Source organism: Lynx rufus, unplaced genomic scaffold, assembly GCF_022079265.1.
Source record: "Lynx rufus isolate CCGP_SWC_20201006 ecotype Redwood Valley unplaced genomic scaffold, mLynRuf1.p SCAF_1, whole genome shotgun sequence".
In the NCBI taxonomy this organism is placed as follows: domain Eukaryota; kingdom Metazoa; phylum Chordata; class Mammalia; order Carnivora; family Felidae; genus Lynx; species Lynx rufus.
In genome coordinates this window covers 79,811,316-79,882,642 of record NW_025814823.1, presented here as the reverse complement: position 1 = coordinate 79,882,642, position 71,327 = coordinate 79,811,316, and the positions used below count along the sequence as shown (strand labels likewise).

General features: G+C 50.8%; 1 protein-coding gene across 1 annotated transcript; it reads left to right on the top strand.

Annotated features, from left to right (window-relative positions):
- Nucleotides 1-22,594: 22,594 nt before the first annotated feature.
- IRS2 (insulin receptor substrate 2) lies at nt 22,595-54,353 on the top strand. Its single transcript, XM_047081756.1, is given in 3 exon segments — nt 22,595-25,805; nt 25,807-26,657; nt 51,809-54,353. Coding segments are annotated over 3 exon segments (4,011 nt in total). The 5' UTR covers nt 22,595-22,650; the 3' UTR covers nt 51,814-54,353.
- Nucleotides 54,354-71,327: the final 16,974 nt, after the last annotated feature.

The following is a 71,327-nucleotide window of genomic DNA, read 5'->3' as shown; positions in this document are numbered from 1 at the left end:
CTCACAGAGCCCACATCCACCGGGCGTGGCCGGTGGCCTCCTGTCCCCTGTGACTCAGGCACCCAGCGGGCCGGTGGGGACCCAGGGTCGAGTGCGTGCAGTAAGCAGCCGGGCAGCCGCCCAGCTTTCTCCCACCCCACCCCTCCCGCCAACCCCGCATTACGTTTAATCCTTCTGCAAATGATTCAGTTTGCCTTCTTCACACCACAACATGCACTTTGGGCTGGAGGAAGGGATCCCTAAGGAGAAAGAAGGTCTGAGCCAGAAAAGAGCCCCTGTGCTTGGACTCCCTGGCTGTTCAGGGAAGGGGCAGCCGCAGGCGGCACCAGAGCTCTCCTTCTGGGGGAACCGCGGGTCAGGGACGTCTCAGGAGCCTGAGCGCCTAACGGGGATCCTGTGGCCGCGACCCAGGCCAGCCAGGGTGGGACGTGCTGGGCCCCTGGGAATCCCACCGAGGGCCGTGCGCGCTGCCCTCAGCAGCACACTGTCCCCGGGGGATGCCAGGCATGTCTACCGTGGGGGCTTCTGAACAACCCTCTGAGGTCAGAAACAGGATTCCAAAGATTCAAATTTCACCTGTTTCTATTCAACACATATCTGTTTAATACCAAGCAGCCAAAGGCAACCAACCTTCCCCAGATCTGACCCTTCCACTGCCTCCCTGCCAAGCATGAGCTCCTGGCCTGTGCATTGACCTTGGAGGCGGAGGGCCCGGTGGCCACACACTTGAGGCAGGAGGGGAAGGGACTCTTGATGCCCGTGTGTGAATACCTTCCAGCACCCAGTTAGGATCCACAGAGGTGCTAACCTGCCTGGATTGCAGGAAAGGTCCGGATGGTACACACTCTGGGCTTTGTGGGCCCTGTGGTTTCTGCCGTGACTACAGGCAGGAGGGTTGGAGCCAGGATTGGAACTGAAGGTTATCTGAAGCTAAAGCCCCTGGGCTTTTCCCTCGCCTCCCCCGAAAAAAAGTAACTGCTTACACTGACATGTGCACGAATGCCAGACCTTGCTTCAGCACGTTTTGAAATGATCATATGTGGGGGCATCGGGGTGGCTCAGTTGGGTTGAGCATCAGACTCTTGATTTCCACTCAGGTCATGGTCCCAGGGTTGTGGGATCGAGCCCCCCAGTGGTGCTCTGTGCTGAGATTCCCTCTCTCCAGGGTGCTTGCTTGGCTCAGTCGGTTAAGCATCTGACTTCGGCTCAGGTCACGATCTCGTGGTCTGTGAGTTCGAGCCCCGCATCGGGCTCTGTGCTGACAGCTCGGAGCCTGGAGCCCGCTTCCGATTCCGTGTCTCCCTCTCTCTCTGCCCCTCCCCAACTTGTGCTCTCTCAAAAAAAGAAAGATTCTCTGTCTCCTTCTGCCCTCCTCCCCCACTCATATGCCCTCTCTCTGAAATAAAATAATAAACAATTTTAAAAAAACAATTAACTATGTGATCCCCACATGTCAAGAGTGTAACTTATTTGACCCTCCCTATGCTGTAAGAATTACCTTTACCTCCAGTTTAGAAATGAGGAAACCAAAGCACAGAGAGTACTAGTTACTTGCCTGGGTAACACAGTTGACCGGGGGAGCTGGGATTTGAACCCAGGCAGGCCGCTCAGAGAGTCTGGGCTCCTAACTGCGATGTTAAAATACAGGTGAACCAAACAGCCGTCATCAAGATGTTGTGTAAGTCAGCATTAGCTTGGGTGATAAGGACCCAGCGACCTCAGAGTTTAGCGGAAACCCCATGAGGGACAGAGCTGTCAATGCAGTCCTCTTGAATGAGGGGGCAGGTGTGGGGGTGGAGGGCAGCAGGGGACAGGAACAAGCTCTGTGGAACTGAGTCATTCGCTCCTGATCCAGAAACCTTCTGTCTACCCATAACCGAAATTTATTGAGCACTTACAAAGTGACTTACCTCATTAAGCACTTTCACTGTCCTAAAAGACAAATTAATCTGCTTTACTACTTAGATGATCCGAGAATATGAAAACTAAGCATGGCTTGAAAAACCACCTAGAGAGTTCCAGCTGCCGTCCTGAAGGAAAGGCTGGCTCAGGATGCCGCAGGAAGCCTGACATCTGGTCTCCCACGCTGTACTGCCATTTTCTGGGACGCTTAACAGGCAAGACTTTTCCTTGTTCAGGTGGCGGAGCATCCCATTCAAAGTGGCCCAGGCCACGAAAGGAGAGCTTACTGGCCTCGCACCGGAAGGTCGAGAGTCATTCCCTCAAAGCGAAGCCAGCCCTCTCCATGAGGTGGGAACGGGCACTGACGTCCTGAGGGCAAGTGTGTCCGCCCTTCTCAAAGGTCCTGGGTAGGTGCCTCATCCTTAATTGCCACCATTTCCTCATTACCTCTGCCCCCAAATGGCTTAGCGCCCCGATGCAGTGAGTGTAAATCCTCTAAAGTGAGTAGTACTTTTATCCCCCACCTGAGAACTCACATTCCCGCCACCAGCTCCTGTAGGGGAGTCCTTCTGGACCCGGCCCAGAACCTCAGAGGGCCTCCCTGTCAGCTCGGGCTGAGTGGTGTACCCCTGAGATCTGCACGCCCCCTTTTCAAATGTGTTCCAAAGACTCTGGTCTTGGCGGCCAGGGTGGGGTGAGGGGCAGGGGGCGAGGGGCAGGTGCACAGGGCTGCCTAGTGCTGGGCGGGGGTGTCCGCCTCACGTGCACACGCAAGGCCCTCCGGGTGCAAGACAGAGCCCAGGTGGGAGAAGGCGGGGGGCCCGCTGCAGGCCAGGCGCAGGGACCCAGTCTCCCCTAGGGCTGACACGCACACTGAGAAGTCTGGGAATCCTGAATCTGAACCTGGACGTGTACCCCCTAATAAAGGTACATTTGTTCCCAGGGGCAGGGGGACAGAATTGACTGTATTTGACCACTTTTTGGTTTGGTTTCTCCCTGTGGTGTTCGAGGCTCTGTGCTCTTCGATGAATGCAGTAACCACTTTTTCTTTGTGAAACGTGGAGACAGTGCACAGAGCAAAGACTGAGCAGGTGTATATGGGAAAGAAACAGACCTGAATCTTGAGAGAATGAGACATGTTGGTAGAGAAGGAACCGGAATGGAAGAGAGGAAGGAGGGAGGAGGCGAGCGGTCATGGATGAAAGGTTGGGGGTGGCGGACAGAACCAGGGACCAGAGTGGGGGAGGGGGCTTCCACATCACCACGGGGTGGGGGTGCAGGTGGTACACCGCTTCTGATGTTCCCTGGGAAGTGCAAGAAAATTTAACACTCACTGTGAATGTCATGTGGTTAATATTCTATTTTCTTTGAGGGCTAGTCCAGTGGTTTCCAAGCTGTGGATCCCTGCCCATTGGTATTTACGTTAATAAATAACTACTGTTTCCAATAGACAGGATAGATTGGTAAAGAACAGACAATAGCCCATGGTAAGTATTGCTTCAAGAAATTTGTTTCCGTCAGGTGCATGTATATGTATATATATGGGGTCATGATGTAAAATGCTTTTCTTCCTTGGGGCTATTGTCAAAAAGCTTGGAAGTTGCTGGGCTCTCCTAGGTGACACAGTCACGTTTATTTGTGTTGCATGAGCATTAAGTGGAATAATATGCCCAGAATGGTAGTCATGCCCGGCATACAGCTGGCACTCATGTCATTTGCACCCCCACCTACACGATGTGGAAATGGCGTCTTAGAGGTCAATTCTCAAGGACAGATAGCAGCAGAGATACGCCTGGAATCCAGATCCCTGTTCTCGGTCTGAAGCAATGTACCCCTCTGAGGGAGGTATGACCAGCTAAGAAGAAGCTGACACTACATCCTGTGTGATTTTAAAGGTTTACCTCAGTACGTGGTACACAGCAGAAAAATAGTTCTAAGCTCTAAATGATTCCATATAGGAACACTTTTCACTTTTTTATTGAGGCATAAAGTGCAAACCTTTTAAGTAGACAGCTGGATGAATGTTTGCTTTCACAGACTGCTGCATAGCCACCACCCGGATCTGTCAAATCTAGAAGCACCTCTGATGCCCCTTTCAGTCAATGCGCTTTACTAGCAAAGTTCAGTCTTGCCTGCTTGTAGCTTTACATGTGCGGATTCACACCATATGAGCTTTTTCACTCAACATTTTGTTTCTGAAATTCATTTGTGCCATGGTCTTGCACAGTGCTTCCTTCTTTTTCATTGCTGTCTACTGTTCCATTTCATGAATACAACCTAATTTATTATCCATTATCACCTTGATGGATATCTCGTTGGTTTCTCCTCTTTGCTACTATTTATCTAGTCTTTCCTACTAAAAGAGCTTCCAAGAATGTTCTTGTACCCATGTTTTGGTGGAAACGAGTACCCACTTCTATTGGGTATTTACCCATGTCTGTAGAAGAATTGATATAATTACAGCTTTATATATAACAGAGTTCATCAATGTATTATTTGCAATACAGAAAAAGAAACAACAGAAATCAACAGGGAATAAACAGATCATTAAATATGTAGTCTTGGGCTTCTAGGTGGCTCGTCGGTTAAGCATCTGACTTCGGCTCAGGTCATGATTTCACGGTTCGGTTTGTGGGTTGGAGCCTCGTGTCAGGCTCTGTGCTGACAGCTGGGAGCCTGGAGCGTAATTCAGATTCTGTGTCTCCCTCCCTCTCTGTCCCTCCCTGCCTCATGTTCTTTCTCTCTCTCTCAAAAATAAACTATTAAAATAAATACATACATACATACATACATACATAGTCTTGGGAACCAATACTTATATATGGATAAGTGTCAATTTTTATTTTTATTCACACCATTTACAAAATGAAAGCATCAAATCAATAAATAAAACCATAGTAGAGTACAAGAAAACATAAGCAAATACTTATGTCTGGGCAAGAAAAGAATTCTTAAATATGAATATTGTTTCTTAAATAAGCCACAATGGAAAATAAAGAAAATGTCTGGGCGCATGGCAATTTTAAACTTCTTAAGATCTATTTGATTCCCGGTCAGTGAGCCAAACCAAACAAAAACAAAACAAACAGACAAACAAAACTTCTTAAGATCCAGAGACATAATGAACTAAATTAAACTCACATAATAATTCAGAAAAACATGTATACATGTATACATGTGGTATACATCACAAATGGGATAACCTTACTATAAATAGTTCACATAAAGTTTGGTGAGAAAACATTAGCAACCCAAGAAAAAAGTTAGCAAAACCGGAGGAATGGATTTATAAGATAAAATACATGTTTTTTTTTAAGTTTATTTATTTGCTTTGGGGGGGGGGAGAGAGAGCCCAGGGGAGGAGCAGAGAGAGAAGATGTAAGGCTTGATCTCACTACCCTGGGATCATGACCTGAGCCAAAATCAAGAGTCTGTTGCTCAAGCAACTGAGCCACCCAGGCGCCCCAAAACACATGTGTTTAATGAACATGAAGACATTCCAACCTTACTAGGAATCAAAAGAGCAAATTAAACCATGGGGACATCATTTTTCACATATCACAAGGTACAAATACTTAGCAATCTTAACACTGAGAGCTGGAGAGAAAGCTGAGAGAGGGGCATTCTTGGAAGCTATCAGGACGGCTTCTCCGGGAAGCAACTCAGTACCAAACTTTAAAACATTTAGTCCCTTTGGACTTGCATTTCCACATTCAGGAATCCATCCCTTGGGAATAATGCAAAATGGAAACAAAAATATATGCATAACACGTTCATCAGAAGATTGTTTATCGTGGCAAAATACAAGGGGAGAAGTGATACCTGTCAATCGGAAACAGAGAAAAAGGACTGTATGACCTTATGGTGACTTCATGGAGGATGAGGCAGCCATTAAGTGACACTGTCATGCAGAGCTAGGGCAACTGGCCCAGTGGCACTTCCGTCACACCCTGAGGACCAGTGTGAGCAGCCTCACTGGGCAGGACAGACTCGGGACAGCAGGTGCAGTGCAGGGCCCCACCATCCATCCATCACCCTCCAGAGCAGAAGCAGCCGTCTAACCCACGCGGATGGTGGCCGCAGGACCTGTAGACCACAGAACTGGAGAATCGCCACTGTGGAGTCTTCAGGACCCTGGATAGTCCCAGGGTGGTGCTGAGGGTGGAGCGAGGAAACAGCTGGGTGTGGTCCTGCCCCCTGCACTTGACACAGGGAAGTTTCTCATGGCCCCCAGGCAGTGAAGTTTGCTGTGGGTTCATCAAGCTGAGTTCCGGATGGAGGTCTGGGGGTCACACTTGCTGGGGGACAGGAAGAGCTGGAGAAAGACACAGTACATATCAACAGATAAATGAAAGTCCTTAAGGGCCCCCCCCCAAAAAAAAGTTTCGGACCAAACACAGCAAAGGGCTAGACATTGTTCTTTGGCAGGTGGGAGACCAAAGTGAAGTGAAGTGAAGGGTGGTCACTGTTCCTGCACTCCTCTCTTGAACTTGGTGTTGTGCTGAGCTAAGAAAATGCTCTTGGTACCCAGGAGAAAGAGGATGGCAAGAATGACGCTCCCTAGCTCACGGTCAGACGAAAGGGAACAGTAGGAAACCAGCTCGCTCTTGTCCGCGGGTGCCCTCGGCTCGAACCCGGCTGTTTGCGCGACGTGATACCGTCACTTGAAGTTCTTCACAGAGTTGAGTCGACGGCAGAAATCTGGCAGACTTCCCTTGCAGCAGCTTTGTACGTTCTCCCAGAGATGTGCCCAGAGGTAGCAATAACGTGTGTGGAGCCACTTCGTGCGTGTTACCATCTTTATCCACGGCATGAGCCCTATCATCACGGCTCGCATTTCACCGGTGAGTCGCTACATGCTCAGGGATGTCATCTGTCACAAGACCAGAGCCACCATTCTGCCCGAATCCAGGGACAGTGGTCCTGATGTTGTGTGTGGGCCACTGCGGTAGTTTCCACCAACCAGAAGTGGATGGTAAAAGGTGGATGCACCTTCTAGGTTTTCCACACATCAAACCTACGTTCTTTGTCAGCTTCTTCCAGAGCGTCACCTGTACTTAAAGGTGACTGTAAGGGAAGGAAGATTTCTGTTCCATCCTCTGTCTTCCCACATCACAAAATATAATTTATGTGGCAAGTAAGTTTCCTTTCATGTACATGCTCAAGCAATAAGTCATTCTTTGAAAGTTTTGTTTATCATTATTTACTTTTGAGGGAGAGAAAGAGAGAGCATGAGCAGGGGAGGGGCAGAGAGAGAGGGAGACACAGAATAGGAAGCAGGCTCCAGGCTCCGAGCTGTCAGCACAGAGCCTGACGCAAGTCTCAAACCCACAAACCGCAAGATCCTGCGTGACCTGAGACGAAGTTGGGCACTTAACCGACTGAGCCACCCAGGGCACCCCTTAAGGCTTTGTTTTTTTTAGAGCACTTTTATGCTTATAACAGCACTGCACACACAGCCTCATCATTATTACCATCACTCACCAGAATGGTACACTTCTTACCCAGGATGCATCTTGCAAAGTAGATTTCAAAATACAAGAAGTATGTTTGCATCGAAATAAGAGCTATCTGCTACAAAGACACCAAGATGACTCTACCGTAGGAGAGTGACAGGGCGGGGGGGGGCAGTTAACCTCTCTCTACCTGTTGACCCCCAGATGGCAGATTTGTCCCTAGCTCTAAAAAATATACAGGCTCTAGCTACCTGGAATTTAAATAAAAACTTAACAAACACATACACGCTTCGTCCTGAGAGGTTTCTGGAACTAAGAATTAGAATAAACAAATCCTACATTACCGTAATAGCACATGAGAAATAGACTAAGATTTTATCTATTAATCCCCTTTTTTGCAAAATTACATTTTGTCCCCTAGAGATCCTCAGCTTTTTCTTTCTGATTGGCTCCATTCATTTTTGCCCCTCTCGCGATGGTTAGAAAATAAACCATCACTTTTCTGGAACTATACATAGAAATATTTATTAAAAACCTACTGATTTGTACTATATATCCACTTCATGCATGTTTTTCCAGAATGCACAATATAGCACAAGAAGTAGCGAGGGTTTAGTTGTAAACTTTGACTCCTCCTCCAGAAGACTCAGATTTGCCAGCCTCACCCAATCCCTTCATCAGGAGGTGCTGGGATGGATTCTTCTAGAAACCTTGAGGTCAGCGAGTTCCTCTACAGCTCATAGCCCTGTAACTTGGGGTCGCACTCAGAATGTAGGTTTCCCGGATCACCTCTTTCCCCTCCTCACTCCACCCCCTCCCGGCACCCAAATCCACTGCTCCCCTTCCTGGGTCATTTGATGCACCTTCTAGATTTTCCACACGTCGACCTAGAGAAACAAGCCTGTGTATATCCTCAGGTGTCAGCCCTCCACTCCCTAGACAGAAGGTCCACAAGGTCTCTGAGTCTGTGGCCCACAGATGGTATGACACAGAATACAAAGTCATAACAAACCTTAATGACTATGTATAATGTCCCGGCCCTTTCCCAGGTCATGATCTCACGGTTCATGGGTTCGAGCCCCGTGTCGGGCTCTGTGCTGACAGCTTGGAGCCTGGAGCCTGCTTTGAATTCTGTGTCTCCCTCTCTCTCCGCCCCTCCCCTACTCACACTCTGTCTCTTTCTGTCTCCCAAAAATAAATAAACATGGAAAAAAAATGTGCCGCCCTTTATGATTCAAAGGGCTTAATGTATCCGTTCATTTGCACCTTTCTATAATCGCAAAAATGTTCCAGTAGAGGAAAAAGTATGCAAGTATAGCCCAAAAAGGTAGAATAGGCGGGACAAGAATGTGTCGAGCATCAACCGTGTGGTTCCTTGACAAAGCGGATCCAGGGTAAAGCGGGAATCAACAGCGGCCCAAGGCAGGACGGAGGGGCCACGAACGGAGGTGCTCTGAGGCCGTGGGGTGAAGAAAGCCAGCCAGCCTGCAGTGGCGAGGACGGGAGGAAAGGTCGGGCACCAGTTTCCATGCCTGTTCCAGAATAACATCGACATTCATCACGCGTGATTGGGGCCACCTGACAGTTGTCTAACGGCACGACCTCTGGAAATTCTTGACCTGAGCACTCAAAGGGAGCTGCTGGTATAAACAAGTTGCATCCGCCACAGGTACTATGTGAACAAGTTCTAACAAGCTGTCAGCTTGAGTCGAGGAAAGGGATTCTGACCCATGTTCCTCTCTGCCCCTCCCCCACTCGCACTCTGTCTGTATGTCTGTCTCTCTCTCAAAAATAAATAAACATTAAAAAAAAGAAAGAAAGAGCAAGCCGACGTTGACTTTGGGGGAGAGTCGGTAATGGGGGCTCTAAGGTTCACAACAAGACAGCCATGAGACGGAGGGGACAACGGAGACCCATGTCCAGACATGACAGAGGCCCACACACAACAATCAGGGGCACACACGGATCTCTCTCCGTCCCTGTGCCCCACGAGGTACTTCCTGGCTGGTGCCTCTCTGTGCACCCATGACAGCTTGTGCCGCACCCATCGTGGATGCCAGCACAAGCAAAACCAAGAGAAGGGGACTCAGGTGCCCTCCCAGAGGCCAAGCCTCACTCCCGGCCACACAGTTCAATAAGCATCTTCACAGACACTACGAAAACTCAACCTGTCATGCATCTCGCCCCTCCCACCATCCACCTGCTCCCACGGGGTCATGCTAAGTGGTCCTTGCTTTTCGACCAGCCCCATTTTCCTCCTTTGTTTCCCGAACACTTCTAGTCCATCCTTCTAAGAGTCACCCCACTGTAAACCTGAGTGTGTGTCCTATGGGAACCCAAGCTCTTGCCCTTGGTCCCCAGCTCAGCTCTCCCGCACCTGCACCTGCCGTCCTTGTTGACGCCCATGGCTTTGGCCGCACAGACCTTCCAATGCAGAAGGGAAGTGTTCTGTCCCTTGCATTTCCTCCTCAGGGACCCTGGCCCGTTTTACGTGCGTCTCTGGATTCCAACCCCTCCCTCTCCACAGATGCCCAGGAGGAGATCCAGGCCTACCTCACCGGATGACTCCTCGTGGTTGTCACGACTGTGCCTGCTGCCACCCCCCGCTCCTGCTCTGCTCACACCCATGACCCCCATCCTGCTGGTCCCCCCCCCCCCCGTTCAAAGACTGCTTCTTCCCTGGGCCCCCAGTGGGCTCCTCCTTCTGCCCTTCCCAATGCCAGTGTGATCTGGGCAGCCAGGCCTTCCTCTCACTCACCCTCTTGGCATGGCTCTAGCAGCCTGCCCGGGCCCCCAAACTCATCTCCTATCCAAAGCCCTCCGACAGTCTGCCAACATCTTCCCTTGGGTGGCTGGGTCACCTCTCCATTCTCCCTCTGCCACCTTCTCTCAGGAGAGGGCTCTGTGGGTCCCAGTCGCCCCACAAGACTTTCCAGTAGCCATTTCTGACTCTGCCCCTCCTCCCACATGCCCAAACTCTCACCAAGGTCTACTGAGCCCTTAGTTAAAACTAAAATTGATTATTTTCACCCCTTTGACCATTGAACAGATTCTTGTGTTACAAAATTCAGAAAACCCGTCTTCCACCCTGCCCCAGCCAGATCCGCACTGTGACTTACATGCCCACCTTATAGCATATCCTCAAATGTGATTATGGGTCACTGTAAACAGAGCTGACCCGTTCCTGTTCCCGTCACATATATCCTGCTATTCATTTACACCACCCTTACACCTACTGGGTTTTAGATGGGTGTGCCTTGTTTATAAAAAGGGCACTTGGCTGTTAGCACTATAATGTTTTAATGATTTAATTTAATGTTTGAAATTGTAATCCAGGGGCGCCTGGGTGGCTCAGTCGGTTGAGCGCCTGACTCTTGATTTCAGTCATGATCCCAGGGTCATGGGATCGAATCCTGCATCTGTCTCTCTCTCTCTGTCTTTTTCTCTCTCTCCCTTTGCCCCTACCCCCTCCCTCTCCTTCCCTCTCTAAAAAAGCAAAACAAAATAATTGCTTTGAAATTGTAATCCAGTCATGATTCGGAACACCATCTGTATATTTCCTTACAGGCTAAGATGGATAGATAGGTAGGCAGGTAGCTGGAGGCATAGATAAAATTTGATCAGTTCCAAATTGCTGGCATTCAACTTGCTCCCACATTTTTCTTATTCCAGGCAAGACTGAAATGAAGATACTTCAATACATATCGTTTCACATATGTGTATTTGTCTCTATTGCAATCATCAATGCGATAAATACCCTCATAAAGAAATCACTTCGCACATGCACAAGTAATTCCTAGAAGCTAAATCATGGGTCCAGGCATGTGGGCATTTGCCACTCTGATAGATACAGTCAAGCTGCTCAGCACACGTGTTTCTGTTGGTACCACCACAGCCCTGTGTGGGAACCTTGCCCAACATTCTGGCAAACACACTGTGTTATCAAATTCTCAATCTGAGCCAATCTGATAGGTGAATGATTGTACCACTTTGTGGTTTTAATTTGCATTTATCTTATTATGTGAAAGGTTAAGCAAACTTTCATATATTTAAGACTTTCTTGCATGTACTTATGTTATCATGACATCCGTGCTCAGTTCCTTCACCCATTTTTACACTACGATTTTGGATTCTTTATTAAATTGTCTTACAGGAGCCCTTAAGGTATTCTACAAAGACATAAGAATTAGCACTTTATCTGTGATGCTGGCTATGCTTTCTTCCCAGTTCACTTTCTGCACTTTGACTTTGCTTTTACTGTATTTTCTCCCTGCAGGATTGTTTCAGAAAGTCAAAGTCATCAATATTTCTTTCATTTTCTCCTACATTTTATGGTTTTGTGTTTTAATGCTTAAATCCTCAATTCAACTGACGATTTAGTGAAAGGAGACAGGCATTCAAATTTAATGTGTCTGCAGGGGCGCCTGGGTGGCTCAGTTGTTTGAGCGTCTGACTCTTGATTTCAGCTCAGGTCATGATCTCACGGTTCGTGAGTTGGAACCCCGCGTTGGGCTCTGTGCTGATGGCTCAGAGCCCGGAGCCTGCTTCGGATTCTGTGTCTCCCTCTCTCTCTACCCCTCCCCCATTCATGCTCTGTCTCTCTCTGTCTGAAAAATAAATAAACCTTAACGTGTCTTCAGATATATTTTCCAGGTATGCAAACCCTGTTTGTTGGATAATCTGTCTTCTCCCCCAGTGAGGTAAAATGCCAGCCTTGTAACGCACTCACTCATTTCCCCTGTGTCCTTGGATCTTTCTGCACTTAGTTGGCCCTTTGATTTAGCAATTTGCATGTAGTTTCTCTTCTTCGGTGAGCTTCCAGAGGGCACTGTCGGGTCTGAAAGTGCATTTCCTCTTCCTGACGAGCTCATTGGTTAGCCTCCCCCGTGCCATGCATGCCGGCAGAGGATGGGAGCTGCTAGGGTCAGAGACTCTTGACACGAACAACAGTGTGACTGGCTTCTTGTTCCCTCCCCAAGTACCACGGGGGTGCCATGGAGAAGCCCGGTGCATGCTACCTGTGCAGAAGGTTGTCGCAGCTCACTCAACGGGCTGGGGGAACCCACCTCTTTTGTAGCAGGAAAGAAGCAAGCCTGCCGATTGTCCTGGAAGGCGCCATCGCTTCGTATCTCAGGGCGGCTGTCTGCAAACACACTCCTAGAAATGGCTTGAGGGAAGGGAGGTCGCCATGTTTATTTCTCTAACCCAACCAGCGGTGTGGGAGCCCAAGAGACCCAGGGAACGAGCAGGCACCACCGGGTGGCTGGTGTCGGCTTGCACTTTTGTGCCCACGGGACTACACACGGTATCTGGCACAAAGGAAATGCTTGAAATATATTGATAACTTTGCTCGAATCAAATATTTCACTGGGTTAGTATGAATTGGGCACCAGATAGCATAACCAGAAAGCACGTACCCGTGTTATTTCATACTATGCAAACAGTTCCTTAGCCCACAGACCGAGGTGGGATCAGAACATGGGCTTTTTTAAAAATCAACCTAACACTGGACTTAACAGAATTAGTAATGTTTGACTAATTACAACTGATTTCCATGGAAAGAAATTTGGAGAGTGTGTTTACTAGTTTAATTCCCTAGGATGTGTTCAGTTTGGAACAGGAGGGTAGGAGGGTAGCTTCGAAAGGCATGTGCCGGTTTCAGTGCCCTTAATTTATTTTAAACGGATGGACCTTATTTATAAGATGGGCTCTTGGTGCTTATCGCCAAAACGTTTTAATCACGCATTTTCACGTTTGAAATTGTAATCCAATCATAACGGGGAACACCATCCGGTAAACAAAGCTGGGGAAACAAAAAGGGGTTTGGCCTCCTATGGAATGAGCTCGAGACTGCAAACACCATTCAGAAGGCGGAAAAGGGAACTGGGTTAAGAATTCAAAGGGAAGAGGGGCGCCTGGGTGGCGCAGTCGGTTAAGCGTCCGACTTCAGCCAGGTCACGATCTCGCGGTCCGTGAGTTTGAGCCCCGCGTCGGGCTCTGGGCTGATGGCTCAGAGCCTGGAGCCTGTTTCCGCTTCTGTGTCTCCCTCTCTCTCTGCCCCTCCCCTGTTCATGCTCTGTCTCTCTCTGTCCCAAAAATAAATAAACGTTGAAAAAAAAAAATTTTTTTTAAAAATTAAAAAAAAAGAATTCAAAGGGAAGAGAAGGACCAAGGGGACTGGCAGCGAGATGCCATGGCACACCAGCTCACTGTATTTAAGGAGCAGTTTGAGACGGGGACTTGTACGCAGGGACCATGGGGCTATGGCTCTCTACCTGAGCACTGAATCAGAACGGGGGCAGGGCAGACATGCTTCTGTGGGAGTGAGGGGAACTCCTGATGGTACAGGTGCAGGACCCAGAGGCCCTGGGAGCTGTGGTCCTGACCAAATCTCTCAGGGTCACGTGCAAAGCTATTCCCATGTTAACTGTGCAACGCCTAACATCAGTGGAACCAAATCAAATCAAATCAAAAGACACCTTAAAAAAGATTCATTTTAAAGTTGCCTCGACTCACCTCGTACTTTTCTCATGCATCCCTTCTTCCTCTGAGTGCAAACAAAATTACAATTGGAAGATCATTTTATTTTCCAAGGTGAAGTTCTGTTCTTGTTTTCTTATTTCCATATCCCCTTGTCCTGCAATTTTCCTGAACATGTAATTTGATGTGAGACCGCTGGTAAAAGTTTTGTGCTCGGAGATGAAAATCACTTTCTCCGGCACATATTCTTGGCAAGAAGAGGCTAAGATAGCAGCCTTAAGAATTAATATAAATTAGAAAATGCTGGATGATGGTTATAATAACACCTAACAATTTTTGTGTCCAAGTTATGAGACAATATTGAATAAAAGCTACAAGAGAAAAAAGAAACTTAAATGTTAATCACTTAAGGAAACAGTGCCGTATTATTTAGATAGAAAGCGAAGGGCAAAGACTTACATTCTAGGTAATTCCTAAAATACATGTGATGCTTGACAAATACTGGACACATGCTTAGTAACTTCGTGATTTTTGTATCTTGGATTGAGGAAGATATCAATTCACCTGAGCAGTGAAGGATATTCCTATTTTTCTATTACTCTATAATGAAAACATAGAGTGACTTTATCCAACGAGGTTAAGTTACTGCATGCATATTGGTTTCCTTTCTAACTCAGACTATAAGGGATGTTGGTGTCATCTTGAAATTGTAATACACCTCTACGGTGTAGAAATTTTATTTATTTATTTTTTTTTTAGATTTTTATTTATTTTTTTTTATATGAAGTTTATTGACAAATTGGTTTCCATACAACACCCAGTGCTCATCCCAAAAGGTGCCCTCCTCAATACCCATCACCCACCCTCCCCTCCCTCCCACCCCCCATCAACCCTCAGTTTGTTCTCAGTTTTTAACAGTCTCTTATGCTTTGGCTCTCTCCCACTCTAACCTCTTTTTTTTTTTTTTCCTTCCCCTCCCCCATGGGTTCCTGTTAAGTTTCTCAGGATCCACATAAGAGTGAAACCATATGGTATCTGTCTTTCTCTGTATGGCTTATTTCACTTAGCATCACACTCTCCAGTTCCATCCACGTTGCTACAAAAGGCCATATTTCATTTTTTCTCATTGCCACGTAGTATTCCATTGTGTATATAAACCACAATTTCTTTATCCATTCATCAGTTGATGGACATTTAGGCTCTTTCCATAATTTGGCTATTGTTGAGAGTGCTGCTATGAACATTGGGGTACAAGTGCCCCTATGCATCAGTACTCCTGTATCCCTTGGGTAGATTCCTAGCAGTGCTATTGCTGGGTCATAGGGTAGGTCTATTTTTAATTTTCTGAGGAACCTCCACACTGCTTTCCAAAGCGGCTGCACCAATTTGCATTCCCACCAACAGTGCAAGAGGGTTCCCGTTTCTCCACATCCTCTCCAGCATCTATAGTCTCCTGCTTTGTTCATTTTGGCCACTCTGACTGGCGTGAGGTGATACGGTGTAGAAATTTTAAAGTCAGGTACCAGTTTCCCAAAATAAAAACAGAAAAATGTCAACTCTCAAAATAGCAATATATTCCATTGTCCGTTTGCTTTCAAACAGCAGCCATAAATATGGCTTTTTAATTCTTACTATTTGCTACATAAAAAGGCAGTCTTGCAGTACAACAAGTAATTTTTTTTTAATTTTTTTTAACATTTTTTTATTTATTTTTGGGACAGAGAGAGACAGAGCATGAACGGGGGAGGGGCACAGAGAGAGGGAGACACAGAATCGGAAACAGGCTCCAGGCTCTGAGCCATCAGCCCAGAGCCCGACGCGGGGCTCGAACTCCCGGACCGCGAGATCGTGACCTGGCTGAAGTCGGACGCTTAACCGACTGCGCCACCCAGGCGCCCCAGTACAACAAGTAATTTTAAGAACATTTTTAGGGGCACCTGGGTGGCTCAGTTGGTTAAGCGACCGGCTTCAGCTCAGGTCATGATCTCACAGTTTGTGAGTTCGAGCCCTGTTGTCGGGCTCTGTGCTGGCAGTTCGGAGCCTGGAGCCTGCTTCGGATTCTGTGTCTCCCTCTCTCTCTCTCTCTCTGCCCTTCCCCTGGTCATGCTCGGTGTCTCTCAAAAATAAATATAAAAATTTTTAAGAAGAACATTTTTATATGGAATTCTTATTTTTGTCCTCTTTTAGCAAGAGGCTGGGCTGACATGTAAAAAAGAGCCGGCAGCTGCGGGACATGGCTGGTGTTTGCAGTGGTCATTCTGAGAACCAGCTTATCTAAACTGACTATCTGCAATTAACACCCATCCGGGAGCAGAAAACGGCACTAAATGCACCTGCATTATTTTCTTGTGAACCTCACTAATTCGTATTTCCTCAAGCTAGTGCAGTCGATATCCTCTGTTACACATGATCTAAACAAGGTAAAAAGTACAATAATAATATATAAGAAGTTAATCGTGCTTCTGAAACATTGTATGTGGGTGCACAGGACAGGGTAGTGAAGCTTGCCCAGGGGGGGAATGAAAAGAACAAGATTCTATTTCCACTTGCAATGGAATCATGTATTTACAGTATCAGCATCATGGGAGAATTGTGTGTATTTTACTCGTCCCACAGACTGGTACGGATCGCATTGCATAACATACGTGAGTATAGGGATGAGCTATCCTTACTAGTTATTATTATTGCTGTTTTACATATCACCACCTTTTGTCCAACCACAGAGAAAGGCACCAGAAAGGCTTGCTTGGCAGTAAAGAAAGCAAATCTTCTCATTTCTTCACTCTACGTAGATAACTCACCTCTAAACGCCATTTCCTACCTTGAGTACCTCTAGTACTTAGATTCCCTAAAGACGGATGAAAACAAGTAAAAAGAAAATGTAATTTTTACATTTAGAGTTGGTAAGTAAGTCGTGAGTGCGTAAGTTCACGTTATCTTAATAAAAAATAGCCACATTTGACATTTATTAACTGCCACTTATTATTTGCAGTTTAAAAATGATTTTGTTATTCTTGGCTTTTAAGATACATTTTCTTTCCCATCCGTACTTTTTCAAACGTTGCTTTTCAATATCCCTCAAGATGACTGGCTTATTCTAAAAACAAAAATTTGAGACTGACAAGTCGACTTAGTGAAGAAATGCGATAAAAAGCTTGCTTGCAAGACAAACCAATCTTGACTGTAACTCACGTTTACTCCACAATAATCCTGACTTCAGATCTTTGTTTGTTTTCATTGTGTTGCCTACGAAGTTTTCCAAAGTCTTAAACGAACATTGATACTCAGTTTCATACAGTAACTGCTCTTGGTAAGTAAATATGCAAATTGAGCTAAAATATATCAGCAAATGTGAACATATTGGCTTGATACTTACCCAATCATAAAAAATAAGCTTTTAAACTGAATGTGTCCTTTCATTTGTCCTCTGATTGTGCCTCGAGTTGCTCATTGTCAGATTTATCCCAAACTGCTTCTACCCACCTATTTAGAGATTTGTGCACACCAAGTGTAAGGTAGGTTAGGTTGTAACCAACTTTCGGCCACCTCCCTGGCTGCAGCGTCTTGCAAAAAAGCCTGTTCTGCCTTAGGAAGAAGCACGGCCGGGTGGTGGCACTCTTCACAAGAACGGGTCACATTTCGCTGTTATCTTTAGGTTGGATTTCAAAACAACTCTAGAAAACAGACTCAAAGGCAAGCCTGGGACAGCACGTGAGCTGCAGCAAAGGGGAAGGTTTGTGACTACAATCCAGTTCCACAAAACGCCGGAGCAGCTGGCAAAAAGCAGGGTGGCTTGTGTCCTGCTCACCACCCCCCCACCCCCGCAGCAGTTTACAAACAGGGCGAAAGCTCGCTCCTAGAGCAAACAGTGGGATCAATGAACACGGGCTGATCTTTCCTCCCTAACATTTGCTCTGTTCAAGGACACATGGCTCTCCTCACCGCTCATGCCCCCTCCCTTCTAGAAAATATAGCTGTGTCATTTTAGAGACTCTTTTTTTAATGTCATCTGCTGGTGATCAACACATTGAGAGGCAGACAATTTTGCTTTGCTCTGACAGAAAACCACAGTAACACCAACCAAACAACGTTTTAACACAGCAGCTAGAACGCTGACAGCCAATACCTACCCAGGGCACCAATCTGGTCGTGCAAAACGTGAGTTTTGTTATAGGGCCAAGCATCCCAAGAGGGTTATTCTAAGAAGAAACCCTTTTGGTTTGTTTTTGTTTGTTTTGTTTGTTTTACGCTTCAGTAATGTTAGGCAGTCATTCATGTAAAATTTTAATTTCTATCATGGAAAGTCTGTGGGGGGAAGGTCTGTTTTGTTTTGAATTTAGAAATATAGTCTCAAAATTCAAACACCACAAAATCCAGAGGTGAATTAATAAAAATGTTAAGTTACTAACCATAGTCACTTTGTAATTGCTGGTTTATACATTTCTTCAACATATTTAAAATGAAAATGTTGCGAGTATTGGGTTAGCTGTGCTACTACATGAGCATTTTCTCCAAGGAGTTTTGATTCAGTGCATACATTTTCCAGAAGAATTCTCATGTTTAAAGTTATAGTAGTTTGCTTCACCTTACGTGTACATGAAATAGTCATTTATTTGAGAAAATCCCTTCTCCCCAGTGAATATTTCAGAAAGACACAAATTAAGATACACAAGTACCTACAATGAGCAAAATAAATACTAAAGTGGAAACCTTCACAATGTCCAAGGAACCAATACAATCCATTAAATCTTGGTGCTTTAGATATTTGAAAAGTCATGCACAGGTAGTAAGGTATCCAAACAGCAGTTACATTCTCTCTTGTAAATCATTCTGTTGCACAGAATTAGCATGTTACAAAATTCTTGTGAAATTTCAGTTGAAACATATTAGCAAATATATTTGTGAAAAAAAAAAAAAAACAACCAGCTTTGAAAGTGCAGGACGTCCCCTTATGAATTCTAGATGGGGAAAAGTCTGTCTCTTCCTGGTTCATTCATCAGAGAAAGAGAAATTTATTAAATGAGCTACTGAACCACATTATTTAATACGGCAAAATGTGATGAAATGCTCTACTTTTTAAAAAGACTGAACATGTCCTCTGACATAAGCCTCTGAACTTAAAATCCGTACCTTCTAAAGCACATTTTATTTTATTTTACTTTATTTTTTTCCTCATAAAGCACATTTTAAATTAAATTTAAATTTAAAAGGACATTTTAAATTGAAGCTATTCTAACTGGTCGTATAGTATGCCACTTAACTATCTGCTCAGTTAGTTTTTAGATACAGTTCATCTAGATAGAAAATACTGTCAAACAGCTACACAGGGTTAAGAATTAAAAAGAAAAAAAACTCACAAGCACTAAAACGTTATCTACTTTTCTCCTCCTTATGTGTGCCTTTGTTACAGGAAACAGAGAAGAGAATTAACGATGCTTACTATTATTTGCATTGTGGATTTGTGGTGCGTTTTTAACGTCTACGTTTTAATGAAATTGACTGCTTTATAATAGGTAATTAAATTATTCCAGTAAGGACTTTTTGTTTTAATAAAAGAGTCCTCGTGTACGATTTTATGTAAAGAAAGCAAAACAAGCAAACAGAAAAACACTCCTTGCTAAAAGATACGGCCAGTTAGTTATCTGTAAAACCAAAGAGAACTTCCAAGGGAAGGTCTTGGACCCTGAGAAAAACTTTCATCCAGGCTGCTTGTTGGCAACAGACCATGCGTGGAGAGCAGCTTGGCAGATGTTATTAGCTGACTTTTGCTGAAAAAGTATGGGGGAACAGTTGGAAAATCACAAGGTGTCGAACAAGCTTTAAATAAATAAAGCGCTTATTTGGCAATGGGAAGGAAGGAAGGCAGGGATACCTCTAATGACAGAGTTCCTTACTGTCGGTTTCATGGGCTGACTTCTTAATGAGAATGGAAATTGTACCTCCCACACTTGTATTTCGAGGTTCTAGGACTTCAGAATGACAATTAGTTTGCAATTTTGTACGAAAACCCACAACCAAAAAGGAAAGAACGGAACAATTGCAAGAAGTACTTTCTTCGAGGAGCTCAGTGGAGCTCAGTATCCCGTTAGGCTGAGTTAGAGGTTGTGCCACGTCCCCGTCTGCTAGTTAGGGTTCCTGAACACACAGGCAGACCCATTCAGACCCTTCCTGTGGGGAGGCGGAAATCATCACAAAGCCAATAAAACTGGGCCACATTTCCCTTCCACTCCCAGATAAGAATTCCTTCATCCCTCCTTTCCCAGTAGACCTATTGCTAGGCAACATTTGCTAACGGAGGAAGGACAACAAGATCTGAAAGGAACAGGAAGCCGGACTACCGTGTTCAGGAAGGTGCACCCAACAGGTGCACACACAGGACACACACATGCATGCAGGCACACACGTGAAACGACATTCCCACAGGTATTATTTTTTTAAAGCATGACTGAAAATGGAAGATGGACTCTAAATATACTTTTTATATATCAAACCCTCCTATGATATATGCCTCACCGATTATTCTTCCCAAATTTATGCGACTCATCGAGAATCATAACGGTGTACATGCTAAAGAGTAAAAACGCTGTTTTTTGGGGGCACATAACATTAACTAGCAGGATCTTTAAGTCACATGCCTACAAGTATGTTAACATATTTATCACCGTTTCAAAACCTACATTTTCCTTAGACTTAAGACTTCATTGCATTTGAAATAAAGACTCTTATAAACTATAGAGGGCATTCAAAGGCAAACGTCCAGGACTTAATAAAAAATAACCAACGTTATTGTTTCCAATTATCTCATGAAGACACACGAATTAAAGAAAGAAAACAGACAAGGGCCTGTTTTGTTAGCCTTCTCAGTTCCTGCGAGACCCGGAGCCGGCTGCGGTCTGAACTCAGGGACACACATCCTCACCAGCTGCCCCCACCGTGACATTTGGGAGACGCGACCACGTGGGTTCTTATTTGCAATCGACTTTGAAAGTCACAAAAGCCGTCACAAAAGCCATGGAGACGGGGATATCGGAAGCACTTCTTCAAGGGCATCTTCAACGGCAGCGACTGCCGGCGAAGGGCGCGCAGGTCTGGAGCCGCCCACCGCCGTCCGCGCCAACGCGCGCGGGGCCCGGAGGGTCGGGTGGGAGGCGGGCACCCGCCGCGGGCACCCGGGCTGCGGGCTGTTTTCTCGCTGGAGCCCGCCCTCTTTCCGGCACTATGGAAACTGCATTTTTGTACGCCCGCTCGTCCTCCTTCTCTTTCTCTGGTTCCATCCCAAACAGACGATTTCAACTTCCCGAGAACCTGACAAGTGAATGGCGCTGATGACGCCCCGGAAGAGCCCACGACCTGGGTGCGGGGGAAGGGCGCCCCCGAGCGGGTGGGACCCTGGGAGCCGCCCGAGGCGAGCGCGGCCCCGGATCGGGGGCGGCGGGGAGGGAGGGGGCGCCGCGCCCCTCCCCTCCTTCCAGGAAAGGGCACCGAGCTGCTATCGATCCGGCGCTCACCGGTGACTAATGTGATGCTCGTAAACAAGGCGCGGGCCGGGCACCCGGGAACCACCCAGGCGCAAACCCGCCGCGGCGGGGCGGGCGCGCGCCCACCCCGAGTTTGGGCGCCAGATCCGCTCGCCCAAGTGTGCGTGTGGGTGGGAGGGGGTTACGAGAGGGCGGCCAAGCTCATTGCCCCTTCTTGCCCCCGCGAGTGGAGCGGCAGCAGGGCGACGCGGGGCCCGAGGGAAGGGTGCTGCCGCCCCCTTCGCCGGCGCCCGGCCCCCGGCTCGGCGGTCTCGGCCCTTGATCTCCGCCGGCCCCCCGCCCCCTGCAGTGTCCCCTCCCCCGGTCTCCTCCCCGGCGGAAGCTGCGAGCCCAATTAATTGAGTCAAAGGCGGGAGGGAAGGGCCCTCCGCGCGGCGGCCGGCCCCCGCCCCTCGTGCGCGCCCCTTTTCCCGCCCTGGGTGGCATCTCCTCCGCCGGCATCCACAACGAGCCTCTGATTAATGAGGCCGGGGCCGGCCCCCACCCCGCCCGGGCCCTGGCCTCCGCGGGAGGGGGAGGGGACGGCGGGAAACGCAGCCCGGGGAGAAAGGGGGGCGGGGCGGGGGCGCGCGGCCCGCCCCCCCGCGGCCCGCGCCCATTGGCCGCGCCGGCCGTCCGTCGGGGGGCGCGGCGCCAATGCGGGCGGCGGGGCGGGGCGGCCGCGCCGTGTGTGCCTGCGTCACGCCGAGTCACATGTTGTTTTGCTCTTAGTTCAGTCACTCGGTGCGCGATGTGTTACTCGCTGTGCGGCGGGGACCGCGACGATCCCGGGTCGCCGTTGGCAGCGGCGGCGGCGGCAGCAGCAGCAGCAGCAGCAGCAGCCCGGGTGGCGGCGCGGACCCCGAGTGCCCGGGCGCACCCCGGCACCCCGGAGCGCGGCGCGGCGGCGGGACCGGTGCGGCCGCGCGCGCCTTAAGCTCGGCCCCGCGGCTCGGGGACCCCGACTCCCGGCCCAGCCAGCGAGTCCCCAGGCGCCGCCCGAGAGCCCGGGAGGCAAGCGGCCGCGGGGAGCCGGGCCAGGGGGCGGCCACCGCCCGCGCCGGGCATCCTCGGGGGCCCGGGAGCGCGGAGGGCGCTGCGCCACCGCGCGGTGCCGGCCCCCGCGGGCCTCCCCCGACCTTCCCCACCTCCTGGGCCCGAGGGACGCGGGCTCGGGCGGGCGAGCAGGGGGTAGGGTGGGGGGGGCGGGGAGGGAGCCGCCCCCGCCCGCGCCCCCTCCGCTGTCCCGCGGCTCCTCCACGGCGGGCCGGGCGGCGCGGCCTGAGACGCCGGCGATGGCGAGCCCGCCGCTGCACGGGCCCCCCGGGCCGGCGGGTGGCGACGGCCCCAACCTCAACAACAACAACAACAACAACAACCACAGCGTGCGCAAGTGCGGCTACCTGCGCAAGCAGAAGCACGGCCACAAGCGCTTCTTCGTGCTGCGCGGGCCCGGCGACGAGGCGGCGGCGGCGGCGGCGGGCGGGGGGCCGGCGCCGCAGCCGCCGCGGCTCGAGTACTACGAGAGCGAGAAGAAGTGGCGGAGCAAGGCGGGCGCCCCGAAGCGGGTCATCGCGCTCGACTGCTGCCTGAACATCAACAAGCGCGCCGACGCCAAGCACAAGTACCTGATCGCGCTCTACACCAAGGACGAGTACTTCGCCGTGGCGGCCGAGAACGAGCAGGAGCAGGAGGGCTGGTACCGCGCGCTCACCGACCTGGTCAGCGAGGGCCGCGCGGGCGCCGGCGACGCGCCCCCCGCCGCCGCCGCCACCGCCGCGTCCTGCAGCGCCTCCCTGCCCGGCGCCCTGGGCGGCTCGGCCGGCGCCGCCGCGGCCGATGACAGCTACGGGCTGGTGGCGCCCGCCTCGGCCGCCTACCGCGAGGTGTGGCAGGTGAACCTGAAGCCCAAGGGCCTGGGCCAGAGCAGGAACCTGACGGGCGTGTACCGCCTGTGCCTGTCGGCGCGCACCATCGGCTTTGTGAAACTTAACTGTGAGCAGCCGTCGGTGACGCTGCAGCTCATGAACATTCGCCGCTGCGGCCACTCGGACAGCTTCTTCTTCATCGAGGTGGGCCGGTCGGCCGTCACGGGCCCAGGTGAGCTGTGGATGCAGGCCGACGACTCGGTGGTGGCGCAGAACATCCACGAGACCATCCTGGAGGCCATGAAGGCGCTCAAGGAGCTCTTCGAGTTCCGGCCGCGCAGCAAGAGCCAGTCGTCGGGCTCGTCCTCCACACACCCCATCAGCGTCCCCGGCGCGCGCCGCCACCACCACCTGGTCAACCTGCCCCCCAGCCAGACGGGCCTGGTGCGCCGCTCGCGCACCGACAGCCTGGCCGCCACCCCGCCGGCAGCCAAGTGCAGCTCGTGCCGGGTGCGCACGGCCAGCGAGGGCGACGGCGGCGCGGCGGCGGCGGGGGCCGGGGCGGCGGGCGGCAGGCCCGTGTCGGTGGCCGGGAGTCCCCTGAGCCCCGGGCCGGTGCGAACGCCCCTGAGCCGCTCACACACCCTGAGCGGCGGCGGCGGCGGCGGCGGCTGCGGCGGCCGCGCGGGCAAGGTGGCGCTGGCGCCGGCAGGGGGCGCCCTGCAACACAGCCGCTCCATGTCCATGCCCGTGGCGCACTCGCCCCCAGCAGCCACCAGCCCTAGCAGCCTGTCGTCCAGCAGCGGGCACGGCTCCGGCTCCTACCCGCCGCCTCCGGGCCCGCACCCGCACCTGCAGCACCCCCTGCACCAGCCCGCGAGCCAGCGGCCCTCCAGCGGCAGCGCCTCGGCCTCGGGGTCCCCCAGCGACCCCGGCTTCATGTCTCTGGACGAGTACGGCTCCAGCCCTGGGGACCTGAGGGCCTTCTGCAGCCACCGGAGCAACACGCCCGAGTCCATTGCCGAGACGCCCCCGGCCCGGGACGGCAGCGGGGGCGAGCTGTACGGGTACATGACCATGGACAGGCCCCTGAGCCACTGTGGCCGCCCCTACCGCAGAGTCTCCGGGGACGGGGCCCAGGACGTGGACAGAGGCCTGAGGAAGCGGACGTACTCCCTGACCACACCTGCCCGGCAGCGGCCCGTGCCCCAGCCCTCCTCTGCGTCCCTGGACGAATACACCCTGATGCGGGTCTCCTTCTCTGGCAGCTCCGGCCGCCTCTGCCCGTCCTGCCCCGCCTCGTCTCCCAAAGCGGCCTACCACCCCTACCCCGAGGACTACGGGGACGTCGAGATCGGCTCCCACAGGAGCTCCAGCAGTAACCTGGGCACGGACGACGGCTACATGCCCATGACCCCCGGCGCAGCCCTCACGGGGGGTGGCAGTGGCAGCTGTAGGAGTGACGACTACATGCCTATGAGCCCCACCAGCGTGTCCGCCCCAAAGCAGATCCTGCAGCCTCGGGCTGCCGCTGCGGCCTTGCCCCCCGCGGGAGCGCCGGTGTCCACACCCGCGGCCGGCAGGGCCTTCCCGGCCAGCGGGGGCAGCTACAAGGCGAGCTCCCCGGCGGAGAGCTCCCCCGAGGACAGCGGGTACATGCGTATGTGGTGTGGCTCCAAGCTGTCCATGGAGAACGCAGACAGCAAGCTGCTGCCCAACGGGGACTACCTCAACATGTCCCCCAGCGACGCGGGCGCCTCGGGGACCCCTCCCGACTTCTTCTCGGCCGCCTTGCATGGCAGCGGGGAGACGCTCAGGGGAGTGCCCGGCTATTGCCACAGCTCCCTGCCCCGCTCCTATAAGGCTCCCTACACCTGCAACGGGGACAACAACGACCAGTATGTGCTCATGAGCTCTCCGGTGGGGCGCATCCTGGAAGAGGAGAGGCTGGAGCCGCCGGCCAGCCCGGGGACCGCGCCGTCCAGCGGCTGCGGCGGTGGCGGCCACGCCCAGCCTCCTCACCCAGCAGTGCCTTCGCCTGGCAGGCCAGGTGGCAGCGTTGGCAGCCGCCCAGAGGGCTTCCTGAACCAGCGCTGCCGGGCCGTGCGGCCCACGCGCCTGTCCCTGGAGGGGCTTCAGACCCTGCCCAGCATGCACGAGTACCCGCTGCCACCCGAGCCCAAGAGCCCCGGCGAGTACATCAACATTGACTTCGGCGACGCAGGAGCTCGCCTGTCGCCTCCCGCGCCCCCGCTGCTGGCCTCGGCCGCCTCGTCGTCCTCGCTGCTGTCCGCCAGCAGCCCGGCCTCCTCCCTGGGCTCGGGCACCCCGGGCACGAGCGGCGACAGCCGACAGCGCTCCCCGCTGTCCGACTACATGAACCTCGACTTCAGCTCGCCCAAGTCACCCAAGCCGGGCCCCCAGGGCGGGGACCCCGTGGGCTCGCTGGACGCCCTCCTGTCCCCCGAGGCCTCCTCCCCCTACCCGCCGCTGCCCCCGCGCCCTGCGGCGTCCGCCTCCGCCCTGCAGCCGCAGCCGCTGCCGCCGCCCCCTCCAGGCGAGCTGTACCGCCTGCCCCCCGCCCCCCGCCGCCCAGGGCCCCAGCGCTGCTTCCTCGTCGTCCTCGGAGACTGGGGACAATGGTGACTACACCGAGATGGCCTTCGGCGTGGCTGCCACCCCGCCGCAACCCATCGCCGCCCCCCCGAAGCCGGAAGGTGCCCGCGTGACCAGCCCCACGTCCGGCGTCAAGAGGCTGAGTCTCAGGGATCAAGTGTCGGGAGTGGAGGCCTTCCTGCAGGCCAGCCAGCCCCCGGACCCGCACCGGGGGGCCAAGGTCATCCGCGCAGACCCGCAGGGGGGCCGCCGCCGCCACAGCTCCGAGACCTTCTCCTCGACCACCACTGTGACCCCCGTGTCCCCGTCCTTCGCCCACAACCCGAAGCGCCACAACTCGGCCTCCGTGGAAAACGTCTCTCTCAGGAAAAGCAGCGAAGGGGCCGGCGGCGGCGGCCTGGCTGGGGGCGACGAGTGCCCCACGTCCCCCCGCCAGCTGCAGCCACCGCCCCCCCAGCAGGCGCGGCCGTGGCTACCGAGTCAGCCGGGGGGCTTGGTCGGGTGCCCCGGGGGCAGCGGCTCTCCGATGCGCAGGGAGACCTCTGCCGGCTTCCAGAACGGCCTCAACTACATCGCCATCGACGTGAGGGACGAACCTGGGCTGTCGCCCGGCCCGCCGCAGCTTCCGCATCCGCAGCCGGGAGACAAGAGCGCCTGGGGCCGGACCCGTAGCCTGGGGGGTCTCCTCAGCGCGGTGGGGGGCAGCAGCACCGGTGGGGTGTGCGGGGGGCCCGGCCCTGGCGCCCTGCCCTCCGCCAACACCTATGCCAGCATTGACTTCCTGTCGCATCACCTGAAGGAGGCCACCATTGTGAAAGGTGAGGCCCTTGGAATCTTGCGGACGGTCGGCGGGAGGCAGGGTGGGATGGCCGGGGAGAGGGCCGCTCTGGCTTCACCACCATCCGCTCCTTTGGTACCTGGACACAAGCGCCAAAATACTGGACGAGCCGCCTTGTTTTGCTTTCCTCTTGGCTCCCCCGGCTTCCTTCTTCGCCAAACAGCCGCAGCGGCCCAGTGGTCTTTGAGTTGAATGTGCAGCTTCGCACCCAGGAGGCTGGGATTCGTTGTTTGGGCCCCGCCCCCTTGTTCTTTTCCCACCGCCTCTCTCCTCCCTCCTCCTTCACAGGGCAGGGCCAGTTCCGCCCCCCCCTCCCCCCCCCATTTAGGCCCCCCCCCCCAGAGTGCCCGCTGGCGGTTCTTGACCTGGAGTCCTGACTGCTCCCTCACCTTTCTCTTTGTTTTCCTGAAACCAGGTCCCCCCTGATTTCTGCTGAGCCTCAGAGTTTACAAAAACAAGTCTGAAAGTCATTTGGAAAATGAGCATCCATTTTGGTGGCTGCAACAGGGAACAGTTAGTTAACTGTTTCAGTTTTACAAGTAAACTGCAGGGCTTTTCCTTAAGGGAGACTCTCTTTCTCCTGAGGGTCTGCAATGGTGACAGTGTTTAAATACCACACCAAGGCAGTGGTTCTCAAACTTGAGACTGCCCGGGAGTCACCTGGTCTGTGTTTGCTAGAAACCTGGAGGGCTGGGCCTTGTCAAGCCCCAGAGATTCTGATGCAGCAGGTCTAGGGTGTGGCTTAGAATGTGCATTTTTAAGAAATTCCCAGGCTATGCGGATGCTGTTGGGGGGATGCTGTGTGTGTTGGGGGGGGGGGGCGTCCTCTGAGAACTCTGTCCCGTGTTCGACTCACCTGAGGAGGTTCAAGGAATGGGCCTCACCCAGGGCGCACTCAAGCAAAGCACCCAGTGGGCAGAGCCCAGGCACCAGTTCTCAGAGTTTGCCCAGGGGATGTTACCGTGCAGTCGGGCTTCAGAATCAGTGCTTTAGAGAAAACGGGCGGGAGACAACAGCACTGGTGTTTTCAAGTCCGAGAGCCTGGTGTCCCGTGGTGGTGTTCACAGTCCATTAAATATCCATGAGGAGAGAGCGGTGTGTTTGCTCTGCCGCTGGTGGTGTAGACTGGGCTGGGGGCAGAGGGGGTGAATGTTCAATTCACAAGTTTCTAGTTATGGATCTTTCTGCGGGGCGGGGAGGTTGCTGCTAGGAAGGTGGAAGCTGTGTGGGAACCCGGGAACCGAAAGCCGTGAGAGTGGTGTTAGGTAGATGCTGGCCTTCGAGGTGGTCGAGGTGGCTTGGGAATCCGTACACCTTTTGTCGGTAAAGTACACAGACCGGCCGAATGCTAAGTCCGCCATAAGGCTTGTAACATGCCTGGGACCTGTAGTCCGTGGGATTTAACAGCACGGCTACGGAGTAAATAGCCTGTTCTAATATAAAAGGAAGAGCTCTTTACTTTTTTGTTAAAACCATAGAATGAAAGGTGGAAAGAGTCCTAGAGAATTGTCAGGAACATGGTGCTTGAGCGTGGAATTAAATCAGTTGGAACTTGTCAGACTGTGCCCCGTCAACGACGATTCTCAACTAAAGGTCACTTTGTTCGCAGTTCAGTTAGGCGGTCCAGGTACTTCTGAAAAATTGCTACTGTGCCCTGAAGTTGGAGGACGAGTAAAGTCTAGGACCCAGACCATAGAAACACACCAGCGTGACCGGAATTGAGTGGAAAAAAGAGACAAACACACAAAAGTTATTGTCGTGTGCCCAAATGGGTCTATGCCTTAGTGAACACGAAAGCACACTTTGCTGAAATCTGATTCTCATCAGAGAAGCAGCCTGAGAACCTAACACCTTTTACTGCTTTGGGTGTAGGCGGCCAAAACCCGGCCTGGAGTCGGAGGGCCCCGGAGCGGGCTTCTGCAGAAGCAGGAGTGAGCAGGGGGTTTGTGTCTGCAAGCTGAAAAGGATTCAAGGCCTTTCTGATAAAGGAGATGCATTCAGAAACGTGATTCATGTATGATATAATGCCCTTTCCAGACTCGGGAACATTTTAAACTGCAGGAGATAAGTCGAGCCAGAGACCTGATTTTAGCTTCTTCTGTGTTCCCACCAGTATAAAATTCCTTTCAACCTATAGGATTCAGGACTGAAGCCAGAACCGCAGTTCAGATGCCCCGGAGTGGCTGAGCAAAGATGAGATCCTATTTGGTTGCTGGTTTTCCAGAGTCTCTGTGAGCACTGTGGTCAACACCCTTTTAAGAAGGAAAAGGACTATTTTTAAGCAAAATCGAGAGCTGCAGTTGACCCATTGTGCCAAAACCGGTCTGTGAGGAGCACCCCATGATAAATGGATTTCTAGTAAGCTCCTTTGACACAGAGAACAGGAGGCTAGGAAAGACAAGGATGTGGGCTTAATTCACGTGGAACCTGAACTGTGGTCTGCAGAGCCAGGAGGGAAACGTTTAGAAACTGCAGATGAACGTCCACTGTTATTTAACTCACGTGTGGCTGTAGAAATTTTGTGCGTGGTGCTCGTAAATACGAAGTTCACGGGAGATAAGCGTCCTTTGGGAGAATGATTTATAGCAGGAGGACTTGGAAAGCATTTCTTTGAAGATGAAGTGGGAAAAGAGCTCCCGGGTCATCGCATGAGCTGGCCGGGCTCTGGGAAGTGGTGTGTGTGTGTCCCTGCCGAGTTCCTGGAGCTCCACACGGAGACACGTCGTTAATTATGCCAGAGCAGAATAGTCTGGGGTCATTTGCATAGGGGTTGGCATTTGCATGAGTGGTAACAAAGACGTAAGGTTCCTGCAGCCAGCCTTTGGTAGTTGTTTACTATAGAATTGGGGATGGGGGGATTATAGTGCTAGAACCAAAGACACGGTTAATGCACCCTCGGGGTGTGTGTGTGTGTGTGTGTGTGTGCATGTGTGCATGTTCTGCATTAACACATAATAATAGCATGTATAATACAATCGTTGTGTATTGATCCAGAGCAAGTAAAAACTGAACTTTAAATTCTGCGTCTCACTAGGGAGCAAGGAAGGGTACTTACCGTGTGTTTTGTGTGTGTATGTGCAGGAAAGTCTAACCAATCTGTCAGAGTGTTGTTGTTTGGGACCTGGAAATGTAATACTGAATCTATGCTTTAAAACAGCATGTAAAAATTCATTTTATACATTTTTGTGCTATGATGATAGATTGGTGTGTATTATGAAAGGTGCTGTCTTAGTGTTCCTCTTTAGCGGGATTTTTATTCTAAAATTGGTTTTTATGTACGAGTAAGGCAGATTAGACAAGAATGACCACTGAAAGCATCTGCCGTTTAAATTTTGTTTGATATAAGGACCATATATTCATGTCCTAGGGTCAGAGAAGTTGGGGGTAAGAGGAAGGTTTCCAAAGGTACAGTACAGTCCCAATTGATGTTTAAAAAGATTGCCTGTTGAAGTCTTAAAACAAAGAACTTGAATATTTTTAGCACTCCAGTGAGATTGCTTGACCACATGCCCTTTATTTTTCTGTTGGGCGTGCTTTCCCTGCTTCGGTCGGCCAGCTCTTGTCGAAATAAGATAATAAGGAGCACCGCTCCTGCCCTGTTCCCAGGAACAGACAGCCAAGGTGCTTATGAAAACACACAGGCTTTCGTGAATGAAAGTCACGTGACTTGTTCTATTTCCTTTATTGAAAGAGAAACCTTTACGAAAATAGTACTTCGTAGAAGGAAGCATAGTATGTGGAACGTTAAACCAGGAATCAGGAAACCAGGTTTCTGGTTGCTGATCTCAATGAGTCATTGTGTGACAGAGGGAAACCATTTAATCCCTGGTTCTCACTTTCTCTGTCTGTAAAATGGGGCAATTATAGCCCTCTCCCTCCTGTGTCCTTGGCCCCTGGGAGGTCCAGGAGATCATAAAAATCAGGAACAGTTAAAATGCTCTTCCAAAGGATCGTGCTGGTAAATCCAATGATGTTGTTGGTACTACCTTGAAACCATGAGTATTTATAAGAAACTCACTTTTGTCAATGAGTGTTCTTAAAAAAACAACAACAAACAACAACTCCTAGTCCTCTGAAAATGGAGCAAATACCTTTTTAAGAATTGCATGCCTTTTTTGCTTGACTGCCGCTTCCACTCCAGTCTCCAAGAACCACGTTTTCGCCCTCTTTATTTAACTTGAGATTTTGTTCGCAGATAATTATCAATTGCAATGGAGTGGCGTTTTAAATTACATCGCAGAATAACTGAGGAAAATAGCATCCTCCTGCTGAAACTCCATGAAGACTGTACTTTTGATTACCTTCTTTCTATGACTTGTTTACATACCAAGACATACTGTCACCATGAAAATTGAGAACTAGAATGAACCTACAGTGTTTTAATTGATAGTGTGGGCTCTTCGCGCGGGATGTATCAAAAGAAAACACAGAACCCGTCAACTTGCAGCTGCTGAATCCAGTGCTGGGCCTGGGGCTTCAGTTTTCCGGTTGATTCGGTTAGGGTGGCCACTGCTGTGTGCTTTGGATTCGTTTGGTCGTCAGACACCGTAGGAACACCTCCACTGTTTGATTCGTTTACTCTTCTGCGGGCCCGTGCCTCCTGAAGAGGAATTTTAATAGAGAACTAACGTGCTGTTTTCTTTAGAGTTCTCTGTATCAAGTGAATCTGTGTCTCTTTTTCTGAAGAGGAGAACTTCAGCAGTTTTAGTCACAGCATGGGCAAAGTGGGCTTTCTGTTAGAATTCCCACTAATGCGTTTTCTGTAGAAGGGTAGTTCCAGGAGCTAGTTAACTAGGGTATCAGATTTGGCAAGTGGAGAGGGTTTTGTTGTTGTTGTTATTTTGGTTTTGGGGGTAGCGCAGAATCCAGTCGTCCTGTCTCACCTCAGAAACTTAAGGGAAAATGCAACTTTACTCTTTTATCTGCCGTGCCAAGTAGAGTGGGGGAAAAACTCAGAGGGAAATAACACGGGCCCCGAAGCCAGGTCTTGAGCAAGTCCACGAATAATAGGGGAATTCTCTGTAGATTTTCTCTCCTGCAGACATGAATAGAATGCATATTTCTGGACAAACTAAGCAAGGCGTTGTCACGTTGGCATTTTAATGAGCAAATGAAAACAAAGTGTTCTGAACCTCTAAAGTGATCAGTTACAAACAACCATGTTTATTGATCAGGTGGTGGGTTTCGTGAAAACAGCACCAGCCGGATCTAAAGGGGGAGACGCCGTGTTTGTTTTATTCACCCGAATGCGTCCTTCAAGATTGCAGTGTTCTTGGTTTGGTTTTGTTTTGTTAGTAATTGTTGAAGGTAGATCGGTGGAGACCGGGTTCAGTGGTGGGTTCTCTTCTGACAACCGTTGAAGGGAAATGCTTCGGTCGGTAATTGCTAGTGACGATTCGAGTTCTTTCTAGAGAGCCCCAGAGACGTGTGTGTTGACTGCACTGAAACGAGAGGCTCAGAGGGAAGTTTGAGGAGAGGCAGCTGAAATGCATGTTGTACCCTGGCATCTCGCTCCGTGAGTGTGGATGACACAGGACCCTTCTGTGCGCAGTGCTTTCGCTGCTTGATTGAATTCATCGCACGCGGACGCTGAGATGGAATTGGGCTAAAATTTCAAGGCTGCGTGTTTACCAGAGATAAAATACAGTCCGGTCAGCGGCTCCAATTTCTTGGACTAGAAAATTATAAAATTGGCACGAGGTTGCTTTTATGTGCGCAGGGACATTGTGAAACTTGACGGCGTAAATGTGCCTTCAGATGTGGCCGTGTTTTCTTGTGCCGCACGTGATAATCGTGCCCACAGACAAGATTTAAAAAACACTCCTTCCTTACTGTGTTTTTACTGAAATTTGCAATATCTGGTCAGATACTGTGGTACATCATATACTTTCAAGATAAATGACCACATGTGTAGCACTTTGTAAATACTCGCGGGTTTCTTAGTATTGATTGTAAGGAGTATCAAATTTTCCAGAAGTAAATATTGAGGGGGGGGGGTCCATTTCTCATGTAGTCATGTTCCAAGAGGCTTGGTGTGAATTTTTGTTTTTAATTGAGATTCAACTACTGAATAGTGACGTGTACTCTAATCGTGTTAAAACTTTATAACCTGAAGTATAATTATAATCTTACTGCTGCTTTGATCCATCCATATGGTAGTGGTATAAACGCTTGAGTGGATTGTTAGAGTCTAGTATTAAATTTCAGTGTTTTCAATGGCTAAAAATGGGGATTATGGCAGATTCCGTTATATTATGTGATTTTAATTGTTACCTTAGGTTCCATGTTTAGCTGAGGATGATTTATGCTTTTACATGGTATTAACGCATAATCTTTAATACTTATGAACGTGATACCGAGCTCCCTCTATGCAGATTTAAAAGGAGTTACTTAAATCAGATCATCTTTTGGCTCCAAGTTGCGTGTAACAATACCAAAACTGATGGACAACGAATGAATTTGAAAGAGGCAGCTGGGGTTGGAGACGCTGAATTGAAAATGTATCCGTTGTCGTGATCAATACCGAAAGATTAATGCGTGCCCCATCCCCTTTTAGGTCAAAAGAATTGTGTAAAATCCAGAAAGTGTTTTTCTTCGCTTCATAGCGTGGAGACATTTTCTTACCTATGTTACCACATGGTATTTCATAACCCGGTGACGTGGGCTGGGCCACTTCTTGGGAATGCGGAATGTGCAGCTTCGAGAGGCCCGGGGACTCACCCAAAGGTTCCCTGAGCCACAAGGTAAACCGTGGAAGGGTTCTGATGGACCAGCATTGTCTTGCGTTCTGCCTGGGAGCACCTGATCCCCAGCCAGTGCTGTTTACATGAGGTCAGGTTGTCTCCAAGTCCTACACCCCTGGCTGTGCTTTGGAAGCTCCCAGCAATCGTTACATTCAGGTTTTATGTAGACCAGCCTCAGCGCAACTTTCAAGGTAACATTTTGTTTTTGACTTCACTTGGGTGATAGTTACTTAATTTCTCTCTTCTTTCCTCGGGGCATTTATCCATCTGGAGTACAATGCTGGCAGTCAGGCAGGAAGGGCATGGAAGGAAAGCCCCCTAATTGTTTTAAACCAGTTTTAACACCTGGCGGTGAGAAGCGCTTAGAATTGGATAGGACTTTGATGGCTGTCATTGTGTCTGTGGATTCTCGAGTTGTTGCCGGTTGTTGGCCGCTCTTCTGTTCTGGGGGTTTCCAGTCTCCCTTCCTCGTTGTCTGCACCCACAAGACTCCTGTTCCTCTAGCTGATTTCATTTCAGCAAAGCCAACTGTGGATTATGCTTGATAAGATCCCGCCCCGCCCTGCCCTCCAACCAAATATGTTAAAAGTCTTTCCACGCTGTGTGGACACAATCAGAAGAAAATACAAGGATGCTTTGAGTGAGGGAGAAGGGCTGGGAACCATGAGTATCCTGTAACTCCCTTAAGGTTGTGAGCACAGAGGCCGAGGGAGGTCAGACGTCTTCTCCAAGGTCACCATTTAATTGGTTGGTAGAAATGTGTGTAAATATTATCAAGAAAGAACAGAGTATGCTCTGTGTCTGTGGTCCTTTGTGTGCTGATGAATAACTTTCTCCCAAGATACATCCCATTCCCTCCAGAACAACCCAGCCTCTATGGAAGTGGTATTCTGTCTTTTTTACTTTAGGACATCTTAGTAAACTGCTTCCTACACAGCCTAACGGGTCCACAGGCAGACAGAGAGACAGGCTGAGGCACCTAAATAAGGAAGTGTGGTGGAAATTAGGGAAACACCGCGGCTCACGGCCATGTGGGCAGTGTTTACTGGTGAGGTAGAAGGAGCGAAGGTTTGGCAAACATTCAAGATCATGTGCTTGCTTGTTAAAAAAAAGAAAGAAAAGAGAAGAAAATTCTTGGGGTGATTCAAATGGAAAAGCCTCTATTATCTGGGAAAATGTAAGTTGCTCTTTGTGTTTGGTCCAGCCTGGCCCCGCGGATCCCGTCACCGCGTGAGATGTCTTTGTGATGTATTTATTCTAGAAGTGAAATATCATGTACTCCTCATCGTGAACGAGTCCATTAGTGGTTTTCTGAGAAACGGGCCATGAACCTACTTGATGAGTGTGGTTGAAAACTAACCGGTGTAGAATTTGCCTAAGGACGGACACGTTAGCCCATCGGGTGTTGCGAGGTGGTCGGTAATCTTCCGGGGACTGGATACTTCCACCAGTGCCCATCTTGTTTTTCTAAAAAAAAAAAAAAAAACAAAAAACACATGTAACTGGATTTTTATATGAGGAGAAAGGGTTCTTCTGCCTTCCTCACGAGGCGACTGTAACCCCACTTTCAAAGGCGTAAAGGGAAGACGTAGACAGACAAAAATTCGTAAGCTGTGCGTGTTTTTTAAAAAAATGTCATCGGGATCCGCGGGCTTGTGCTCTAGCAGGTGACTCAGGGTTTTGTTGACGTGAGCCGTCAGTCTCTCCGGCATCCTCGGAGAGACGACTTCCTTCCTAGCAGATGGCAGCCCCGGGGCCACGCGCCTGCCACTGTGAGCGGCGTGTGCATCCGTACTCCACCCGGCCTCGCGGGATCCGGGGCCACCTGCTGCCCCCGGGTCGGCCAGACCGGGAGACGCTGCTTCCTTCCATGCCGGGTTCAGGGGGGAGCGGGGGTCGGAGCTCCCGGTGTCCGGCTTCTGGCCCTGCGGAGCGCTTTCGGGGTCGAATGAAGAGCTGGGAAGCAAGATCCTGATGTTCCGATGTTGCTTGTAGGGAGTCCTGGTGAAGGAAGCCAGCGGTCTTTCCCCTGGGGCCGGGTTTGGATCCCTTCCTCAGCGCAGCCTGCCCGGTGCGGGTGGAGGGAAGCCACCCAAAGCGGGACGGCTGTCAGTGGCCCAGGCCTGCTGTGGAGGCCACGCCCACGCGCCCCGGGTGAAGGGTGAAGGGTGGGCGCACGAGTGGGGGGAGACTGTGACGTGGGGGAGAGGTTTTGGAAATAGGCCAGGATGTTCTTACTCAGTCTGAAAACTCTGCAAATCATGCTTTAGAAACTCTGAGCAATAAACGGGATTAAACAAGGCAGGGATTAGCGGGCGCACGGCGCTTTGATTTTGTGCGAAGAAAATGCGTGGAGGAACCGGGGCTTGGGGAAACCGACAGCGTTCTGGAGCTCCTGTGCTCTTGAGAGGACAGAAATTGCTAGAAAGGGAGATTCCGGTGGTCAGTTTCTTACACTACAGCCTGGATGCTTTTTTTTTAATTAAAAAAAAATTTTTAAATGTTTATTTATACTTGAGAGGGGGAGAGAGAGAGAGAGAGAGAGAGACAAAGAGAGACAGAGCGTGAGCAGTGAAGGAGAAGAGAGAAAGAGAGGGAGACACAGGCTCCCGGCTCCGAGCTGCCAGCAAAGAGCCCAATGCGGGGCTCGAACTCACGAACCATGAGATCATGACCTGAGCCGAAGTCAGACGCTCAACTGACTGAGCCTCCCAGACACCCCTCACTAGTATTTTTTTTAATGTTTAATTATTTTTGAGAGAGAGAGAGAGACAGAGAGAGCATGAGTGGGGGAAGGGCAGAGAGAGAGGGAGACACAGAATCCAAAGCAGGCTCCAGGCTCTGAGCTGTCAGCACAGAGCCCGACGCGGGGCTCGAACTCATGGACCCTGAGATCATAACCTGAGCCGAAGTCGGACGCTTAACCAACAGAGCCTCCCAGGCGCCCGTGGATGCAGTTTTTAAAAGATAAATTACTCAGGTGATTTGTGGCAATGCGTGCTTCTGTTTTGTTTTTATACGACAGTAGGGTTTTCGTAAGTTGTTTTCTGGCATAAAAGTGACCTAAAATAGCACTTTGCAATGCAAATGAAACAGAAAACAAATCCGTTAGCTACTCATACTCTCTGCCAGTTAGATTTATGAAGTAAGTTTGATCAACACTTTTCCGAAGCCCGTTTCATTAGTTTGCTAAGTCAACTTCTAATGCACATACAGTTCAGTTGCAAACCTTTAGGTATGATTTTGCTATTACTTGCAAAACTGCGAATTCAATATTTCTTCCCCCTATAGGATTATAGGGGAATGTTAGTTTACACTCAGCATCAGAAAACTAACTTCAGCTGGATCAGTAAAAAAGTTAAAACTTGAATAACGCGTGCTGTGGAAATACTAGATATGAAAGCCTGACAAAGTTACAAACATTAATGAATCTGAAAACATTCTTCAGAGTTTTACCTACTTCGACATTTCTTTCCAAATGAGCATTGTCGTTGAAAGTTTATGCAGGTTCCAAATGTAATGACGTTTTGGTATGGAGGGTCGTATCAGAATTTTAAAGATACAGTAGAACTGACTCACCTTAATTCCATTTTACTTCTTATCATTATTTGTAGCTTCACTTATCAGTACGGCTGGTTTATTAGCAGTCTTTGTTCCAAATGAAATAACCACAGCAGTAAAATACCCGAGTTTCTCCAGCTTGAAGGATTTAATTAAGTTCCTAGAATAACTCTGGGTGATACGCACCCAATCTCCACTACTCTGGAGTCTGTCTTGTGTTGCTGGAAAGTTCAGAATTTTTCGGGTCTTAAGCCATTTCCTAAGGTTGAAAACGGTTCAGCCAGTCTGACAGAGGTTCCGTGTGCACCAACCCCCAGCAGCCACAGGGGCCATCTGAACCCCTCACAAAGGCTGTCTCTGGGCGGGGGCGGGGGAGTGTTGTGCCCACCCTTCACAGTGGGGTGGCCTTGCTGGAAGATTCTGAAGGAGCCGCTCCAGCGTTGAGTCCCTTCCCCCCCACACTCTTGGGGTACGTCCCATCAGGCACCATTTCTGGATCAGTTTACTTCTCAGAAACTATAGGTTTGGTTTTGCTGGATGCAAAACCCACCCAGCTCCTGGATGCAGCTCTCTAGCCTGCCCTGTAACCGTCCTGGGATTCCTCTTTGTGCCCAGTCTTTGCGTTCGGGGGTAGTCTTCCAGAAACTTCCCAACACGAGGTTATGACCTCCCTTTCCTGTGCCATCTGATTCTTCTTGGCTCACCATCCACTCCTGCTTAACAAAGATGTTGTCTCTTATTTTAAAATGTTTATTTATTTTGAGAAGGAGAGAGTGAGAGTGGGGGAGGGGCAGAGAGGGAGGGAGAGTGAGAATCCCAAGCAGGCTCCATGCTGCCAGCGCAGAGCCCGATGTGGGGCTCGAACTCCTGAACCGTGAGATCATGCCCTGAGCTGAAATCAAGTTGGACACTTAAGCGACTGAGCCTCCCAGGTGCCCCAAGATGCTCTCTCTTTGATTGTCTGAAGCGAGTTCTTGCCATGAACTCATTCTTTCTTCAACAACCCCGGAGCTTGTTGGAAGCTCACATTTGAGATGTTGACAGCTGCTGCTTGTCTGCCGGTGGCCCCTCCGTAAAAAGTGAACATGTAGATTTTAGTCCCTGTCCTAACAATTTCCAACTAGGGCTGTATTTTCTTATGACACACCTTTAATGGTGTGCAGGAGGATCTGAAGCCCTTTTGAAAGCATAGATCCCGTCCTTTTATAAATACCCATGACCTAGCCAGGGATGCCCCCTCCCCTGGTTACCAGCGGCTTCCTGGGAAGTTTTCTGTCCTTCTTACATCTTCCCGCCTTTTAACTGTTCTTTCCGGAAAAAACAAACACACACCAATAGGAACTTCACTTAATGGCTGCTTGAGAGAGTGGAAAGATGGGCTGTGGGCAGGAGAGACCGAGGCAGAAAGGTTAGGTCTCCCTTCAACTTTCAGATTTAATCAGACTGTTAAATATGTTTTCATCACAAAGATGCCAGTTGTCAGTTGTTAAATACTTATCAAATGTTTCGCTCCTTTGAAAAATATTAAGAGTGTAGGCCAGAAAGAGAGAGGTTTGGTTTCCAAGCTAAAAAGAAACACAAAAGGTACTCAGTTCAAATACAAATGTAACTTCAGGTTTATATTTGAAACCTAGGAAATACATTTAATTTTTAAATGTGTTCAGATCAGCAGGTGTTGTAGGTGGTGATAAATGCTCCAGAAAATATAGCTGGGAAGGGAGAGAGGGAAAAGGTGTTGACTTGAAGGTGATGAGGAAACAGGTCTTGTAGATATTTAGGGGGAGAATCCATTTGGCAAAGGGAATGAATAGCCATGCAAAGGCCCTGGGGCAGAAGTTTTGCTGGTATGGTCCAGGATAAGAAGTGGATCAGTGTGACTGATGACAAGGGACATAGGGAGAGTAGTAGGTGAAGAGGGGGACATGACCAGGGACAGTGACCTGTAGAGTCCAGTCAGCCATTGTAAAGACTTCACGTCATATTTAACAGGCATGAAGTGGAACAGTCTTTGAAACGATATGTAGAGCATTTAAAAGCTTTTGACTGGAGTCATCTAATTCTGCCATTGTGTCTTTTTCTGCCTGCCACTCCTGAGTTTCCTTCTCAAAAGTAGCATGTAGACTGAGCAGCCCTGCAGGTGGGTTGAGGCACTGAGATGTGATGGGGGGAGGGGCACCGGCAGATGATGAACAAGATAAAAGCACCCGCCTATTGGCGGAATTGCATACTTGATTACACAGACATTTGTAAGGCACTTTGTAATCTCTAAAACGTTTCTAAATGTTATCGAGTCCTCAGAATCTCCTTTTGGGGGCGGGGGGGGTGGTTAAAGGAAACCCCTTATGTTTTAAAGGAAAAAACACCTGAGGGGGCTCCTGGGTGGCTCAGTCGGTTAAGCGTCCAAGTCTTTTTTTTTTTTTTTTTTTAACGTTTATTCATTTTTGAGAGACAGAACATGAGCGGAGGGAGGGGCAGAGAGAGGGAGACACAGAATCTGAAGCAGGCTGTAGGCTCCGAGCTGTCAGCACAGAGCCCGACGCGGGGCTCGAACTCATGAACCGTGAGATCATGACCTGAGCCGAAGTCAGACGCTCAACCAACTGAGCCACCCAGGCACCCCTAAGCGTCCAAGTCTTGGTTTTGGCTCGGGTCACGCTCTCACAGTTTCTTGGATTTGAGCCCCGCTGATGGCATGGAGACTGCTCAGGATTCTCTCTCTCCCTCTCTGTCTGCCCCTCTCCTGCTCGTGCTGCCCCCCCCCTCTCTCTCTCTCAAAAATAAATAAACAAACTTAAGAAGCAAACCAGCCTGAGGCTGGAGAGACTGTCTGGGCCTGGGGGGAGCTGTTGGCCTGGTAGGTTTGCTCCTGCCTGGTTCTGTGTCTTCCTCGTGAGGCCGCACCTTCTTTGGGGGGATAAAGGCCCTCAGCCTGGATGAGCCGTGGGTGCGTCTGGACCTGGGTCAGTGTGCACGCGGCCACTTACCCCCGAGTCCCGGTCCCTTGACAGGAAGGCGCTAATGGAGTGAGCCAGCAGCCAAGGCTTCCAGAACGTGAGAAAAGCTGGCGTGCCGCCCGCGTCCAGGGACCCTGCCTCCTTCGCTGTGTGTGTGAGAAGCGTGGCCGTCTGGCAGATGGCCTTGCGGGCAGTTCTCTGTAGCTGATGTGGTCTTAAGAACTTGGCACGGTGTTTGGGTCTGTCCTCAGGATTCAGGGTTAGTTTTACTTAGTTTTTCTGAAATAATGTGGGGGAAAAAAAAAGCATACATAAACTGGTCCATTTTACCAGGACCGGTGACCTCACCTAACTACCTGCTTACCTGTCCTGGCCGTCGTCGCTCCTGCTGCTCAGGGGTCCCTCCTGCCTTTTCCAGACCAGAGATGGAACATTTAGATTCTCCAAGCGCGTGTTCTAGAAAATACGCGTGTGCCCGTTGGCCTCCTTGATGTCTCTGTTTCCTAAGGTTACTCTAGAAGCTTGATGGGTGAGGCCTGGTGGCAGCCAGCAGGAGTGGGGGCAGCGGGTCTGGGGTGGGGAGAGTCCGGGCTCTCATCTGGACCTTCGTGGGGTCCGCCCTTGTCCGTGCAGCCCCGAAGGTTCCCACACCCCGACTCACCGGCGGTCCTGCGCTCCCCATGCACAGCGGGGTGAATGGACTCACCTTCTTCCTGTTCCCCTTTGCGTAGGTCGCTTGGAAGCCCCCCTCGTGTCGCCCCAGTACATCAAGTAGAAATTACAAAACAGCCTGTTGTTGTGTGAGGAAAATGGAGAAACTAAGAATTACTCTCTATGAGTTCCTATGTGCTGAGTGTCACAAAGTGACACAACCGGTAGCTGTTACCTGGTGGAAAGGATTCCCTGGATGGGACACCCTGCTGGTGGCCGCACACTGGAAGGGAGAGCACGGAGCCTGTGCTGTGCAGGGGTGGGGGGGAGGGGGTGATGCTGTGTGTGCAGCTTACGTCTGCTGTCGCCTTCTGTCCCGGTGGTTCCCAGAGAGGTGGTCGGGGAGGCCCGTCTCTTCTAAATCCATTCTTTTTTAAAAGTTTGTTTTTAAAATCTATTTATTTTTGAGAGACAGAGCATGAGCAGGGAGGGGCGAGAGAGACACACACACACAGAGTCGGAAGCAGGCTCCAGGCTCTGATTTGTCAGCACAGAGCCTGACACAGGGCTCGAACCCACAAACCTGTAAGATCGTGACCTGAGCTGAAGCCGGACGCTTCACAGACTGAGCCCCCCAGGCGCCCCTCTTTTAAAGCCATTCTTAAAAGCCCTAGAAGATTCTGCCCGGGAAATGTGACGGGCCGGTCAGGCTGACAGTGCAGCCTTCTTTGAGTGCCACGAGTGATGTCTTCATACCGATTTGACTGTTTCCCCCTCCCGGGCATCAGCAGCTGGGGAAGCTTGTCTTTCTGTGGTTGGATATTTTGCCCCTTCGTGCTTTCTTCTCTCGGGAGACAGGGAAGGGTGACGCACATGTGTGATCACATGTGTCTCAGTGGTGTCTCCCTGGGCCTCCAGGAGGGGTGGGGGGGCCAAGGTGTCCAACCCGCCTGCTCTGTCCAATCTCCCAGGAGGCCTTGGGAAATCCCAGGCTGGGAGCCTGACCCAGGCATCCTGGGGTCCAGAGCCGCTGGTGCGTGAGGTCCCCCCCAGCACTTGAGCCTTTGAAATGTCTGCCAGGTGCTGCCGCCAAGTTCCGCCAAGGCCGCTGAGGGGAGTCGGCAGCCTTACTCTGTTGAGACTCCAGTCGTGAGTGACCGGGAGACCCCTTGTCGTTCTGGCTGGAAAAGCGCCTGTAGGTGTTTGTCCTGCCCCGGGTGCTGTCTGGTTGTGAAGTGGGGGCTGGGGGGGCGGTTGAGGCGGGAGCAGCGCCCTGCTGTCTTACTCGGTTTTCTTTTCCAGCCGCTGAACTTTATAAAGACGGTTTGTAGCTCAGCACTTCGCGTTTGTCGTTACTGGAAGGTTAACCAATAGCATTGCACTTGGATGTGGATCTTAACTCGGGGGCAAGGGAGTTTGCACGTTGCTCCGTAGGCAGGTGCACTTGCGTGCGTGAGGCCGCGAGAACGGAACCCATCCCAGCTGGCTGGTGGCATCGTGCTTGCGGGCACATTCGGCGCAGAGGGGCATTTGTGCCCTCATGACGGGGCAGCTGTCTGCACCGGGCGCACGCGGCCCCTGCCTGGGCGTCCCGTCCCGCCGGCAGGACGTGAAGAAAGCAGCCAGGCCAGGCGTGCTGTGCCGCGTTTGGGAGCTATTAGCTTTAAATGGCCCGGAGTTACCCCCGGAAAAACAATTCTGCTTCTGTTCCGCTTCTGTCCAATTAAAACGAGCTGATTCATTTCATTCCGGGAGCTGTTTGCCGTTGTGTTTGTGCCTTCATCGGTTGTTTATTTGCTGCTTCAAGTCGCACTTGCTCGTGACGTCATTCGCGGGTATAGTTTTGAATGAAGAAAGGGCCGCGATGGCAGGCGCGCTGGGCGATGCCACAGCCATGGCCACGCACGTTAGCCCGGGGAGGGGGCGGGAGGAGTCAGACTTCCTCTGGCAGCGAAGGGCCGCCCGGGCTCATTAAGATGAAGTCTTTGTAGTTCAAAACGAAACATGTGGCTACGTGTATACATCATTTAAAGGAGCTGGAAGAAAGTGGGGGGGGGGGGGGACCCAGCTGCCTGGGGGAGAGCGGTGCAGGAAGCAGGTGTCCCTGTGCATGAGAAAAGTCCCGTGTGTCTCTAGAAGGTGTTCCACTTCCTGGTTTATAACTCCCGTACATAGAGCCTCCTTGGGTGGTTTCACGGTGGCCCAGGGAGCAACGCCAGGCGAGGCGAATGACATGCCCATTTCTGGAAGGAACAGATAGGTAAATGTTGGCTCCTGGGCCCCAGGACCCCTACTCCTGCGGGGCGGGCCAGTGACCGTCCGCACCCACATCGCAGTGAGCCCTTGGAATGGCGTTTGGCTTAAGGCACAGGGACCGCTTGACCTGAGTCATTCCTGAGCTCCCAGGATGCCTTCGAGATGAGTGACCGTGGCGGGAAGTTGCTGGGGGCAGGCAGGGTGCGACCCCCAGCCTTGGCTTTGCCGGCTGCCCCTTCTCACAAGGGCTGTTCAGTGAGATCGATTCTGACCCCCCAGTGGACAACGTGGACATCCTGTATGATGTGGACGTTCTAGACGGGGAGGGGGTGGCCTGTAGTTCAGGAGCAGGGACTGGTCAGGCCACCAAGCGCTTATGCACAGTGGACACTCTACCTGAAAAGGAGGTGGCTGGGCAGGGGTGGGGAGGGGGGGGACATGGTGGGTTCCAGAATTTCCCCCTGTTCTCTTTAAACATTTTTTTCTTGTGATGAAAGACAAGCACTTTATTGATTATTACGCTCTATTTTTAACACATTTCCAAATTATTGTATGTTAAATGTGAAAAACAGAGTATATTTTAGAATTCTGAAGGCGTACCGTTTTAACTATACTCACGGGTCTGTTTCCTATTCAGTGATATTATAGTGGGATTTGAGCTGTATTTGGCTTAATTTCAGACTTCCAGAAAATGCCTATTTTGATTTCAATAATAAAAACAAAGGAACGAAGTCATAAAACTAAAATAACCCCAGTAGCAAGTCTTAAATATTTAGATATTTAAAAGAAAGAAAGGTGCATTCGAAGTGGTCTGTAACAATAGGGTTTTGGGAGGTGGATATATTTTGAATAAATTCTTATACATTCCTTAATTCTGCAGAAAAAACACAATATTTAGGTTTGAGAACATCAGATATAAACAATATAACATTGTTATAGGATACGTAAAATACGTATTTTTTACATCAGTGTAAACTCCTAAGCGTAATAACGCATGAAATCCGAGGAACGAATCGCACTGCTTGTAGGATATTTGCAATTTTACTGCACGTCCTATCGCCTGGCTCAAGTATCCGTACTGTTTCTCGGTGCAGAAACATAACACTTACATTCACGTTCGTAAGCGACCCGAGAAAGAGAAAAGGGTTATTTGGACCCCTCTTGGATTTCAGGTCCAGTATATTATAACTTCACCTCTGTTAATGTTGAAAGAGTCGTGCCACAGGATGTAGTAATAATCATACGTGCTTAGTACTTTTGCGTTCCGTATGAAACACCGAGTAAAAGAGCCGTAGGTGAGGGAAATTACTCCCCAAAGGGTGCTGGCTTCCTAAATGATTTGATGGCTTCCTTCCTCGTTTTCAGTAGGGCCTGTAACAGGAGAGCATGGTTTTCAGCAGACAGCGTTGCATTTCTAAAGGATGCAAGTTCACAGATAATCTTCCTGGGGACTCGATGAGTCTCCGGGTGTAACCCACAGGTGTTGATAGATGGATGGCCCTGTCTTGACCACTTCAACCTTCTTCCTTCTCCTGGGTGCCTTCCCCATGCTGGGGGTGGCGGGGGGGGGGGGGGGGGGGGGAGGTTGCTGCCCAACCACAGGCCTCTGCTATTGAAATGCAGAAGCGTCATATGCAAGTGAATGAGCCTGGGTGCCAATAAAACTTTATTTACAGAAACAGGCAACAGGTCGGATTTGGCCCTACCTTGTTGACCTCTGGCTTAGAACCCACTTTGTTGTGAGGTGAGAAGGGTTTTCTTTTCACTTGGGCCTCAGACAGTTCTAAAGTTGCCTCCTCCTTTAGAAGATTTTTTTTTTTTTTAAGCGTTTCTGTCTGTGTGAGACATGGCATCAACCACATGGGTTTTTATTTCAACTTAATTCATCAAAGCTTTAGAAAGGCTCTAACAAGCATCGTGCCAGATGCTGGGGACGGGCAGGTTTCGAGTCCTCAGCTCACTGGGGAGACAGGTGCATATGGCAGTGAGCCATTGCCTGTGTGGTATTTTGTGTCACTGGGGAGTTTTGTAATGAGTTAATGGCGGTAAAGTGTAAACTCCTGGGGCCCAAGTGAAAGTCAGAGACCTCCTGTCCCCCTTCCCAGCCCCACCCCTCTCTTGTTACTTGTAGAAATGGACAGCGATGGCCCTAGTGGAGGGGTGCGTGCAGAGCCCTGGGGGACGGGCTGTCCTTTGCTGCTGACCTGTCACTGATGCTCCCTCACCTGGTTTCTACCTGGGAGGGTCCAACATTTCATAACTTAAGAGCAGGGTCCCCCAGCAATGCAGGGGGCGCTTTTGTCCTTCGGGGGTCTGGGCTGAAGAATAATCAGTAATATTTCTCCTATGCTGTTGGACGTTGCTGCTACAGGGATGATGGAAAACTCTCACCATAGAAGCATAGCTTGTGGGATGGGCGCGTCCGGCTTTTTAATAACAAGCACAGAAAAGAAAGGAAGGCTGGAGGGTCGGGTGGAGGTCTGCTGAGGCCAGGCATCAGAGAATTCACGCAGGCCCCCGTGGGAGGCTTGGCTCAGTGGAGGGAAGGTTCAGTGCAGTAGCTCACAGGCCAGGACACCCGACGGCTCTGATGTTCGGTGATTAAGACAAGGACTTTCGTGAAGGATTAAACAGGAGCTGAAGGAGGACAGCTACCTTTTATGAACCCCAGCCCCATACCAGGACTCGACCTTTTCCCTCTGACCCCCTGCCCTCTTCCCCCACCCCCTCCCATCTCCTGCTGCGTCATTGCCATCAAATTGCAACTTGGTGCTGGGAAATTTCTTCAACAGCGAGCACTCAGGATGAAATGACTTCACTTGTCAGAGGAAAGGGTGATCTCAGGGCGCCTGGGTGACTCAGTCAGTTGAGTGTCCGACTTGATTTTGGCTCAGGTCGTGATCCCAGGGTCGTGGGATCGGGCTCTGAGTCAGGCCCTGCACTGAGTGTGGAGCCTGCATGGGATTCTCTCTCTCTCCCCCTTTCCCTCTCTCTCCTCTCTCTCTCTCAACCCCTTCCCCACTCACTCACTCTCTCAAAAAAAAAAAAAATTAGAAAGTGGGATTTTTACGTCTTTCACAAGGAGAGTCGGTAAAGTAATTTACTGCCGGGAACTTCTTCCCTGTCTCTTAAGTTATTTATTTATTTTTTTCCTATTTAAATGAAAAGTTCGAGTAACCGTTTTTCTTAGAATCTCTGGCTTGTTGGTTATCACACTTAACCTTATTACTTTTTTTTTTTTGGGTGTATTCATGAGTGTTTTGCTTTTAGTCAAGTAAGGAGATACTGAATTATCAGGTTTATTTTTCTAGGAATTTCTCACATAACTGAAAAGTTTATTTTCTCTAGTAATCCTATGTTTAACATAAAAGGTTTAAGTGGGCCACAGGGTGACGTGTCTGGGCTCGCCGCGGGTCTCTTTCTTCCTAAGCGTAGTTTCCACTAGAAATAGAAATTTCGATTTGAGAAGCATGTTGTTTTATTTGTCATGCGGCTCAGTACCCGCAGCACCCCTAACTCCCATGTGCCTGAAAATGTTATGTCGTTTTTACCTGCTAAGTACAGATGTGCTTTCTTTGGTCGGGGGACTGGTCACCAGTGGAGGGAGGAGGCTGTTCTGTGCAGCTGTGCTGGGAGCACCCTTCCCCCCCCCCCCAACACACACCACAGAGTCTGCAAAGTCCTGGGGCTTGCATGGAGCCCCGAGTGAGGCCTTGTGGGGCCTTACGCAGATTTCCACATACGGCCCTCCCTGGGGCTCCACGTGGAATCTGGGGGGGCACCCCACGAGGCTCTCTGCAGAGAGAGAACCAGGGGTCTCTGTGGACAGCATTGTGCCCTGAATTCTGGCCACTCAAATATTGACCATAAAGCCAAGCACATCCAAACCCACATATTCATGAGAAATCAGAACGAGGAAGCAATGGGTCAGAACGTGTATCTAAAACGTTGCTTGAATTTATTTGCCCTGCTGCCGATTGCCCCGATTTGTCTCTAAAACATTCTAGACCTGATGCTCGCTGTCCTTTCCACGAATGTGTTTGTAATCACGGAGCCCAACTCACCAGTGGCATGACGGGACCGTGTTCCAACATCTGTGCTGTCCGTGGCAAAGATGCTCTGCGACTTGTTTAGTGATGTACTATTTAGTGATTTGTTTTCTATGTCTTTCCCTTTTTTTTTTCCGTAAAGTAGCCCAGATTGAATTGAAGGTGGGGCCTTTAATGAGGGTGCTTTGCTCATTTGCATTCCGATGCTCTTTTAAATGGAAGAGAACAGGCAGGGAGCCGCCGGCCCCCCCCCACCCCCCCATCCTCAGGAGTGGTGGTAACCAGTACATGGAACTGTGTCCTTCCTGTGAACATCATTTGTCATGTGTGATAGAGCAAAAACAAGATGGAGAAGACGTGGCCAGTGTGGCATGTCATATGGAATGAGTGTGAGAGTATTTTTCCCTTAAATCAACGACTTAAAAACATTTTTTTTAATGTTTATTTTTTTAGGCGGGGGAGGGGCAGAGAGAGGGAGACACAGAATCCCCGGCAGGCTCCAGGCTCCGAGCTGTCAGCACAGAGCCTGACGTGGGGCTCAAACTCACAAACTGTGAGATCGTGACCTGAGCCAAAGGTCACTTAACCGACCGATTCATCCAAACATCCCTCACTAGTATTTTTTTAATGTTTAGTTATTTTTGAGAGAGAGAGAGAGAGAGCGAGCACGAGTGGGGGAAGGGCAGGGAGAGAGGGAGACACAGAATCCGAAGCAGGCTCCAGGCTCTGAGCTGTCAGCACCGAGCCTGACGTGGGGTTTGAACTCACGAACCGTGAGATCATGACCTGAGCCGAAGTCGGACACTTAACCGACTGAGCCACCCAGGTGCCCCGAAATCAACTACTTTAGATCAATGCTGCTGTGAGTGGGTTTCTTTACAAAGTAGTGTCTAAGCTATAGAATAGCACAGCGTGTGATCATATGACAAATTCAGTGAAGGCCAATAAGTTTAGGCTCTCTTTAGATGCGTTACCTCCGGAATCCGGCATCCGGGTACGTTGATAACGCCTGCACAAGCAACACGTGGGTCCTCATGTGTTTTGTTTTGTTTTGCTGCTACACTTGACACATTCAAGGAATATCTCCCATTTTCACAAATGTTCAGGGTGGATTGATTGTACAATTAATAATTTGTACTTTGCTTCTACTAGAATTAACGCAGATCATATGGTATGTGAAATTTTGCTGGAATCACCATTAGGAAGCATAAATATTTAAAAGCGAGGATGTCAGGGGGCACCTGCGGGGCTCAGTTGGTTAAGCATCTGACTCTTTGATTTCTGCTCAGGTTGTGATCTCACAGTTCCTGGGATCGAGTCCCACTTCCAGCTCTGTGCTGACAGCACAGAGCCTGCTTGGAATTCTCTCTCTACCCTTCTCCCATTTGAACTCTCTCTCAAAATAAACAAACAGTTAACATAGAGTAAAAGTCAGTAAACAAATGGAAAGGCAAGTGTGCTTGGCTCTCGGGCTCTAGCTCCTGCTTCCCCTTCCTCCAGGGCTGGGGTTGGGGGAGCAGGGTGGAGGGGGTGGGAGGGTTCTGGCTGGGGCTGGGGGAGCAAGGTGGGGGGGGGCAGGTTCCAGCCCTTCCTCTGGGGCTAGGGGAAGCAGGGCAGAGAGAGGGGGTTCCAGTCCTTTCTCTGGGGCTAGGGGAGCAGGGTGGAAAGAGGGGGTTCCAGCCCTTCCTCTGGGCCTGGGGGAGCAGGGTGGAGAAAGAGGGGGTTCCAGCCCTTCCTCTGGGGCTGGGAGAGCAGGGCGGGGGTGGGGGGTGGGGTTTCCAGGTGGCCTGCTGGCCTGGGCTCCATGTCTGGAGCTTGCTGCCTGTGGACCCTGCAAGCCCCAGCCTCCTTCCAAGGCGACCTTCAGGTGGCCACCTGTTCCTTTGACTGCTTCCCTCCTGAGACCGTGGTTCGGGACCCCCGCTAGCTGTGGGCAGCAGCCTCACGTTGGGAGGGTGTCTCGGGTCTCAGTTGAGGCAGAGGGCTTCTGCCCAGGCCTTCTTTCCATAACAAATTAAAACTTACAATTAGATTTCTCAAACCGATCCCCTTTTTCCTGTGTGTGTTCTTGGTGGCACTTGCCCCTGGTCCATTTTGTCCGTATCCTTTTCCTCAGCAAGCCATGGGCCTTGTGACCTGATTGGGGGTGTCCCCAGCCTGCTCTCCGCTTCCCTTCCTTCTCCTGCATCCGAACAAGGATGCTAGATGAAACCAAGCTGTTTTGTTGGGCACGAGGCCTCCGCCGGCTCCTGGGACTGCAGCGGGTGGTGGGGGACCCAGGCACGAAGGTGGTAAACCGAGGGGTGGGTGTTTGGAGCGATGCTGGGTGGCCGCGTGGACCCGGGGTCCTCAGCCGTGGGGCCCTCAGTCTCAGCCCTCCTGCTACCACGCCGGGGTGTGTGTGCACATGTTTGCTCTCGTGCACATCTGTGTGCATAAACGTGCTTGGAGCTCTGCGTACTTCATGCCGACCTCGGTCTCTGTGCTGGTGGCTGGTGTCTCTCCTCTTCCTGCAGTTCCCGCATCCTTCCCATGGCCAACAGCAGGTACCTGTCGCTGTGATGGTGTGTGTGTGCGCTCAGGGTCACCTCTGCAGTCGTCAGGGGCTCTCCCAGCCCACGTGTGGGATCACAGTGGGCAGCCCAGGGCCTCAGTGTCCGAGGGAATCGTGTTCCTTGCCACCCCCACCCCGCCTGGCATGCCCCGAGCTCTCTCCCTGCCGGTGACCGCGGCCTGGCCACCCTTCGGCGCCAGGCACGAAAGCTGCTTCCTCTCCCTGCCCCGGGGGGTCAGAGGCCCATGGGGGCTCCCCTCCACCCATCAGCACCCGGGGGCCTCGGGAGGCCCCGGCCCCGGAGAAATCGCCGTGCGCCCAAACGCGCGAGCCAGGATCGCCCTGCCTGTATCCAAACTTGCCCGCGACGCTCAAGCATAGAAGTGAGGTTTTGATACTTGCACGTCACAAAGAGACAGTTACCTGTTCATCCCGATTCGGGTGCACGGCGATCTCGTGGTAGTTGTTTCATGACGCGAAGCGTCTTTACGCACGGGGTAAGCTCGGCGGTGGCCCCACAAGCCTGCTGGTCGCAGTGGAAGGTACATTTCTCAGTAACTGTCACCCGCATTTCTAGGACTGCGCTGAAGTCTGGGAAAGTGAGGAATTTACTGGCTTAGCCGTTTTCAAGATAATGGATATAGGGCTAACAGGAGGGGATTCAGCCGCGTTTAACTAATCATTAGTGTAAAAAAATAAATAAACCGTGTTCGGTCAGCAGATCGACTGCATCTTGGCCATGTGCTGTGGGGTGGCTGGGGGTCCGCCTGGCACTCGGCCTTGGCGACAAAACGCATACTCATTTGGGGAGACGTAAGTCCGGGGTGGATTGTAGCAAACAGCCGCTCTTTAAGGGACTCAAGCAGCTGGGTGTGGGTTCTCACGCGGTCTCTCACAGGGACAAGGACGAAATAGCCAGCTACAGGGCGCATCTTTCCCCAGGACAGAGTTTGGCCCCTGTTTCCACTTTAGGGAAGAGTTTACCTGTTTTTTAAAGGCCATAGGGCTTTGTGAAAATAGTAAAATATGGTAGCACTGCCCCAAAAGATCACATTGTAGGGCATGTTTAAAAACACGGTCATGAAAAAGATACGTGGACATTGGGCATTGAATGTTGGCAGTTGACAGTGGCCTGTGTGTCCAGGCCTTTGTTTTTTGGCTGCACTCAGGACACGACTCTGGGAGCTGGTTCCAGGCCTCCAGGGCTCACTCCTGGCTACAGGGTGCGCTAGGAGTTTCCTCTTGCTGGGATCAGCCCTCTGCACTCAAGGTGAACAGAGAAGAATTAGAGCCCCCCAAAAGTAAACTGAGAGTCTGGGAGGGGCTGTAATGATTTTAGAGCAGCGCTCCAAGTGCAAGTGGGTTAGTACAACCTCAGGGCAGGGTGTGGCCAGCAGGGCCTGTGGGTGACCCTGGGGGTGGTGCACAGGGCCACTTGGCATTTTGATCAAAAACCCAAGAAGCCTTGGGGCGTCTGGGTGACTCAGTGGGTTAAGTGTTTGACTCCTGCTTTCAGCTCAGGTCATGATCTCACGATTCATGGGTTTGAGCCCTGTGTCTGACTCTGTGCTGACAGCTCAGAGCCTAGAGCCTGCTTGGGATTCTCTCTCTCTCTCTCTCTCTCTCTCTCTCTCTCAATCTCTCTGTCCCTCCCCTGCTCATTCTCTCTCTCTCTTTCTCTCCCTCTGTCTCAAAATAAATAATCTTAAAAAAGCAACTAAGAAGCTTAAGAAGACAATTTGCTATGAAATGTCAAAGTCTCCCAAGTTGGTCATTTTCTTAAAGAGGAACATGTTAAGTAAGAATATGCTGGAAATGATAGAAATGGGGAACAGGTTACAGAAGCTTGATCCTCGGGCCTGGAAGGGAGTGCGGCGCAGTTAGAACTGTTGGCGGGTCCTAACACCCTGTCGCCCACGGGGCTCCTGGGAGCACATGGCGTAACCTGGACCCGGCCGCCTGGCCAGGAGGGTTTGCGGTCAGGGTGTCTCTGCAGGAGCTCGTGCGGCGTGGTCGTTTCCGGGACAGGCGATCCTGTGCCAGGGTCCCCCGATGCGGAGTTCAGCTCCCTTTGTCTCCCCAAGGGCAAGGGCGAGGGGGCCCCCCTGCCTCCGCCTCCCACTCGGCCCAGGGCCTCACGAAAGCACACTCACAGTCACCCTAACCTGGCTGTTCCCCTTCCTTGGACACTTGGTGGGGGGGCAGGGGTGGGGGGGTTCCCCCTCCAAGTTGTTTCTGGAAAACGAAGTTGTGTTTGCCAGAGACACGGGCGGTGAAGGCGGCTTGAGAGGGACCTTTTCTCTAACTGGGGATTGCACTGTGCCCTCGACAGTCACCGCTGACTCTTTTCCTTTCTTTTCCAGAGTGAGGATCTGTCTGGCTTTATCACCGTGACGTCACGCATCAGAGAATGACTTTCGAAGAAGATGCTCACTGTTTTGTTTTTGTTTTTGTTTTTGTTTTTTTTAAATCTGAAGCTGCTTACAAATTTTCTTTTGGATCTGAGCAATGACTACATTTTGGAACATCTACGACTGTATTAGACTCTGAACCCCCCAGGCGAGGACACCTGCCTCTCCCCCTGGTTCCCACAGGGGGCATTCGTCATTCTGCTGCTCGTGCTGTGTTTCGTTTGTTTTTTTAACAAAATTCGCCGAAGAAGGTATTCTCAAGAAAATCGGATGTTTCCATTGGCCCTTTAAATTGTGGCCGGTGTCTTAATTTCTTCTCACTTTCGTTTTGGCAAAGCAGATCTATCCCTCAGCATGCTGGGAGATGCTACCGACACCCATGGAAGTGGGGCAATCTGGTATTTACTGGCATGCACTCAAAACTACCACAGTCCTACCTCAGTTCCAGGTGAAGCCGGATTTGTGTGGCCGGGGGCCGGCAGGACCTCCTGTACATAGATGTCTGCTGAGTGTCTCGAGTGCGGCCTTCAGCCTTATTTAACTGGTCCCAGGAAACAGCGGCTCTGTGGATCCAGTCCAGGTACCTGCGTGTTTACTCAGCCAGAGCCCAGCGTGGGACTGACACTTCTCAACGGAAATGCAATTTGGGATTGGACTTTGAAGATGGATTCATAAATAATAATAATAATAATTATATGTAACTGAAGCAACCTACTTTTGAAAATCATCAACTGTATTGGGTAGCGGGGGGGTGGGGAGGGGTTTGGGGAGGGGGTGAATATATCTTTTTACCTTTAACAGACTTGTTTAATCTTCTCTGCGTAGACGTTTATGTAGGTACATCAGATTGCAAAAGCCTTTGATCCTATTTATAAGCTCAAATGTCTCTGCTACCCTGACTCTCGAGCCTGCGTTTCCTTAACCAAAAATTCACGTAGGCATGCTAGCGATTCACGGGTGGTCGCGGCTTTGGCAGATTTTACAAAAATGTGTTATCTTTACTCCACGCTACCGTGTTGGCCAACGAGGCTGCCCTGAGCAACGACACAAAAAAAAAAAAAAAAAGAAAAAAAAAGAAAAAAAAATTAAAAAACGAAAGGGAAGGAAAGAAATTGATAAAAGAGGTATTCCGGCCCCTGTGTCATTAAGGGAAGAAGAAAGAAAAGACGACAGAGAACGTCACGTTACATGTGACTAGTCGAGAAAACTTCCTGATGAGACTACCCTCATTTTATATTTTCAGTGTTCTGAAAAGATCGGTGTTGCGGTAATGATTGCAGGGGTCATCCAAAACTGTTAACCTTGACCGGCAGAATGTCCCGTCGTCTTGCTGCCCCACGTGACAGAGGGCTATAGACTTTCCTCCGCGGGCATGTCCGTGTCCGTGCTCCCCGTCTGCTCGGATGGTCCCGGAGAGGCTACACTAATTCATTGGAGATGTGAGCTTTTTTTTTTTTTTTCTTTTTGGAGAAAAATATATATAAATATATAGATATATATCACTATAGAATAATGCATTAATAAAATGAGGCTTTTTTAGAGGAAGACCAAAAAATTCAATGTCTTAAAAATATATTTAATGGCAATGCAAAAGTCTTCCTGCTTCCGTGCTGAACTTTTAGAACAGAGGATTGTATTGCAAGACAAAGTTGAATGTAAAGTGACCCCCCGAACATTTTTAAAGTTTTACTTTTCTAAAATTACACATCACAACAGTGTATAGACCATACGATGTTAGTTTGAAGGTCGATTTCAGTGTATAATACAGATACTTTATTAAAATGTATAAAAACGCCCCAAAGTTTGGATTTCGTTTTGGGACTCGGGATCGATGGGTGGTATTTGCTATGTAACCCGCCCCCCTCCACCCCACCCCCTCCCCCGGGTACAGTGGGACTGACTCTGGACCCTGCTGGATACAGTGTATGATGTGTATTTAAGTAGTCCTCTATACTTAGAGTAGTCACGCCTCTATACAAATGGTTCACGTTCAGACTGCCGCTTACAACAAGCAAAATAAAAAGTTGATAATATACTAAATTTTCCTCCATCCTGTACATTTCAAAAAGAAAAAAAGGCATATGCAATATTTACACTTTTAATTTAGTTTACAGAATGGAACCAAAATGTATAAATGTTATGTTTGCTAAAACTTCGCAATGTATATTGGGTCTTTGTACATTTTGCCTGACTTACCTTAAATTTAAAATATTTTTTGCTATATAAACTTTAACAGTTATTAAACAGTGTTTTCTTTTTGGGTACGTATTGTTTCTGGATATCAAGATGTTAAATATATTTCTTGCTATTGTGATATGACAAAAGACTTAACCTTGGTCTGTCTTCCATCGTACACGCTGTATATAAGGGTCGATGTGACGTTGCTGGAGACAGCAATAAATGGAATTAGAATAGTGCACTGTATTTAGTCTGTCTTGATCATGGATGCTCTCCTTAACAGCCATATGCAATAAAATAAAATACGTTATTTATGAAACGGATAAGGCCTCGAGGAGGTTTTTTTCCCGCGTGAGGATTCTGAGTTCAACATAAAGCCACTCACCTCCTGGTGTTTCAGAGTAAAAACATGAAGCTCTTGAGATACTTGGACGCCTCCTCTCATTTAAATATTTTCATTCTGGCAAGCTGAGAATATTCCCCAAGTCACAGAATTAATGAAAAGTAAGCGTACGAAGGAAACATTGTACAGGATGTAGGATGCTCGTGGTTGCTGGATGGGCGCTGTCCCCAGCGCTGTGCTGACGCGAGCTCCTTTACGGTGGGCAACAACCGCGGGCGGTGGGAATCGCCCTCCCCTTTGTACAGATGGGGCGGCCGGGGCGCAAGAGACAAAATGACTTTGCCAGAGGGCACATGGCTCTGAGCGGCAGGAGCCAGCGTCCAAGCCGACCCGCAGCCCCCCGGGGGTGCGCACGAACCATCCACACAGAGTCATCACGGCCGGGAGGTGCGCTTCCGGGGGCAGTAAATAACGGAAATGATGACTGTAGACTTTCATCAAGGATTGCTTCCCCTCCTTGTTAGAGATAATTCCTCTGCGCCTGCACTTTATCCTAAAATTAAAGTAGTGCCATAACATGGGTGTCCCCTCTTTTGAACAAATGAAGCCAGAGCAGTTTGGAAGATGGTTTTCAATGTCGGCTTTTTGTTTGTTTGTTTGTTTTAACATTTATTTGAGAGAGAGAGAGAGAGAGAGACAGAGTGCGAGTGGGGGAGGGGCAGAGAGGAGACAGAATCCGAAGCAGGTTCCAGGCTCCAAGCTGTCAGCACAGACCTGACATGGGGCTCGAACCCACAAACTGAGGTCATGACCTAAGCTGAAGTCGGACGCTTAACCGACTGAGCCACCCAGGTGCCCCTCAATGTTGGCTTTTAAGGCATGAGACTGGCAAAAGCTGTGTGGTGTCGGGGGGGCCACACAGCCTGGTCGTGCCTGGACAGATTCCCCTCACGGCTCCTGTTGGACACAAAGGAGGAGAAAGGCCTCCAGGCTGGACACCCTTGAAATCTAACTATTTTAATGGAAGGGCAGCTAAAAGCTGCCATTCTAGGGGAGTCGTACAAGGCAGAAATCAGCAAATGTCTTACCCAAAAGCCAGTTGGAAACGAAGTGTGGAGTTGTTGCAAAGGTCCACGAATGCCACGAATGTTCGCCCGAGCACCATTTGGAAACTTTGAAGAGAAGGCTGAGTCCCATATGACCCAACGATGGGGAGGGTGGGGATCCCCCTCTATTGATCTTGGAAGAGTGCAGTTCTCACCTATGGATGGTCTCAGTAGCCAACTTGGAGGACGCAGACTGGCTTCCGGCCTCTTGCTGTGCCCAGTGTGAGCTGTCCCGCAGGACCTGGGGTCCCCGGTCCCACATCCCTGAACGGGTTTCCCAGTGGGCCCCGGCAGACGGGCCACTCGCTTATGCGTGGACATCGGACGGGGCGTGCTAGCATCTGAGTGGGGCTGGCGTGCCACGTTTATCACAGCCACGCTTGGCCCCCCGTTGAAGGGCGGAGGGGGTCATAACTGCTCCTTTGAAATGGGCGGTGTGTCTTTTCCACCACGTTCCCTGTGCGGGTCTCCCACATTTCTTTGATTTCTACGACTCATTGCGGGGTGGAAATGGTCCTTGACACAGACCTGTGTGGCCTCGTGCCCTTGGGCAACACCAAACGTCCCTGCAGGATCTGGCTGGGTTTTCTCTCCTCCGGCCAGTGTCTCTTCTGCTACTCGGCTGGCTTGCACTGCTCCATAGGGTGCTGTTTAACTCTTGGGTGGTTCCGCACCTGCTTGCCGTTAGTACCTCCTTGATTTTGGGCTAAAATGACTTCCTTGAATCCAGCTCAACTCTCAAGTGACCCATGGCCTTGGCCACTACACGTAGAGAAAGTTCTGGGCTCTTTTGGGCACTGGCTCCCCTGACCTGAGCTGTACCTGCTGGGTTTTCTTTTTCTCTATTCCAGAATCGCCTCCTTTCATCCGGGACAGGAACTCTAAAACCTCTAAATTGTCACAAAATCCCTTGCACCTTAAGAAACCCACCTTGAGCCAAGCAGCCTGCCTGAGCTCAGCCCTCCCTTCTGAGACACTGCAAGTTCCCGGATGACTCCAACATGAGACATAAGACAAAAAGATCAAATGGACCGATAGCATTTCCCGGAAAATGTGCGTATTCATCAGGATGGTGTTGGCTGCAAACAGTAGTCCAATTCAGTGGTTTAAACCAGTCCTCCAGAGTGCGGGCTGATCAGAATCTTCTGGAATGCTTCTTAGGCCAGATCGCTGGACTGTCCCCAGACTTCCTTTTCGGTGATCTGCGGTGGGGCTCAAGAATTTGTGTTTCTAGCAATGTCCCAGGGGATGCTAAGGCTACCGGTCTGGGACCAAACTCTGAGAGCCTCTGGACAGTAAAGGCATTTATGATGTCACAAACAAGAGTTCAGGGCGGGGTTATGTAGGCAGCTAAATGGCATCATCAGGGCCCCAGGACCTTGTCACCTTCTATCAGCTGCCCTCAGCAGCTTGGCTTTTCTCTCTCAGACCTGTCTCCTCATGTTTATAAGATGGCCGTCGCAGTCCCCAAAGGCATATCATCCCATAATAATATCCCATAAGACAATCTGTCCTCTTTGGGGACTTTCTGAAGGGACACAAACGGTCCCAGAGCCACCCACGCCCAGCCAGCTGGGCCTCACTCCCACTGACCGAGTCTGGGTCCCTGCCCACGGGGATCCTGGTCACTGGAGAGTCTGTGGTTGGTTTGCACTGAACGAGGCTCGCCCTCTGGGCCTGGGAGCCCTCAGCATCCTGTGAAGTGTGAAGCTGCAAGACGGTGAGCGGAGCCGGGTGCTGGTGACAAACACTGAGGTGGGGTCGTGTCTCGCAGGGAGGGGCCGACAGTGGCTGTACCAGCAACAGGCAAGGGACTCGTGATTGGAACACTTGCAAACGCAAGTACAGGAAAATCTCGGCTTGCGAGCATAATTCGTTCCAGAAACACGCTTGTAATCCAAAGCACTTGAATATCAAAGCGAATTTCCCCATGAGAAATCATGGAAACTCAGATGGTTCGTTCCACAACCCCCAAATATTCATATAAAAATGATTACAATTGTAATCTAATACAAAATGTAAGAGAGAATACAAAATATAAAGAAAAATAAAGTAACCCGCACTTACCTTTGAAAACCTTTGTGGCTGGTGCGAGGGAGACAAGAGAGAGGAGGGTTATTGCGTAGGACGACTTTCACTGTCACCAGTGGATGTTGACTACGGTACAGTATTATTAAATGCTTGTCATATGCTGTATTGAATGTAAGTGGCAATAAGGCAGCAGAGGAAAGGGTCTGTATCTGCAGGCAGCCTGACCTGGAAGGAGGGAAACGTTCCTAAGCTTATTCTTGTCTGGAAAAGCAAAGGACTGTCCCTGGGTGCTCTGAAGTGACAAAAAATACCAGTGCCAGTTGGGGGCACCTTCCAACGTCCTGAAAAATCACTGATTTCTGCCGAACACTGAGCCCTGAGACCGAGCATCCGAGCATGGGAGACGATCACCCACAATCTTGCAGAGAGAGAGAAAGAGAGAGAGAGAGAGGAGAACCATTGGCTCAGTTGTGATCGTGTGACTTTCAGCATCACGTACGACTCGTATTGCAAGACATCCTTCTTTTTCCAAGTTAAAATTTACAAGAAATGTTTGCTCATCTTGCAGAACACCTGCAGGACAAGTTACTCGCGATCCCGGGTTTTCCTGTGTACCTCAAATGAGCTATCTCCACTCCCGTTACACCCCCCCCCACCTCCAGGGACTTCGAAAAGGGGTTCCTAATAAAGAATAAGTGGAATAAAGTGATAAATTTCGCATGATCAAAAACATAACAGCGAAGCCGGCCTATATTTACAGAATTGTTGTGGCCAAGAGCCTGGACATAATTCCACCACCATGTTCTTTGAGTATGTTTGTTTTTGGTACTGATTTCGGTCACACTGGAAGCTATTTCATGCAAGATCAACATACAGAGGATGGAAAATTGGACCTTTGAAGGGGCATTAAAAGCAAACACTGTTTAGGTTGCAAAAGAGACAGCTGCAGTGATTTATCCCCATTGGTTACGTTAGAGGCTATGATAAGAAAAGAGATTTGTCACCGACCTTCCTGAAAGAAGGCAGAACCGGAAAAAGGGACGGAAGGCTATGGAAAAACTACGCTCATTTTCCACAAGGAATAATTTGATAATGGTGAGGATTATTGAATGCCAATATTGACGTCAGAAGAATTTTCGATTACACTGTACGGAGGCCTGAAAAAATAAGACTTTTCGGGGAGAAGGGCAGGTGGGCCGTACAAACTCAACCGGCCCTTCCTGCCGGGGCCTGGCCGTCCTCAGCTCGGGGAGGGCGGGGGCGCCCCGCACACCGGCGCCCTCGTCAGCAGCGCCCTGGACCCGTGGGCACAGCTTGCAAGCCCCTGGAGCCTCCTTCCTTTTCTTGTCTGGCGTCTCTGAAGATTAGGACACGAGTTAGCACTGGATTTAAGCAGGACATAGAGAACGATTGTGCCCAGTGTAGTTTGTGGCGAAAGCACGAGGCCGAGTGGCGTTTAAGGATCTGACATAAAGATCTAGAGACCTAAGGGGAGGATCAGGATCTTAGGGGGGTCCCGACCATCACCCACCTTAGTCAGGCCATGCTGAGGGAGCCCCTCCAGTGGCAGGCCATGCTGAGGGAGCACTTCCGGTCGACGGGTTATAAAACTCGGTGTAGCCAAAGTGGCGGAGGGATCCTTACAAAATCTACACGGGACCTTATCTCCACCTTGGCGGAAAAAAAAAAAAAAAAAAATCCCCGGCCCCTCCCCCACCCCACTATCTCATAGGAAAAGTCAAACCTCCTCAGCCTGGCGGACACATGCGCTCATGCTGTGGCTTCTTTGGCCTTCCTGAGGCTCATCGTGGCCCCCGGGCCACGCCCAAGCCTTAGCCAAAGTCTGGGAGCTGCACCCAGCTCACGCACAGACAGACACATAAAGACACCGAAGATCAGAATGGCTGGGCTGGAAATAAATGTTTAGTTGCCAAAAGATGTTACTTCCTAAAATATTAGAAGTCAGAAGAATTTTTAAAGACATACATACATGAGGCATCACACTTTAGTCCTTCACATCCTTTGAAATCTGAGACCATTCTGAACCTCATTTCCTCCCACCGGCCCCGTCTTCTTCCCCTCCCCCCTCCCCTCCTCTTCCCTCCCCTTCCTGTCTTTTTGGTTTTTATGATACTTTATTGGTTTTACACTCTCAACATGAAGAGATTACATTTCCTCCGTAATATAATTCGCATGACTTTTAAAATATTCAACCTTTCTGTAAACTGATTAATTTTCTGCCACTGGACCTTTGGGCATGCTTATGTTTTAATCCATTTGTTAATTATCTGGATTTGGGACTTAAACAGAAAACTCAAAAATTTCTTCAAGAAACCATTTCATTTGCTATGTTGCCTGAGTTTTCTCGTATAGGAGAATATTTGCCTCTTGTCTTTACAGATGAACAACAAATTGGGTCAGGTAGAATGTTTTCAAGTCTTTTCTCAAGGACTTTATATGCATTTCTCCACTGCCTCCTGGCATTAAATGCCGGTGCATAGAACTCTTGCCTAACCTAATTTCTTACTCTTCCAGTGTTTTTCTTTCTGTTTTGATGCCTGAAAAGCTGTCTTTATCCTTGAAATTCAGAAGCCTCACCAGTATTGAGCATTGTTTTTCAAATGCTCTGGGCAGTTCAGTGAACTCTGCATTTTCAGACACTGATCTTTCTTTATGTCAAGAAAACATTCTTGTATTATGCTGTTAAAGACTCTTTATTCTGAGCGTATTGAGTTCTACTTTAAGGGCAGCGATTATGGGACGGGCCTTATTTCTGACACATGTCCATATTCAGATCATTAGCTTCGCTGTACATGTCTTCATTTCTCCTTTTTATCTGTGTGTGTTCACTGTGGTTGGTCGGACTTTCCTCCGTGTCGGCAACTCCAAGTTCACCCACGCCCAACCTGCCGTGTATGTTCCTAACACGTTCGTGCTGTGTTCGTGCCGCTTTAGGACTTCATTCCCCTTTTGATCGGATTCTGATTTCTGTTTACAGAATCATTTCTGAGCTCTTAACTTATTGAATCCAGAATGTTTCTGAGTTTGAATCACTTCTGGGGAATTGGCCTTGTACGAGGTGGATTATACAGTCCGCCCCCACCCGTGTCTTTGTCCACGCTCCCCGTGCCGGGGAACAGTCAACACTGAACTCGTTACCAACGTGAAGCCTTTTACGCCTCTGTGGCCCTTGCGTAAGAAATTCCCTTGGCCCGAGAGCGTTGAGGGCTCCTTCTTTACCTGGACACCTGCACTCGGTCTTCAAGACAGGTAGCATCACCTGGATCAGTCAGGATAAGTTAGGTGATGTTGCCATGATGAGCAAGCCCCACATCTAAGAGACCTATTTCTCGCAGTAACATCTCCAGTGTGAGCGGGGGGAGGGCGGAGGGAGGAAATCCAGAAACACGCGGTGAGCTGTCTTAAGGACAACACGACCCATTTTCCATTCACCTCACTTCGCATTCACTTCTCTGGATTCCAAGGCTCACTGCTCTACTCTGCCACCTTCCACGCTCCACCGCGGCACCTGCTTATGTGCGTTTTTCTCCTGTGAGGGAGCTCCCCGAAGGACAGGACCACACTGAGGACATAGGGGCTGTCAAAATTCCGTTTCTGTGACTGCCAAGCCACTGTCCTAGGACATTTGCCTCCATTTTCACATTCACCTGTCACATTCACAAACCCCAAGGGTTAGGTGTTATCCAGAGCGCCGAAGCTCAGAGATCACACATCTTGCTCGGGGTCACACGGCTAATAAACAACGCGTCAGAATTCAGAGTGCTTGTTCCGAATGTCGGCGCGTTCCCCCTGTACTTTGGGAGGGCTAAGACAACACACGGCACATAGTAGGTACTCAACAAATGTTTGCTGAGTGTTTTGAATGGACGCACTTGTCTTGCATACTACTCTAACCACCAGTCTACGTGAGTTCATTGTTTTGAAGATTGTACCATAGACTTGCATACCTCTCAATATTTACCTTGTTTATTGGCTTTATGAATGCATAATATTACTCAGGGGATTAAAGTACATCTTCTGAATTATAATAAGTGACTGACATTCAATCCCAGCGCTTCATCAATACCAAGCGGATTACATGTAGCTCCCTATAACAGAAAAGCCAAAACAACAATGGTTCAAATATGGAAGGGTTTATTCTCTCAGGTAAAATGAGACCAAATGTGGACACCTCGAGGCCAGTATGGTGTCTTCACAAAGTTTCTCAGGACTAAGGCTCGCTCTGTCATTAGGCTTTGCCATCCTCCGTGCACATCTTCTGTCCTCAAGTTTTCTTCATGGTGCAATGTGGCTTCTGCAGCTCCAGCCATCACACGTGCTTTCCCAACCAGGAAGTGAAGGGGACATACGAAACAAATCAGCTGCTTTATAAGTGAACTTTCTGTGTAGGTCGCACGGGCTGGACTTTAGACACTTGTAAAAAGTTCCAGGAGAAGCTGGGAAACAGACTTTGAAGTGGAAGCTTGCCCCCCACCCCCCCTCCAGAACGGAAGCAGGCTCTCGGTCTAAGAAAGAGGGGCAGACACATCATGTATGGAGATCTGATTTCAAACACAGCTGCTTCTTTTGCATTCACGTGATCATTATGTTTTGACTTTTAAAATCTATACCTTTTACTGGACTTCCTTTTATCTCAAGGGTTTTTAAAACAGCATGACTCTGAACTAAATGGAGGACTGAGTGCAAAGGCTCACGGTGCCCGTGGACAAGTGCCAGAAGCATCACAGACAGCAGAGCGACGGCTTAAGGAGCGCATATTTACTGTGGCGCATGCGATGCTGGAAAGGAGGTACCTGCGTGGATACATCTGTTAAAAATCGCACAGTGACCACACCCCAGCTTTCTCCAGGAAAAGCGTGCATGTTTAAAAAGACTAAGATCAGGGGCGCCTGGGTGGCGCAGTCGGTTAAGCGTCTGACTTCAGCCAGGTCACGATCTCGCGGTCCGTGAGTTTGAGCCCCGCGTCAGGCTCTGGGCTGATGGCTCGGAGCCTGGAGCCTGTTTCCGATTCTGTGTCTCCCTCTCTCTCTGCCCCTCCCCCGTTCATGCTCTGTCTCTCTCTGTCCCAAAAATAAATAAAAACGTTGAAAAAAAAAATTAAAAAAAAAAAATAAAAAAATAAAAAGACTAAGATCCCACGTGAGCCCCCGTTCTGGCGGACGCCCTTAGTTCCGGTCCCTCCCTCAGCTCCCTGGAGGCAATGGGGAGTTTGCTCGACACCAATTCATGGCGAGAGTCCCTGGACCTTCCAGAATTCGCTCTGTTTTTCCCACTCAGAAGATGTAGGTGAGCCCAACCATCCCTGTCCGATGGTGACAGTGATGGTATAGGCCTTGGAGCAACTGAGAAAGCAAGAGGCTATTTGTGCCTGAGTTTTTAAAAAATGTTTAAAGTTTATTTATTTTGAGAGAGAGAGAGCAAGAACGAGCGAGAGAGAGAGAATCCCAAGCAGGCTCTGCACTGTCAGCACAGAGCCCAATGCGGGGCTCGAACTCACAGACTGCAGGATCATGACCTGAGCTGATACCTAGAGTCGGAAGCTCAACCGACTGAGCCCCCTGGGGACTCCGTATGTGGCTGCATATCTGAGACAAGTCACTGAGCATCTTTCCTCTTTTCCCGCTTTGTTTTTTCGGCAGCGTTTATCGTGTATCTGTCTCCTCCACGTTGGGCAATCTTGCAGGCGCCGGAGACAGTGTGGTGAGGGAACACGCATCCCGGCACTCACAGAACTTCTTCCGTTGCAAAGAAGTCAACACACACAAAACGTGACATGAGACAAACAGGACAGGGAGTCCTAGAGAGAGGGCTAGCTTGGGGGAAATGGCGGGACCATGACATTCTGTGGTGGTCAGGAAAGGCCTCTGTGTGGAGGAGATTCAGAGAAAGAGCATTGAAGGCGTAGGGACCAGGATATGCAAAGGCCCTGCGGCAGAAACATACTTGACAAATTGGAGAAACAAGGAGGCCATAGTGTCAGTTCCTGCTCTACTATTTCACTTTCTCAACTGACTATTGAAGTCTAAAGTTTATTTTTATTTTATTTTATTTTATTTTATTTTATTTTATTTTATTTTATTTTATTTTATTATTTTAGAGAGAGACAGAGAGAGGGAGACAGAGAGAGTATGTGCACAAGCAGGGGAGGGGCAGAGGGAGAAGGGACAGGGATGTTAAGCAGGCTCCACGCCCAGCCTGGAGCCTGACTTGGGGCTCGATCCCACCATCCTGGGATCATGACCGGAGACAAAATCAAGAGCTGGATGCTTGGGGTGCCTGGGTGACTCAGTCGGTTAAGCGTCTGACTCTTGGTTTCAGCCTAGATCATGATCTCGCAGTTTCGTGGGTTCAAGCCCAGTGTCTTGAACTGGGATTCTCCTGCCCTCTCTCTCCGCCCCTCCCCTGCTCATGCTGTCTCTGCCTCTCTCAAAATAAATAAATAAACTTTAAAAAAGGAAAAGTGTCTGATGCTCAACTGACTGAGCCCCCCAGGTGCCCCTTAACTCCCATGTTTCAATGAGAATCAATTATGCAAATTGCCCAGCAAAGTTTATTGTGTTTCTTGAAAGCTTTGCTTTACTGCCTGATACACAGAATGGGTGGAACAGGAGGATGAACAGCATTAAGCAAACGGCGGAAACTTCCATCGGCTTCCAAGGGCTGTTCGTTGGGGGTGACGGGCCGCTCCAAGTGAAAGGGAGGGACATTTCCGGAAACAGCAGGTCGCCGCGGGTGGGTGCGTGCTGATGCTCTGTTGTCTCAGCCCGCGTGGCCGGGCTGGGCTCTGCCACGGGCACATGTGACATCTCCTCCCCGGCCGGTCACCCGGGGGCCTCCAGGGAGGCCCAAAGTGGACCTGAGGCGGGCGCCACGCCTGCCGGGCGTTGGTGCTGTGTCTGTCACCCCACGTTGAAGGCGGTTAATTTCACGAGTCGGCGCAGTCAGAAATCGCCGGGCGTGTAGTGTCTTTATCCACTGATGTAATTACTGTCATCGCATTACCATCATCAGTGACATCTGTTGCAAACGTCCGTGCTGCCCAGAGAAAGCAAAGCCCAGAACACCGTCACGATTCCGTTCTCAAGGGGCGGCGGGCATTTGCTGACACGCCGAGCCACGGGGGTCGGTATGTCCGGCTCAGCTGAGCGAGGATGAGGTTTTGGGAAGATGCCCTCTCCCCAGCTGTGTATCCTTACGGGGAGTCTCACTCCACCATCCGGTGCCGCCTGAGGCCTCCCAGAAAGAGTCACTCCCACGGCAACTTTGTAAGGTTAGAGGTTTGGTGTTCAGCAGCGTGGTGCTGGGTGGGGGCGAGCAGGCTTCCCTGGAAAAGCGACAGAGGCCGGTTAACTTGCGCACACGGCCGTCCATCTCCGCAAAGCTCTCTCCTCCTTGGAAGAGGTGTTCGTGCGCCTCTCACGCTCCTTGCAAAGGAGGAGGGGGGCGCTGGGCTGAGAGCTCGGGTGGTGAGGGGACCCAGGCGAGGAGGGGTCGGCACCCGCTGGCCAGAACTGGGGACGCCGCCGCCTGGCTCTGCTGTGCTTCCCCGTCTCTGCTAGGGCTGCGCACCACGTCTGGTTTACCCCAACCGGGCCCACCCTGGCCGCTACCTCCCCACGGGGCCCGGGAAGGGCAGGGACGCCCACCGCCGGCTCCCCCCAGCTGCCGGAGCTTTCGAGGACCTGCCGGAGACATCTCCTCCCAGGCAGGCAGCCCAGACGTTGTTTACAGCTCTCAGAGCAAACTCGTGCTCCTTCCTGCCGTCCGGTCTATTCTCTGGAAACACGAAGCTCTTGGCTCCAAGGCCTTGCTTCCTGCTCTCATCTGAACCCACGACGTCCGGCCGGCACCAGAGCCAGCCCCCTTTGCGGGCAGTGCCACTGTCCCGGCCGCCGGTGCCCAGAGGCTGCGGCTCAGCAAGGCCGGGCTTGGCCTTCAAGGAGCTGTGTGCTCCCTTTGCCCATTACAATCCACCAGGACTTCCTCAAAGTCTTTTTTAATGTTTATTTATTTTTGAGAAAGAGACAGAGAGACAGCGTGAGCGGGGAAGGAGCAGAGAGGGAGACACAAGATCCGAAGCGGGCTCCAGGCTCCGAGCAGCCAGCACAGAGCCCGATGCGGGGCTCGAACTCACGAACCACGACATCATGACCCGAGCGGAAGTCGGACCCTCGGAGGGAGAAAACAAACGTTTAATTATGTTTCTCTTGCATCCAAGGTCAGGTAGCAAGGTGTGGCTTGTAATTTTTGAACTGCACCAACGCGCAGTAAGTTCAAAGTAGCTACTGAAGTCATTTTTGTTTCGTTTCCTATAAAATCGCTTCTCAACTTTGTCGCTGTAGACTGAACGTGTGTATCCCCCCCCCACCCCTACAGATTAATTTGTTGAAACCTCAGCCTCGAGGTGATGGGACGGGAGGTGAAGAGGTCCTGAGTGGGACTAGTGCCCTTAGGAAACAGGCGGAGGGGGCGCCCTGGCCGCACTCCCTGCATGGAGATGTGCCTAGTCTGCACCCCACGAGAGACCCTCGGCCGAGCCTGGCTATGCCGGCAACCCAGTCTTGGAGCGCCAGCCTCCAGAAGCGTGGGGAGTAGACGTCTGCCGTGGTGAGGCCACTTGGTTCCCGGCGACTTTGCTCTAGCCACACGGACAGACCGTGACATTTGTAAGTGTCCACCTGGGACCAGTGTGCACAGGTGCTGAGAGGAGGCACACAGTGGCTCACAAGCAGGACACAGAGATGATAGGGAATGACCCAAGAGCGCAAGGCATGAACCCGAAGCCTCCGTCCGCGCCCCGCACGGCCGGCTTTGACAGGTGCCACCACCTTCCCGAGCAGTAGGCAGAGGGGAAGAGCCCCAAGGTCCCTGCTGTGCCCACACACAGTAATGGTGCCCGAAGCCACTCTTTAAAGGGTGAACGAAGCCACGTCGGCCACTAAGGTCACGGTCAGCATCTGCACAGCTTCCCTTTGAGTCTTCAGGGCACCCTCAAAATAAGTCGAGCGAGCCTTTTATGAAAAGGGAGGAGTCTCATTAGTTCCTCCAAAAGCTTTTCTTTGGAAAAACTCTAGCGAACGTCATTTAACAATGTATGATAATACTTCCCTAATGTTAACGTGCACACAGAGTCTCTGGGTACCGTGTTAAAATGCAGATTCTGGGGGCACCTGGGGGGCTCAGTCGGTTGAGTGTCCGACTTCGGCTCAGGTCACGATCTCGCGGTTTGTGAGTTCGAGCCCCGCGTCGGGCTCTGTGCTGACGGCTTGGAGCCTGGAGCCTGCTTCCGATTCTGTGTCTCCTTCTGTCTCTGCCCCTCCCCTGTTCACGCTCTGTCTCTTAATGATAAATAAACGTTAAAATTTTGGTTCTGCCGTCAGCCTGTGGCTCTGCGGGTCTCACAGACTCCCAGGTAAGGCTGATGCTGTGGGTGCAGGGACCATACTTTGGGTGCGAGGGCAGATAACGTGTGAGCGGGAGTGGGACGTGCATGCCGGCAAGAGGAACGAACTCTTGAGTAATCTCTACCCCCAACATGGGGCGCAAACTCACAGCCCCAAGATCAAGGGTCCGATGCTCCACCAGCTGAGCCAGCCAGGCGTCCCAAGGGGCTAACTCTTAAAAGTCGTGGTCCCCCACATTTCCATTCTCCCTCAAGCCCCGCTGTCCTTGGGAACAGGGCTAGCGAACAGAGTAAGAGGGTCAGTCATGACGTGGTCATTGGCTCTCCAAGTGTCCTTGCCCGGAGACTGAGGTGAGGAGGGCCGTGGTCCCTCCGGACAACTTCCAAGGTGGAATAGCCTGGATCCTCCTGGCAGGAATCATTCAGTTGTCTCACCAGTGCCACCGCACAACGGGAATGACCTCTGTCCAGCCCTGAAATAGGACGAGGTCCTGTTATTTTGGAATGCGTGGGGACCAGCATTCCCGTGTTCGGTAAGGAAGGACAGCGACACTCACCCAGATGTGAGGAATCTCTCCCTCCGGGTTAGACTTCTGTGATGCGGCTCCTTTCACAAGTGCGTCTCCTCTCCCCGTCCTCGAACTCCGTGTTCCTCTCCGTCCCGATGCTCGTCACCTCGACCCCTTTGCCTGGACACCTGCATGCGCCCTCATCACTGCAGGTGCACACCTGTGTGCTGGGCACTGACCTCCCCTACCTCAACTTCTTGGACACGACTCCCGGCTGGACACCTCACCGGGACGTGCCTTGGGCACCCGTGCTCAGTGCCTCGGAAGAGAATCTACCTGCCGAGGCCTGCGGATCCCCTTGCGTCCCCCATGCAGCCGTTCTTGTCAAACACTCTCTCCGTCCTCCTCACTGCCACCTCCCTCCAAAGCAGGAAATCTGGGATGGCAATCTCACAAGATCACAGGGCCCCACATCCAGTCTACATTCCAGTGACTCACACCCACTGAAGCTCTCCACCCGGATGTCTAGCACCTGCCTTGAAATCAACACGATCAAAGAAAGACCTCTTGGTTTACCTCAGCCCGCCCTGCCCACCCGCGTTACCCCAGAGCAGCCCTGCCCCCCCGAACACCGGGGCCAAGAAGCTGGGAGCCCTACCCCGCATTCCATCCTTCAGCAAATCCTGGTGTTTTCACCTGCCTCTAAGCCAACGCCTTCTCGCGGTCCCCTCACAGCAGCATCCACATGCCTTTCAGTGGCTGACGAATGGCGGGGCCTCCCACACGCCCATCCGTACGAGCACAGGTCAGCATCCCGATACGTTCACTCCCCTCGAAAGATTTTGGAGTTACGGGAGCAACTGAAAAAGAGAAAGGAAAAAGTAAGTATCTAACCACTATTAACTAGTATTTACCCATTGATTTGAACTAAAAACACATACGTAGACGTGCATCTGAATGTCCACCCAGACATGAAAGTTTTAAATACAATCAGTAGATGAATTTATATAATCGACACAGAAGAACGGGATCCTTTATTGGGTAAATAGGATCCGTGTGTTCCCTTATAATGTGATGCCTGTGGGTCCTGTTTCAGCTGTCACATGCTGATCGCTCCTGCTAGATGCCACAGGTGTCCCCGAGTCAGTAGTCAGATCACTCGGGGACCAGGCACTTCTTTGTTTTGGTGTCCCAGCCTGTGTCCCGGCCACCTGCTGCAGCCCGACTGTGCTCTGAAATTGTTCTTAGCCGAGGGCACAGTTTGGGAATGGCATCCTCACTTGTTTCTTTTTTTTTTTAATCTTTATTTATTTTTGAGAGAGAGAGAGAGACAGAGCACAAGCAAGAGAGGGCAGACAGAGTGAGGGAGACAGAATCCAAAGCAGGCTCCAGGCTCCGAGCTGTCAGCACAGAGCCCGATGCGGGGCTTGAACCCACAAACCGCGAGATCATGACCTGAGCCCAAGTCAGACGCCCCTCCCCACTTGGTTCCCGACAAAGGAAAATACTGACAAACAGGTGAAGAGTAAAATCACAAGAATCCTCTTTTAGTGAAGTCCTTCTTGAATGCTGGAACCTGACGATAAGACCCGAAGTAAACATGGCATTCTGAGGCTGAAATAAATCATGTGTGAAAAAAAGAAACGAACAGCATTGTGGGGTTGGAGTTTCCAAACCATGGTGCCAAGTCCCTGCATACTATCCACCTCCTTATATCATAGGCGAATCCATTTCATACCATATTATAGGTCAGGGAGCCACAGTACTTTGGGGGGAAGGTAAGTTAAATAAAGAATAATAAATAATTTATACGTGACTTAATGTTACTGTGTCTTCAATCAGTTTCTTTTCTCCATCACTTATAAAGAAAAAAAAAAACTATAACAAAGAATGAAAAGGAGAAAAGACAGACTAGGGTTCAAGGAGATCCTTCTCCTGTGTGATGTGGGGTGAATTGTCTTACCTCTCTGGGCCGTGCCTTCCTTATATGGGGAGTATCTCATTGAATTAGATTCATTCAGCAAATGCCCTCTACTAATCACCTCGACTCAGGCACAGGCCCCTCATTACACTCATTGATTTTATCAGAAGTGACAGAGGCACTGAAGATCCTGTCCCCGGTTCACGACGCGACATTCCGAATGACAGAGGACAGGGTAACTAGCGCTTTAGGAGCCACTCGTGAGACCTTATCAGGAGACGGAACTGGTCCCGGGTCGGGATCTCCAGTGTCGAAGTCCCCTGCCTGGCCCTGCCATGGCCCTGCCACCATCCTTCCTTGTCCCCTTCCCGTCCTCCGGCCTCCAGCGGGCCGGCGAGGGACATGCGGGACAGACACCGGCCAGTCCCAAGATACGACAGAGCCCGGTCCCGATGAGGAGTCGGCCGAGTGACTCACGAGCTCCGAGCAATCCGCTCGGAGCAAAGGTGAAGCTTTACTGGCGTCTGTCATTGTGCTGCTGTCCCTGTCGTCTGCCATTGCGATGCTGCGGCTGTCACCTTGCAGCCTTCTGTGGCCACGGGTGCGCCCCTGAACCTGTCCTTCAGCCAGAGGGACCCTCTCTCTGGTCTCCCGGGCCCTCTTCCCCATTCTGTGGTCTCACCTGCCTCCCAGCCACGGTTGATTATCCTAAAGCAGACGGTGTGAACCTGAGCAGGGTCAGGAGACCAGCCAAGAAAGGCCCAGCAGATTTCAAAGCCCGGGCCCCGGGTGGCCCTGTGGTCAGGCGTCTTGCTGACTGCCCCCAAGCTAACCCCCAAGTCAAATCTGTAGTTTCGAATCTCAGTCGAGGCCTAACTGATGCTTTGTTGGTCCCCTCTCTCTTGTTGACACCCCAGCACGTGTGTGACTTGCGCCTTCTCGGCCCGCACTCCCGCCCAGCCCTAAGCGGGTCCCTGGCTCCGTGCAGCGGGTCCCCGCCTCTACATGCCTGCGCCCCTCCCTGCTCCTGTGACTGGCCCCAGCTTCCCTCCCGCCGCGCCCACAGCGGTTCAGCTGTGGGTCCGGCACCGGCCTGCACCTGTCACGGCACAAGGACGTCTTCCTGCCTGAGGGGCCCTCCGCCTGGTGCTGCGGGCCAGCAGGTGGAAAAAGAGCCTGTGAACAAGTCGATGGCTGGACTGTGTCCCCGGGGCCCGACAGAGAGAGCAAAGACCACGGAGACACCGGGGGCTGGGGCCCCTCATTCTGTTTGGAAGAGTCAAGGAAAGCTTTGGGGAGATGCGCCGTCAGCTACAGCCTGGGAGGCGGCAGAAAGATGTTTTCCAGGTCGAGAGGGGCATCGCTCTGTTTCCTCCCCGTCGCTCTCGCTCTCTCCCCCTCTGCAATCTGGCCTCGGCCCTGAGATGGCTGTAGTGACAGCCTCTGAGTCACCCACACAGTAACTCATGCCCCCCCCCAACCCCGCCCGGAGCAGGGGGAAGGAAGAGACCCCTCCCCGCTCAGGAGGTGCCAGAAGTTTTCGGAGCACCGGCAAGGGCCAGGCCTTGCCCCTAACACCGGCGTGCCATTTCTCCCGGAGACCCCTCCCAGTGACCGCACGGCGGGCGGGGGGAGGAAGGGGAATGAGCCCAAGAGCTGCCCCGATGGCCCAGGACATGGAGCACAGTGGAGAGGATGGGCTCAGGGCTGAGTCTGCCCGCTCGGTGCCCTGGCCTCCTTCTGTGGCCTCTGGGGGCCGAGCCACTGTCATCCTTCGCCCCTTGCTGCCTCTGCTCCTGAAACCTCATGCAGCCCGGGCTCCAGCAAGGACCTGCTGGGCCCTTCATTTCCTCCCCTGCGACCTCCTTCTCTGGCTTGTGCTTGTCTCTCTTCAGCTGCCTCTCAGGTCCTCAAGCCTCCACGTCGCACTTGCTCCAGCCTGCAGGACGCATCGATTTG